The sequence below is a fragment of the Ammospiza nelsoni genome, chromosome 3, assembly GCF_027579445.1.
Source record: "Ammospiza nelsoni isolate bAmmNel1 chromosome 3, bAmmNel1.pri, whole genome shotgun sequence".
Taxonomy (NCBI): domain Eukaryota; kingdom Metazoa; phylum Chordata; class Aves; order Passeriformes; family Passerellidae; genus Ammospiza; species Ammospiza nelsoni.
In genome coordinates this window covers 24,527,606-24,599,694 of record NC_080635.1, presented here as the reverse complement: position 1 = coordinate 24,599,694, position 72,089 = coordinate 24,527,606, and the positions used below count along the sequence as shown (strand labels likewise).

The 72,089-nt window shown below is 44.0% G+C and overlaps 1 protein-coding gene across 1 annotated transcript; it reads right to left on the bottom strand.

The window, feature by feature from the left end:
• Positions 1-20,132: 20,132 nt before the first annotated feature.
• PKDCC (protein kinase domain containing, cytoplasmic) lies at positions 20,133-56,431 on the bottom strand. Its single transcript, XM_059468147.1, has 7 exons — positions 55,468-56,431; positions 41,457-41,579; positions 38,148-38,419; positions 34,302-34,381; positions 33,353-33,460; positions 22,964-23,137; positions 20,133-21,380 (listed from the first exon to the last, which is right to left on the bottom strand). Exons 1-7 carry the CDS (start codon positions 56,119-56,121, stop codon positions 21,295-21,297), a joined length of 1,497 nt encoding a protein of 498 aa, XP_059324130.1. The 5' UTR covers positions 56,122-56,431; the 3' UTR covers positions 20,133-21,294.
• Positions 56,432-72,089: the final 15,658 nt, after the last annotated feature.

Genomic DNA, 72,089 nt, shown 5'->3' with positions numbered 1-72,089 from the left:
CAGCAGAAGAAAACTGTCACTCCTGGAAAGTTAAAGGTGACTACATTTAACTTGGTTTTCTGTCTGTGATTTTGATTAATTGTGTTTCTTAAAATACATGTTGTCTCTCTCAAATCATTGCTTCTGATGGCATAGTCCTGGAGGTTCTCAGATTGCTGCAATTTATGGCACTGTTTCTTAAAGTGTAGTGCGTCCTCTTAATGTCATGAGGAACGGGAGTACACACAAACAAGAGCAGAGAAAGAAAAGAGTGATTTGTTTAGCAAGCCACTACCACTCTGCATAGGATTATGAGGGTATGTTAACCATTTAAACAACAACTTTGACATTATTAATTTTTACTCAGTTCCCTCTACACTTGATGGAGTAAAATTTGTCTGATGCAACTCTATTTGTCGTGCAGTTTGATTAGACCTTCCCTGAACCCAAAGAAAAGGAGGAACTCCTTTCAAAATTATGAATCCCTTTTCTGATCAGTGCTTTGCCGTTTTATTATTCTCCAAGCTGCACACAAGGTATGTCCTTGTTTTATAGATCCTTCTAGCTTTTCAATATTTTTCTTTTTCTTTCACTGAAATACAAAGTTTTGTAAAACTACCATCAGGAAAACCATACACCAGAGTTTGTCTTGAATGAGGAGAGACATGTGCTTGTACTCAGTGAGGATACTGATCCAGTCTCAGGAATCTGATTCCAGGCAGGAGATTAATAGTTCTGGAAGGTGTCATAGATGAAGGGCCATATTTCTGCACAGTCCATAAAAGTACCTTTTGTTGTTGTTTCAGCCCCACATATTGTTTATGCTGATCCATCCCTTCATGAAGAAAACCAAATGTCTATATTTCATCTTTGCTGAAGTCACCCCATAGCATTTTAAAGCTGAGGAAGAAATTCTGACATTCCTATTCATTCATCACTGACACTGGAAAATTATGAGACATTATGAGAATGTCTCAAGAAAGAAAAATGTTTATATTTGACTTCTCATATCTTGACCCTCTGAGGTTATTTGCTTCATATTTTCAACTTAGATCCACAGCCTGGAAGGCTAGAAGTCTAAGTTGCCATTAAGAGTCCCTAGTTTTAATGGAAACTTAGATTCTCACAAACTTCCACTATCCCAGCAGCTAGGGCACAAAAAAACCCCAAATATCTCAAGACTTTGTGATAAAATTGAAAAACTTGGCAGCAGTTTTGCCTCCTGCTGATTAGCTCTTTAATCTATGAGCAATCTGATACAAAACCAATGGAGTAAGTCACCAATAGATAGTATTCACTGTGAGTAAAGCAGGCACAAATATGTGCTGAAGAAAGTTCCCAACCTGGGAGTCTTGGTTAAAGGATATACACCATATAAAATGTATGCACATATACACACACATATATCAATGGGCACACAGATACCCACACTGTTAAAAACCCTGCAGCAGCTTCCAAACTAAACAGAACTACTTGGGTGATGGTTCCAGCATGACCTCACCTTGTTAAATAAAACACCAAGTTATTATTTCACTGTTAATTTTAAATCAAGTGAACTGCAACTGTATGAAAAGAGAGAAATTTGTTTATGGCTTGCCTCTTTAGTGCCAAGCTGCCACAGAAATAGCACAACTCTGTGATCACAAGATGATACATGACAGGAGTTGACACACATATGCCAGGCTGGCTACAGAAAGCATTTCTTGCATCTGACAATTACAAAATCCTGGTGGTTCTGAGCATTTAGATTTCTTGGTTGTATACATCCCTTGATGTATAACAAATATATGTGACAGCCTCTCCTTTAGACAGGACACTTGAAAAACCTCTTTCTCTCTCTTCTATTTGATCACTGATTTTGACACTATTTGTAAGAACTAAATTGCCTTTTAAATATCAGCTGCCTCTGTCAAATTTACTTAAAATCAGCTAGTGTTTTATAAAAGATTATTGTGGGGACACAGAGTGGCGACTGCAAAATAAGAAAAAAAGGCATGTATTCAGCTAATAGAAGCAATTCTGGCTTATTTCTGTACTTAGTCACAAATCCCCACGAGGAGCACTGGCTGGCATTTGCAAATGGCAGCTGCTGCCTCTGCACCAGGGCAATCAATCTTCGTGCTGCTGCAGTTATCCATGTCAGAACAGTCAGTGGCTGTGAGTCAACAGGCTGAAGCATGTACCATTTACTCCCATCCACTTGGAAGTATCAAAATAACAGCTCACCAAGGCAGAAAAGAAAGCAGTGGCTTCTTATTTTCATACCACATTTAATACAAATACAGTAGTTTTAAACAGGGGATTCAAAAATCTTTACCTTAAATATTCATCTCATTTTATTGGTTTGATATATGCAGAAAAAAATTAAACCACCCCAATAGACAATATTGCATTAATGTCTTAGTCATTCTGGACTTTGATGTCAGTGGCATTCTCGAAAAACGGTGATTTATAAACAGATCTTTTATTCCAAACACCTTGTCTTATATACCAGTAAAGACAGGGGTATAAAATCCTCAGAGCACTTACATTGCTGACCAAAGTTCTGCTAAATAATACTATGGAATTTCTATCCCTGGCAAAATATTTAAGGACATGATTTTTACATGTATATAGATTTAGAGATTTTATAGGTTTTTTCCATAGATTTGGAGATTTTTATTTGGCACATTAAAAAAAAAAGGTTGAATCCTTACCAAACTGAGAAATTGTACTAAAACTGAAAAGTTCCCATGTAGATTTGAAAACCTGAATAAAAACCTACTACTATACCAGAGCCAGAGAGGACATGTGTCAATGAATTACAAATTGGCTATTACTAAAACTAAATAAAGCAATATTTCCTTTAACTGAGATGTCCTGAATGTATTGAATCCAAGTTTAATCAGAGGCCTTGAAATGTTTTACAGTGGAGCAAAGAAGAAAGAAATGGATGGCTATTCTTCTCATTGACATTCATTATTTTGTGTTTGAAATCATGTTTTAGTCTCATTAAGCCAGTAATTTTCAACTCATGGGCTGTGGATAAAGGGATACGTGGACTACTTTGTAAAAATCTGCAGAAGACAGCTGCAAAAGGCAACACCAATGGCTCTCAAGATAATGGGTTCCTGTCTCTCATGCTGCAGAAGACTGACCCTGCATCTGGTAACACACAATTCTGAATGTGGGCACTCCAAAGCTTAATTTATGAAAGTGTATTTTGCCTGCTATTTTGCTAACCTTGTCTTTATATGTCAAATGCCCATAGCTGGAGTGATGATTCAAGCAAACCTTCATATAACTTTGACTGGGTTTGTCATTCTTCTTCAGAGGCTTTCTCTGCATAGCATCTTCATTTAAATTGAGCCATCCAAAACTGAACTGTGAACAGGGAATCTATCATTTCTGGTTTTCTATTAAATCATTATTACAGCAAGGTATTCCTTTTGTAAAGTATTTCTCTAACCTGTCTCTTTGTTAGTTTATTTTGCAAAGGCACTCTCGGTGATTCATATCTGCTTCCTCAGGGAACCATGTTAGATCAAAGTCTATTGCGATAAGGAGAATTTTATTGTATTTTCTAACACATAGTCATTTTCATCTGCCAGAATGTTGATAGATAGATGGAAGAATGAATGTTTTGGGCAAATACAAGTACTTTTAGGAGTGTCTAATAGTCCTTTTTAGTTGTTACTGATCCAGAATAATTTGTTAACAAATTGCATTAAAACTCCTTTTTCAAAGTGATTCAAATAATAAACAGAAATCCTATATGTTCTCTCATTACTCTTTCAGTTTAAGATTGGCTATCTGCTATGAATTTCAAGCATCCTACAGGCTGGGCACGTGGTTTTCTATTTATTTTATTTTATTTCAAAACCTCTCACAAAGGGTCCTGTCAGAAGTCTCTTGAAATTCCACGTAAATTATGTTCGAAAGATGCATTTCATCTCTTACTTCATGCACTTTCAGCACGAAATTCTTGAAAGATAGAGCAGCACAACTTGCCCTTACAGAAGCTGTGTCAGTTGGTCCTTATCGCATTATGCTTATCTTAATGTGTAATCTAGTCTTGAAGTAGATTCCATTTGAGGTCTTATCTTTCCCAACTAGAGCAGATTAAAGAGGAAAGTCTTTGTTCATTGAAGTGCTGTGACTTACTTGCTCTCAAATCCTTGGAATTCAGAGACAGACCTTGCTGTCTAGCAAAAGGTTTTCTGCACTTGCCTAACCCCAGTACAAACAATGTCCCTGCAGCCAGGAGCTCTCTCTCTCTTGCTTAAAACCACACATGTGACCAAATACCTTCCAAGCTGTGCTGAGCAAGTAAAATACCTTGCATAAGGAAAAACAGCAGAGTGTAACTATCTCAGGCTATTAGAACTTTTTTGCTCATTTCAATGCAGTTTTCATAAATCATATGCAACGCTTGGATCATTCAGGAGCTTTCTCTGCTAAATACCCAGTTTCATTAGTTCTAACTTCCTCAGAGACATTTTCTGTCATACCTAAGGAACTGCCAAATGTTTCCAAAAGAAGCACACAACAAGAACACTTCTTGATGAGAAAAATGAAAAGAAAATATGTGCCTGACTTTCCCAAAGCCTGTTAGGAGTTCTGTCTAAATTTCTGTTTTCCTGTCATGTATGGCTTTCAAATGAACCTTACACCTAACACCAAACGGACAGAATTAGCCTTTTCCACATTTTTCCAGTGGCTAGGGGAAATATGCCCCCTCCACCCCACCTTCTGCTCTATCTCTTACTGTGAGGTTGTTTAGTTTCGCTGGGTTAGCATCCAAAGCAAGTCGGTTTTGCTGCGTGTAACTGGGTCTTTTAACTCTTGTAAAGCCTTTGAAGTTTCCTCTTTCTGCAAAGAGGTCAACGCGGTCTTTCTTTTGCCCTTTCAAAAGGACCTTTCATTCATTGCTGTGTTTGGTCAAGTTGTTGTGGGTTCTGCTCTGGCCTGGCACCATGAGTCCCCCCTACACAAGCAATTGCTGCTTTCGTGGCTACTGCTGTTTGTACTCCTTATTGCTTCTTTCATTTATCTTCGCTGACACACCAAAGGAAAGAGGGGGCCGAAAGGGGAGAATTTGGCTGTAAGCTAAATTGATTGCATGTTATATTTCATGGAAGTCTGGCAGGAAGAGTTGAGTGATCTCAAGAGTTTCAGGAATATTTTCGTTCCTATTGTGCAAATCAATCAAAGCGCACTCGGCCCCGGCTGCCCGCCCCCCTGGCAGCCCGGAGCAGAGCTCGCTGCATTGTCAACAAAGGTTTGAATAGAACAAAAGTCTCCCAAGTGGACACTGCATTCACTTGATGGGGTCACATATTACCCAACATTTAATAAAACTCACATGAATTTGAAAAGGATTCCCAGATAGATCAATGACTGGAAAAGCAGTAAATTCAGCAGGTTGGAGGGATGTCCTAGGTGATGGTATTACATGTGACAGTTACTCTTCTGCTTGGATTTAAAGTATCATGGGTGTCTTGGGACTATTAGAATGAATTCTTGCCAAATAAACATATCCACCACTTTCCTGGGAAGCTTCCACCCACCCTGCATCTGTCATGGAGGAATCCATTTAAAGTGGGTTGCTTTTTCCCAAGCCTTCATCTGCAATCCCAGCTGACCGGACTGGTTTGGATCCAGCTTTAGACACTTCCCTGTGGCACCAGCATAAACACAGCAGAGCCACCAGAAATGGAGAGGCTCAGGCAACACCTAAGGAATAGCCCCCTAAGTGCTTGGGCAGAGATGTCTCTAGGAGATCATGCTCCCTCCCTCTGTGCCAGAGCAATGTCCTAACCTTCTCTAAAAAAGAGAATCATAATCCTGATGCTCTCATCCTGCCTCTTCCTTTAAAACCCAGAAGATGCCCAGGCTATGACCAGTCTGCTCACTTAGTGTTCCACCAGATCCTGAAAAAAGTTGATCTTGATAAATGTGATTCCTGCTGCAGTAACAAACTTTTAAATGCTGGCATAACGTGGGAGTTTTTAATTTCATGGTTGAAAGCAGAGTGAGAAATAATGACTCTGCATTCTCCCTCAGCAGAGGCACAGCCTTAGGCTATCTAAGGAACACTAGGCCATATGATGTGTCACTGTTCAAATATTCAAAAGGAATCCAAAGGAGTACTTGGTGCTTGTTCCTCCGCCCTTATCTGGTTCCCCACTAGCTTTGGCAATCCCTGTCACAAGTGAGAGCTGAGGGAATGCTGAGTTTGGAGTCATCACTCAGCCAACAAGTTAGTGCTTCTGCAAGATACGCAGAACTTGCTGACTGCTGGCACCTTATTTTGGACACAAGTCAGACTAGAAGGAGAGAATGGGTGCGAGAGCTTGCAAAAAACGTGTGGTTCTGGGCAGGCCTTCATTCTGTAAAAAAATTTCAACAGACACAGTTGGGATTTTGTAATCCTATTTGCCAGAACCTCTTGCATTTGGGGGCCATATTGATGCCCTCTCTACAGCAAGACACAAAACAGACCATTCATTTGGAGTGTTTGTTCTTAAGCAACACAATACAAATTTATGTCCAATTAACATATTTATGAGAGGAGGAATACGCAAGTACAATTTTAAATCATATAAATATGGAATATGAAGAATGTAAAAATCAGAAGAAAATCCCTGAAAAGGGGCATAAAGGGACATACTTTCAACAGAAGTATTATTTTCATACTGTTTCATTCTATGTCTCTAAAGTACAAGCATTAATTTTTAGAAAAATATACAGGATTAAATTTTCCAGCTGGCTGTCCAAATTCTTTGCACCAATGCCATGCTTCTGCAGCCAGAAGACCAATACTGCACAAAATGTACACAGATTTGCCCTCTATACATTGCCGTGCACAGTTACTCAGTAAAATAATTTCAGTTGGATGTTTCAGGAACCCACATTTCAACTTCGTTGGAAAGGCTGAGATTTTCAAAAGAGTTTAGGGATTGACTTCTGCTAAACATAGGTGACAGCTATTGTCTGGCTGCAATAAACTCTTCAAAAAATTACAGCCTGAAAATCCCATGTGATAACTATCAGTTCAAGAATCTAGCAGAAAAATTGTATTCTTGCTGGGACTTTGCAGAGGCAGCCAGAAAACCACAGTTAAGGAACATTTAAAAACAGAACAGAACATTGCTGTTGATGAAAGTGAGTACTCTGATGTCCAGCCAGTGTATTTCATAAACTTTTCAAACATAAAGCTCACACACCACCACAGAGCAATGGAGTTTGAAGCCACCTGATCCACCCCAGCCACAAGCATGAACACTGTACAAGAAAAGATTATTATCTGGCACAATTCTGCATTCCAGCAAGGATGCTATCTGTTGAATCCATGGATGTTAAGCAAAATGTTGTTTCTAATCAAAAGTAAATAATCTGCTTAAAGCCCACAGCTGTTTTCAAGCTCTCAGATTTATAGATAGAATAGGTATGTGGGATACACTTGTATTATTAACCTCAGAGTTAATTGTTCTGTTTTCTACCTGCACCATCAGTTATCAAACCAACTTTGTTGACTAGTACCGGATGAGCTGTTATGTCTCAGAGCACAAAAGAGAGGTATGCTGATAAGAGAAAATGTGAGTTTAAGACTCATCTGCTGTTGGAAACCCTCAGAGCACGAGGCGAATCCCCTCCCTCCCGCTGCTGCCCACGCTGCAGTTGGTGCAGCTGGGAACACAGCTGACTTTATGAGCTGCAGCTGCACATTGCTGGGTCCTGTTGAGCATCTTATCAACCAACACAATCTACAACCTTCTCCTCAGGGCTTGTTCTTAATCCACTCTCTGCCCAGCCTCTGTCTGTGCTGGGGATTGCTGCCCACCCAGGGCCAGGACCTTGCACTGGGCCTTGCTGAACTTCATGGAGTTCTCATGGGCTCACCTCTCAAGCCTGTCCAGGTCCTTCTCAATGGCATCCCTTTCCTCCAGCATGCTGACCACACCACACAGCTTGCTGGTGCTGGGAAACTTGCTGAGGGTACACTCAAACCCACTCTCCATGTTCCCAACAAAGGTGTTAAGCAATATAAGCTAAAATTAAAGAATTCCTATTTCCACCAAATGCTATTTTGATTTGCACTGGTTTGTTCCTTGGTTGGCTTGGTAAAGAAGGTTGGTGGACAGTTTTAAATCTGTTCTCTGGCACATCCCACCAGGGGCAGTAGCAACCTGAGGGAGCACAGGAAGTGGGGGACAGAGACAAAAGAAGGCATGGGAAGCACATCATATCTTGGAGTGCAAAACCCCACAGGAAAAATTACCTGCAGCCTCAGTCAGGACTGCAGCAAGCCCATAAGACTTGGATGAAATTTGCCTCTTTTCTCAATGTATGCATTTCAGTCATAACTCACTCCACTCTCTCAGATACACTTTTAAGTTTTGACTGGAGTCACTGACAAGTGCATTTGGGTTGTGCTGTGTAGAGATTGGTGAAAAGGCCTAAGGTTGATTTGGCTCTGCTTCAGCACTGAATCTGTGAACTAATACATCCAGAAGATATAAAGTGTAAGTCAAAATGTGTTTCCTCAAGTTTTCCAGTAATCCACTTTCTGCAGATATTTCAGATGGTCAAGTCTGATCATACAAACATGGAAAGTGAACACCAAACAGCTGTGAGCCAAATAAATCAATTTCAAATCCAGGGAGGACACTTGCAGAATTCAATAGGAACCATTATCCTTAGTTCCCAAGGAAAAGGGATCTCAGTTTCTCTTGCTGAATGTGTATTATTTGGTGCAATTAACTAAGAAGTTGATGTATCAGGGATTTGAGGCCCAAATCCAGGATATACTGCAAGGGTGAATAGTGAGGAATGTTTCTGTCTACTTAAGCTTGGCCTTAGCCTGCAGTGCAGCGCAGTCACATGGAACACTTTCTGTATGGCTGCTGTGCTGGATCTAGAACTGTTATACAATTATAAAATATCACACAATCATTTAAATGTGGGGGATTTAAACCAGACCTCCTGCATTGGGTCCTACTTCCAATATTTTTCCATTTCTTTTTTTCTTCATTTCAACTTTATCAACTTATTTATTTTCTCTTTGGCTTCTGGAATGTAATCAGCTGGAAAACCAGGCACAGAGAAAACAGTGTTGTGGGGCTTGCAGCCAGGCCCAGCAGCGCCCCAGGAAACGCCAGGGCACCGTGACTTTGCCTGGTATCAGGAGGCACTCAGCACCTGCACAGCTGGCCAGTGTAAATGAATGCTGGCAGCAGACCTGGACTCTGGGACTAAAGGTGACATATAATTAGTCCATATGACTTCTGCTGATAATAAGTGCAGGTAACTGGCTGCAGTCTGCTAGCCCAAATGACTGTCACCATGCTCCGAGGGCACCCGTTATCTGCACAGGTTTCCCATTTCATTTCAAGCAAGGAGTTATCCATTAGTAAAACCAGAAGGCCATTACACACACGTGCTCTCTGCCAGGCTGCCTAGCAGAGCACATGCAGAGCTTTTCCGGCAGTGCCTCCCCGCTGAGCAGCACTGCCCCTGCGCCTCCCTCTGCAGCACAGCCAGGCACGGGAGGGGCTCCCAGGGAGTGGCAGGAACGCCTGAGTAATTCACTGTGCGCAAATGCAACAAGTAAATACTTGAACTGTGTTGTCCAGTGAAAAGGAAACAAGACCATCTTGCGGTGGTGGGAGAAGGGGCATGAAAAGATGTTAATCGCATGAGCATTAATCTCTTTGGCTGCTCAGTGTGCCACACTTGGGCTTTGTTTGCCTTTACTTATCTGGCTTACTTACCCCAATCCGTGTGATCGTGGAGGTGCTGGAGGGCCTCTTTAAGTGTGCACGAGATCAGCTGCTGGGGCAGAGCAATGAAACATTAAAGAAGAAAGGTGCTACCGCTAAAAAAGCAACCTTCAAGGCCACCTATCTCGACAAAAGGGCTCAGAAAGGCAATAAATGCAGAAAATCATTGAGACAGCAATGAATTATGAAGGCTATTAAAACCCACAACTGAATTTACAGAATCAGCTTCCCCTGATGTATTATAAAAATGCTTTTCCCCAGGAACTGGAGATATCCAAATTTGTATTGCGCATTAATTACAGCTTTATTTAGCAGTACTGCAGAGGGGGAGTTCGGCTCAGTCAAAATAGCGTGGGTGTTAATAGTGTTAAACTTTCTGAATCTCATATACTGCCAGGAAATCATTAACATTACATTTAACAATTTCAGGTACTTCTGGTTTTGAACTCCAATTTTATTATTTATGGAATTTTGATTGCAGAAAAAACATATCCAGCACTTGTATTTAGATTCTGTTTACAAAGGAGCTCTGTCTTCTCTCTAAAACTTACATAAGAACAGAAAAGTAGATTATGTGGTTTCTTAATAGTTCTTCACAAAGAGTCTTGTGTTTCTGACAAATGGTTTATGCAAATGTATTCTCTGAACTGCTATAAGCTGTACTCATGGAAAAATGACATTTTGCAAGAGGGAACAATGAATATTCAATGCATCATTTCTTAGGTGAGCTAATGGACAGCTTGTATTCTGCAGCCACTGCCATTCTCTAATTTTGAAATTTTGACAGAGGGCAGAGAAGTATCAACAGGCAGTGAGAACTGAAAAGCATTGGCTCTCAGACCTTCCATCAGAATTCCAATAAAGGCAATTCAGGATTTTAAATTACAGGCTGGAAGCAAATTTTCAGTTTCCCCAAGCTCAGCTAAAGAGTTATTTTACAAAGGGCAGTACAGAGAAAAAAAATCTATCTGCATCCTTGAAATCATAGCTACTGCTGGACTGTGGAAGGGCAAGAGGGTGAAAGCTTCACAAAAGCCTCCCATAGATATTAATCCCTGGTGTGAATGGCACAAAAAAAGAGGCAATTTGGAATGTACAGGCTGTATCTTACAGGCCTTATTCACAAGAGCAGGCACGCTGAAGTCAAAAGCTTTGTTTGTATTGGGCTGGGACTCGCCTGAGAGCAAATGCTGCATGAGGAGCCCGCATTTTGCCGTCCTGCTCAGAAAGGGTGGGCTGCAGGAGGAATTTGACCTTTCTATGACAAAACCAATTTAAGTCATCAATTCGCATGCAACTCCGATTTAAGTCATCAATTCACATACAACTGCTGTATAAAAATGAGAGTGTTAATTTGATAGAGAGAAAGAAATCAAAAGGAGGAAGAAGGAAAGGCCAGTTAAAGGAGCTGGAATGTAAATGTCTTAAGCCTCCTTTGCCTCTCATGCACCTCACGTGACAGAGGTAAGATTTTTGAGTAGAGTTCCACTAGGGAACACAACAGTTCAGGGAAAGTAGGCAGGCTTTGCTCTCTCCTCCTCATCTCTTTTCCACACCCCTGCAATTTTTCACAAGTATTTTTCTGGTTTGGAGATAGGATGCAGGTTGTTCTCAAGGGTTGCTTTCAAGGGTAAGGGTATCTCATTCAATTCCTTTGTATTTAGTTCTTAGTAGTCTTCTACATTTACCAGAAAGCTGGATAACTATATCTGTGAAACTTAGACATTTAGAGATAAAGAATTGTTTAGAAAATCTTCATCCAGATTGAAAAGAGGATCAGATCTCTTATGCTCATTTACAGCAAAGGTATTCAGCATATGAAGCAGGGTAACTAATGCCTTTGATTGCTGAGCTTCTCAAGTTCATCTCATTAAGTGCAACTAGAGATTGGAAAACAATTTCATGTATATAAATGTGTTCTAGTAAGTCCCTTTAAATAGGAAGTGACCTCAAAAGAGAAATTTTTGGACATGCTTTTAAACTCAGCCTTCCAAACAAGGAATTTAACAACATTACTGTAAAAACATATACACAGTAGACATTGCATTTCCACACAGTCATCTGAAATTTACAGTCCAAATTCAGAGTTCAGTTACCTCACCATAATTCCTGAATTAGTTCAACCTATAAGCCTATGCATTCAACAAGGTAAATGTGGAAAAAAACCTCAAAAACTGAGATTGGAGATCCTGCACTACAGTGTTGGATCACACTGAATCTGTCTCAGCTGTTTTTACAAACTATGCCCAGAAAAATCAGAAACTCACTGCTTAGTCCAGGTCTTTATGATAGTAACATATGCCAAAAAATTTGTAGTATTGCACCCTTTTTTAGTTCCATTAGCAGAGGTGCTTTCAGAAACTTTCTGAAATAACTGTTGGGGGGAGAAATGAGCTATTCCAATCTGCCTTAGAAATATCAACTGCTAGACATTGAAATTAATCTTCCAGGATGGTGAAAAACCCTACCTTCTTTGTGGGGAGGATGAGGTTTTGCTAAACAAATGTTTTGAATGGCTTTCTGTGGACTGTACCTGCTAGTTTCAAGATTCCAAGCTGAGCATGGTTTCCAACTTCCTTTGGACAGCATTTCTGGCTGACAGACAAACAAATTCTGAAAGCAATTCACAGAGGAAAAAAAATTGCTGAAAACACCAAAGATGTGCTCCATTTGTAGATTTAATTAAGATATCATGCCAATAGAAAAGCACTAAGTCTTCGTGCATACACAGCGGCAGAAAATTGTTGTTCTGAGACTAAGCTGAAGAGCTTATTTTCAAAGTGGGAGATGCTGGTCCTGCCACAGCTGCCAAGAGAAGTGATATAACACTCTTACAGACAATGTCTGGAGATGGTTTAATAATTTAAGCTTGTGGAAATCCTGATCAGCTGCTTGACAGAGAGGAGGAGACTGTGAGAGGAAAGGTCAGCTCTGTACTTACTCTTCCCCTCGAGGTCAATTGCTGGACACTGTCAGACACTGCAGCCAGGGGCACTGGCTGATTAGTCAGCCCCAGCAAGGCCAGTTTGGAGCAGATGAAAGTTGCCTGCATGACAGACTGTCAGTGTCACCACAGCTTTGCAGCTCAAACTTCACGTGACCTTTCAAAATGCAGGTGCTGCTTAGAGCAGGGCAAGGAGCTGGAGTTTGTGTTATCTGCCCAGTTTGCTCCCCTGGCATCATTCAGGACAAATCCAATGCACAGCTACGCATAATCCACATAATCCATTGGGCAAAGCTGGGCTCTTCTCACAGGGTGAAGCCGTGGCCGAGAATCTGCACTGTTCACTGTGGGTCACAGCTGGGAAAGGGACAGAATTTAGAGAGAACAGAGTGGCTTGCATATTTTTAGCAAGTAAAAGGCCAGCTAGGATATTTTCAGCAAATAAAAATGAATCACAGGTACGAATGCATCTAAAATAGTAAATTAATGGCCTCAATTTGCCCAGGTAATTGCATATAAATTGCAGCTAAAATATCTCTCATCTCTCCATCAGGGTGCTTTGTTTGTTAAAAATAAAACCTTGATGCACACAAAGCCAGAAAACACCATGTCCCAGTAATTCTCCCCAGATAGGCACAGATAGATCTTACCATATATGTTTGCAAATCACATTTCTGACACAGAGACTATTGTGAAGAAAAAATGGCTTAAAACTTGACCTGAATCAATACTGAGACTGCAAAAGAAATTGGAGTGTAAACTCAGGCTCCTAATATTGTAACCTCAAAGTTTCTCTTGAATTCCTTCTTGGAAGTCATGCTTGCACTACTGAGAAAGATACTAAAATGCTTCTTACATAACTTCTCAGGAAAAGCTGTACATGGGGAATAAACTACTGAGCTGGCATTAATTTAATTTTACTCTAGTGTTCTGCAATATGGTATATTTCACATCAGCTCCACTGTGTAAGGTTCTTCTATCTATCAACTTGAAGAGACAAGTTTGACATTAAATTTATTTCTTGGATAAATTACTGGATGCTTCTGAAGTCTACACTGAAGCATGAAGTGATAGTGTCTGCTGAAGCCATCAGTTCTTATTGACAAGTCTGGTTAAATTATCAGGTTGTATGTAATTTTATTTGAGTGTAGGAAAATGAAGGTTATAGCCAAGAACTTGGTGGGGTTCTCTTTCCTGAGATGATGATTTATTCATTTTGGCTTCAATAGCTACGGTGTCAGGCGTATTTTATATTTTTCCAACTTTGACACTTCAAACATTTGATTTCCCTTTGCAACTTCCAGCCTAAAACATGTTTCCCATTATATATATTCAAGTGACTGCCTTGCACATACTGACTCATGAGGCTGGTTTTCATTTTCACAAAATATATAACCCTATTTGAATAAAATACAGATGGTGTCCAATACATTAAACACAGCAAATTTGCCATTCCCTTCTCCATCCCCTCTGTGTTCCCCTCCCCAGATTTTCTGTAGCTGCATGAAATCTTATCAGCCTCAGCTTGGAAAGGACATGGCAACAGAAATTTGATGCCATTCATGTATGGTTTGCTGCAATAAACAATGTGCATTTTTTTAATTATTAGCATTTTTCTGTAGGATTCTGCATTTGGAGCTCTGCTTTAAAGCAAGCTTTGTGCCTCTTGGAAGGTACTGAACAGACAGCTTCACATTGCCCTGTGGTAGAGTTTGAATAAAGGACAATCAACATGGCATATGGCACCAAGGTCCCAGGTGACAGCTGGAGCAGATTCAGCTGCCTCTTACATCACCAAGCAGCTTAGAGGGGGGAAAAAAAGGCCATATACAACTGTATAGGAAATTACCAAAGTAAATTAGTAAAAACTGCTGAAATTAATTGCAGAAAAACCTGTTCTAGGTTTGCTCTGAAAGCATAATTATACTTCATAGTATATAGACACATGTAACACTTACTTGGAATGCACAAGGTTTGTGGTTCTAAACAAGATTCCATCAGCATCACTAGATGGCATTGGAGGGTGCTTCATCTCATCATAAGAAAACAGTCTGTAGTAATTTTTATCAGGAACACAAAGTTTACACACTGAATTTATCCCAGGCAAGCTGAAGGCATGCTCTATGGTGAGGGAATTGCAACATGAGGCCAGAACCAAGGCCAGCTGAGCAGTGACAGCATTGCTGCAGTTTCCATCTGTCACACACAAGGAGCCCACCACCTCTGAGCAAGAATGGGATGACTGGAACCTGGAGAGAAATAAATTGCAAAGGATACTGAAGAAACTGTGAACTGGTATTACATGGGCTGGTGACTTTGGAGTGGTAAGAGTTAATCTCCCCCTGAGATGTAGGGTGGAATTTTTGGACTGCATATTTGTTTTTCCCCCACAGCAAATTATACAATTATTAAAAAAATAGTATTTCTGTTTTTCTTACACCTTTTTTACTATATAGTACTCATGTCACTTTCCTATTACTTTTAGAATTAGACATGTTTGCCATCCAGTGATTTTTTTTTTTTTTTTGTTAGCTTCAATATCCACTTTGGAATTACTGCTAACTTTAGCCACCAATTCTTTCCCATTGATTGTTACTGTGCAGAAGCCATGTGGAGTCCACTGCTACCCTAGTTTCTGAATTGCAAGAGTATTGTTATATTCATAGAGCTATCTTTTACTCCTACTCTTTAGTAGCTGGTAAAAAGAGTAAAAGAGGAGTTTGTTCACCTATGAATACACAATTCCAGGAGCTCAGTCTCTAAGAAATGGACTGTATATCACAATAATTAGAGGCTATGGAACATGTGTTGCAATGTAAGGCTCCAAAATGGTGATTTCTTTTCACATCTGCCACTTCGACCCTCAATCCAAGTCATTAAACTTTTCAGTTCTCCAGGTAGACAGTGCAGAGTCTCTTCACAAATTCACTGCATGAATGTGCATTATTTTTTGCATCTGTAATATTCTTTTTGCTTAAGAGCTGTCATTGGCCAAAGTTTTATAATGAATCACAGATCAGAGCCATGTACAAATCAAAACCTGACATTTAACTGAAGCATTTCCATTCTCTAAAGAGGCTTTAGGTTTGTATCTCATGGGGGTTTAAGGACAGGATGGTAAAACATGTAGAAATAGTAGCACAATGATGATCAACAGCTTGTGCCCAAGAATGAGGCAGTCCCTGCCAGTGAGTCATATGGGGATTTTCATAGGTCATGAACTTGCACAAACACAAGGTCTTGTATAAAACATTAAATGCACCCACTTCTAAAAGTGCCACTGTGCCCCTGGTCATCTATTTGTCTGCCTGGCTGCTCTGCATTCCTTCTGCTCTATTTATGGAAAGCTGTAATTCATAAATACCAATTTGTACCATTATCTTCATACATGCCAGGTACTTGTAGTATTGGAAACTGGAACTTGTTCTTAGGGCATACTTGAAGTTGGCAGAAGAATGATAAATAGGTATGGCATTATACCTATTAAACACTGAGTGCAAATGTGTAGAATTCATATTGCCTTCCTGGCATTATTTATTAAATAATATGTCTTTAATTTTCTGTATCTTGTTAAAGCTGCCATCTAAAAGAAAGATAAGTTTTCATGTTGTCTTTGTTTAAATTTCACAGGAACCTACATGTGCTCACATGGTCATGTACATATGGGAAAATCAGTGTATTTTTCCTCACTTATATGGCTCAAACATTTAGGTCCAAAAGGAAGGTTTTACTGAGTTCCTTCTTTGTTGAAAATGTAGCAGTCTGATACTGTTTTACGTGAACATAAATCAAAGATTAACTGATCTACACCGGTAAAATCAAGCTAAGTAAGATCAGATTCTCATTTTATCATTTCAAGTAGCCACTGGATAGTTTAGTCTTCCTTCAGCGCCTCCCAGTCATTTGCTGAAAAACTGTGGTTAGCAGGGATTTTTTGTTTAAAAGCCACTATTTCAAATAAACGCGTTGTGTGCCCTCTGGCTTGACATCAAAGACAGTTTCATAATGAGGGTGGCTCCTGCTGAATTATATTTCCCATCAGTTTGAAGAGAAGTGGGGCACCTTTTACACAAAGGCAATTGTTGACTGTACACAAGCGGAAAGGGACAACATCTTGTTTCCTTCACATTTTTTTAAATGCACCTCTTCAAAGCATCCATTCCAATTAGAAAAAACATCACTTGTACTTACTTGTAAGAAACCTACTTGTCAGAGTTCAAATGCCAAGGCCCATGTCTGGGCTGAAGGAAGGACAGGGACTCTGTGTGCCCTGGGAGCTCTAGAGGAGGGCAGCCCAACATGTTTTGCTCCTGCTTAAAACACAGAAAGAGGAAAAAAATATATTTTCATGACCAAAAAAACCGATTCAGTGATCACATCTCAAAAAACATTAAGCAGAGTATGACTGTGAAGTCTTTATATACTGCATTCTTTCCACCAATGTTCCTCTTCTTCTTTGAGTCCCATTTTCTGTTTCTGCAGCAGATTGATGAAAACTTTAGATGAGTCTTTTCAACCTAAATCTGTTTGACTTCTTTCAACGCCATTTCACATTTTGACCAAAAGGTTAGGGATAAGTTTTCCTCTAAAAAACTTGTGAATAGTCTTGCCACTCCATTTTTTTCTTCCCCCTCCACCAATAGTAGTTTGTAGCTCACAGAATTTCATGCTAAAGAATACAATATAAGCTCTCCCTACTAAATCTGAACATCAGTGTTCACATCATTGCTGTTCACATTATTATTTCCTGACAGGTAACATAATATGATCCCTGGATATTCACTGCCACCTTCAATATGCTTTGAATTACAAATCTTCTTGGTACAAGTTGATAAGGTGAATTTCAGAGGCAGGGACAAGGTCTTCACTGTGCACCTACCATGGTCAGGTTCTGCCCCAGGTGAGTGTCCCCTGTGGTTGCCATACCACAGACAGTAGCTGCAACAGGAAGAGCTGCCTTCATGCCAGGTTGCTGTCCTCCCTGCACCCCATTCCACCATTCCCACATTTCTCACAAACCTTTGGGAAACTTGATCATGGCTGGCAGAAGGACTAAGCAAAATGCCTCAGTGAAGCAGTGAGAGGCAGGACAAATCACAAATAATTGTACCACACTAAACTCCTTGATCTCATGTTGAAAGTACCTCTCTGACATTCTTCACCAGCATCTCACTGCCCATCCAACCCCCTTCACTCTTATACAAACTTACTTGAACCTCTCAGCTGGAAACAGGGCCCACTTGTTTTCAGGCTTTGTCTCATGGCAATGAATGCTCATGGCAATATTACTAATTCCACCATAGATTTCTCCCAGATGTGATGTGAGTTGTGACCACCTCTTTGAAGCTGATTACAGGAGACCTCAGCTTTCCACTTAAACACACACTGAAGTTGGGGAGAAAGCTCAGAAAAATGAGCTGAGATAAAGCAGTAGGCTCAGACACGACAGAGAAAAAATAGAAGAACACATTTTTATTTTGCTCTAAGCTAAGATGAAAGTTCTTGGCATATCTCCCCTGCAACCCTCAGGACATCAGGCTGAAGGTGATGCTGGCCAGTGCTTGTTTTATTGCCTGGAACCTGTTCCCAGTGGTGGGGCTAGAACCACCTCCTCACCAAACCATCAGGAGACAGTGGGCAGCTCTTGGAGGTGCTCTGAGCCTCAGACCAGCCAGAACCCCATGGTGCTGGACTGGGCCAAGCACTCAGCACAGCCCCTCACAGAGCTGCAGCACCCATAGCCTCACACAGCTCTCACTTCTCCAGATGAACTCAACATCCTGTTTAGCACTTCATTTTGTGCACAGGCAATTGGTTTTTCACGGAGGAAATAAACTCTCCCTGTTCAGCATGACACGTACATAAATACGTATACACATACACACACGTGCATGTGCACACACAGACAGCAGTCCTTTAAAGCCCTGTGGGTGTCTTCTTTCATATTTCTACCTTGTGGCTTGAGGAAGCCAGGAAATGTAAAAAGCAGTCCAAAAGTTAGGGGAAAAAACAGATAGAAATTCCTTTTCTGCAGAAAACATGAAGCAGGTCCCAGGCTGACTGACCCAGATCTGCCAACTCACTTTGTGCCTTGCTTCCTCCTCCTCCTCCTCCTCTGTGCCTTCTCAAGGGTTTCCATGCCACATGTGCCAATCAGGCACTGCTGAATCAGACCCACTGCTGCAAAAATCACTTTCTCCACATAAATTCAGAATTTTGCCAATGTTTACTACAGCTGTTAAATTCTCTTATTGTAGTATCACACCTCTCTTACTAAGATTTTAATCAGCACTTCCACTGGAAAGCCTTACTTTCAGAGTTATAAAACCTGCCTGTATAAAGTTGATTACCACTGAAATTTAAAATCCAGCTTCTTGGCTCACAGATATGTTTCTTTCTTGCTTACATGATCTCTGTTTGCAAAAGCTGATATAAATTGGTTTGGCAACTTTGTTTAATTCTGGGGATAAACAATTCCTGACTAAAGAGGCATTTTTTTCCAGGGTACAGAAAGTGATGGAATGAAATTATTGAAGTTACCTACTACAGCTTTAAAGTATTACCCTGAATGCCTTTTTTTTTCTTTTAAATGTTGGCATTTTTTACATAGGAATGCAACTAAAGGATTTAAATTTAAAGAACGTTTTTAAATGCTGAGTATTTTTGGAACTGTGCAGTGCTTAATGGGAAGGAAATCACAGGAGGTTAAAGACTTTCAAAATACATACCAGCACCTCAGTGCCAACAACCCATATCACTTCAATGAACTGTGCAGTGTGTGTTGGCATGATTTATGCAGCAATTTAAAAAGAATCCATAGTGTTTGTTTATTACCACAGTATGATTGATGGGTTCCTAAGTGCAGGGCGACACAATCAGCTGAGCTATTAGGACTGGGAGTTTGATAATTTGTGAGTTACAGCCATTACAGGACTCACTTCAGCCAATTGCCAGAGCCATTAGGGCATCGGTGACCTCAGAGAAACCCGAGACCCACTGCCCGTGGTGCCACTGTCAGACCTTCCCTCCCTGTCAGACCCCACACTGCTGCCTGACTTCCCCGGCTCTCCTGCCCTCTCTCCCTTGCCCTCCCTGGCAGGGGCTGCTGCCCAGCCTCTGTTTTGGCCCAAGGAGCAATTGCATCAAGTCCTGCTCTCACCTTTGCCCCTTCCAGGTGCTCAAAGGCTGATAACAGCATAAAGCAAAGCACAGAGGAGCAAAGGCTGCTTAACCACTGTCTGCTAACTGTGACTCACTTTGTGGCAGGCAACCACATAGGCAAAGCCACCAAGTACTCCAAGCACCAACAGACCCTTCCCTGGGAGACACTGGAACAACCTCAGTACTTTCTGGAAAAAATATCCCAAGTTTAACTTTACATACAATACACTGGATTGAGGCATTTATTTGAAACACAAACACACAAAAACCAAGAATAAAAGAAATTTTATTTATCTTTTATTTTTATTTTTTTTACAAAAATAAACAATTTGAGAAACAAAAGCACATTTTTTCCTGACTCTTCAAACTACAAAACAGTATGACATTGGTCACTTTAGCATTTACTTCATTGCTTTCACTGAAAGCAAATTCTCTAGACACACCCTGCCTTTAAGATGCATTTTATATAGAATTAAGGCTAGCATTCATTTGACATCATTAAGGTCATTTACTTCATTCACTCTAGAATCAGCAAGCGATGCCTTAGAAAACCAAGGACCTGATGATAAAAGGTACGAATAACTGCAAGATAGTAATTAAATTAGTACTGTTCAACCAGCTGGACTGCTTTGCCAGTCTGTCAAAGATGTGGCTTCCTGAACAATTCAAACTGATTCAACAAAAGTCTTAAGCACAGGCTTAATTGTAAGCATATGCTCAGGCCTATCCAGCAAAGCACTCGGCACTTGGGTAAGTCCCTGCCCTTTCAGTGGGACTATTCATATGCTTATGTGATTTGCTAGATCCACAAAATGGCTCTTTCAAATTAAAAATGAAACTTTATGATAACATTGGAAGCAAAAATGAAAATTAGTTGCAGTCTTGCAATTCTAAACATAAGCAATTCCTTCCGTTTGACAAATGTGCCGGCATTGCATATCCCATAGCTTGAACACAAATGCTGATTGTCCTCAGCAACGTTTGCTATTCAGCAGACAAACTGATACGCTTCAGTTCCTCTGTTGTGATTGTACGTGCCCAAATAAATACCAGTGTGGAGGATACAGGCTTCCCAGAGAAATGATCAGCTTTCATCCCTGGACACACATGTATAGGTCAGAAATGTTATGCTAACCTTGCTTAGAAAAGCCAGAGCTGCTAGCTGATTTATAACCAAAATTATACTCTAACAGTGTATCATCTCTTGTACTTTGCTTTGGGTTGTTTTGCTTTGTTTTTAAATCACATTTTCAAAATCTTGTTTTATTGCACATTCATCCTGGTCATGCAGGTTATTTCTTTAAAGTTTCCTTTAGCACTCTATAGATTAGAATGAGTAATAGTGCAATTATTCTCCGGCCACAGCCGCCTTCTACCTAACAGCTGCCTATATTTATACACAAACAGCCCTTATCACTCACGTGTCAGACTGAGCCACTTTAGGTGTCAGTCTGTCACCTTCACATATGTTATCTTGTCAGGATCAGGCACAATATGATTTGAGGCCATCTTGAAGAAGACAAGCTGCCGACCTGCATTGAATAGGAAAGAGGAGGAAGGGGAGAATATTTAGAAGTGATGAGCAAAAGGTAGCCTACCTTAAAATGCTGACATTTCAAATTCTACTTCAACCTACGCATTCTTCAGGCCATGCAAGACTGAACTCTCTCTTAACTCCAGCTGGTATAAACCTGAACTGTTTTTGTCTAAAATGACACCAAAATTCCCCTGGTTTCAGTATCTTTACCCTTGCCTCATTATGGTCAAGATATATCTGTGCACAGCTAGCACAGTAAATGAAAGAAAGGTTTGAAAACTTTAATACAAATTCCATGTGGTGTTTAAAAAAGTGTTTTGAGACTCCCACTAATAAAAAACAGGCTTGGGTTGGGGGCTTAAATGAAGGACATTTGTTTGATTGTACAGAAGCAGAATCATATTTGCATGCTTGATCTTTATAAAACTGATCAGTGCAATATGTACTAAACATGAGTTTCTCTGAAACAGCTCTTGCTGATCACTTTGTAGCTCTGGGCTTTAAACAAGATGGAACAAGGTTTCTAGTCCTCAGACAAAAAGCAGCAGCAAGCAACAACAGCCTGGGTAGCATAAGGCACCTGCTGCATTTATATCCAAGGCCAGTATATATTATATCCATTTATATCCTTGAATTTGGCAAGTTTCTTTGTTTGGTGTCTGTGGGAGCCACAGCACAGCTCTTCTATCTCCCCACACTCACTGACCTGGCACCTTGTTCACATTCCTGCCTCCCAACGAGCTCCTGCTGCCCCACAGACCTGCAAAATCACTGCCTTTCTTTGCAGCACAAAGATACACTCCATGCCTGCTGTACTTCTGCCTTCCCTCTCCAAACCTGAGAAAATCAAATGCTATTTGCTCCCAGCCTGCCTCTCTAGGGGGCTCCCATAACACTATTTTCTTTAAAAATATTGCATGGCAAATGGGATGCCTCAACTACTGAGCAAATTTCCAAACTGCAAGTTTCAGGTACTCAGGTGCTCATGCCTCAGGAATGGTATGACAAAGGGAATGACAAATAAGACTACAAATAGTGCTGTCCCATTTGCTTTTAATATTGTAACCTGAGATAGGAGCTGCTCTAAACTTGCTATGAATTTCCCTGTGCCAGAATAAATACTTTTTAAATATATCAATTAAGTGCAAAATTCCAGCTACAAACAGTCTGACATGATGACCTAGTAGTCACTGGTTAGCTATAGACAAGGTTAACAGGAATTAGATTTTTCTTGGTTCCATGGAAGCGCCTGCTCACACCCCCCAGAAGCACAAAAATGCAAAAAAATAACACTTCAGATCCTGTGGTTTGGTAACCTGAGGACCACGTGCTTAGCCCTCTAGTGCCAGCTCCTGTGAGCCTGTCTTTTATTTCTGTTCCCCTGACAGCTGGCAAAGAGAAGCCTCACCAAAGAGAAGCTGCCTCAGGTGAATCTTCAGAAACTGCTTCACTTCCAGATGCTGCTGGTGGCTCCCCCAGCCCAGCCCAACACTGTATTAAACTCCCCAAACTGTATTAAAACACTTAGGAAAGCCAGAAGAGGTGACTCAGTTCTGCTCCACAGCATCCAGGACCTACCTGTCCAAGTTGTCTGGTTAGTCAGGACGAAAGCTTTGCACTGGGAGTAGCTGTCACAGATCTCAATGGCTTCGTTGACATCAAACACGGAGAGGAGGCAGCCCTTGTGATGGTAGGATGGCCAGCATCTGTAGTTCTCATCAGGAATAAAGGCTTCAGGCACCCGTCTGTACTCTGCAAATCAGAGCAAAGCAGTGGTTGGAAAGCTCCAGTAAACTGGTTGTTTTTAACAGGCAAGGTTTATTAGAGCAGCTTAGGAGCAGGATATATGATGGAAAAGCTGACAGTTTAGGCTGTGGTTTATTCCCAAACGTGTTTATAGCTCTGCACTTTCCTTTCCTTTTCCTTCCCTCCTTTCTTCTCCTCACCTTTTTCTCCAGAAAGCGTCTGTAAATAAACAGTCTGTGCACAAAACCCCTTCCCCTTCCCCACTGCGGAGGCAAGGCTTTGGTTTTATTAGGAGTTTTACAGGAAGAATGTCCCATTGAATAAACAGCATCCACTTGAATGAACTGACTCACTGTCCTACTTCCCAACAGTGAGCAGGATTGTCGGGGTGAGACCTGACCAGGCGTTCCCAGCCCTCCCTCTCCCTCAGAAGAGCATGCTATTTTTCTCTGGCTCCTTTAGAGAAGGAAGAAAAGACAGGGTTTTAATTAAGCAAACTTTTTTTGCTTGCTCAGATTAGGACAAAAGAGGAGTCGCTTGATGGGCCTCTGAAGAGAAGGGAGGGGGGAGTAGCGGGAGCATGTCAGCGTGGTCCTGCCCAGCCGCGCCTCCACTGCCCCACCGCCTGCTCCTCTCCTTGGCTGCCGTTCAGTCTCACTTGCCTTTATGAGCTGCCTCTTGTTCTCTGTTCACTGCTCCTCTCACTTTCCCAGCCACTAACAGGGCTTTCTCTAATGAATGCATCAGCAAATTCAACTGATCATTTATAAACATTTCTGTTTAGCCTCCAGACGCACAAATTAATGGTTCCCTCCTGTCTCTCCTCCCCACGCCCTATTCAAAAAACTAAATAGATTCTATATTTCTTCTAATTGTGTCTATTATGGAAACCAGAGCGGCCTGCCCTGACTCACAGGCTATTCTTAAGTCACTTTGGTTCAGGCATTTTCTGCCTGCTCTGCTGATTCAGCCTGCTAATATTTCATACAGCACATTGTATGAACAGCACTGAGTCAAAGGCAACTGTGTCTGCTACTCCAAACTGTCAATATTTCAACTGGGAAAAGAAGTGCACATTCACAAGTGCTCATTCTCACCACACAGTCTGAAATAGTGGGAAACAAATGTAGTAAATACATTCTATTTTAAGCCCTAGCTCATTTAAAGTATCATAAGAAACATTCCCAAACAAGAAGCAAAATCAGAGCTGATCATGTCCCAGTTAAATCAAAAGCAAAAAAAGGTTTTTTAATTCAGGAAATGCAGATTCATGCACAAGAAAAAAAAATTTCAAAATGTAGTTCCACATTATGACTGGTCATTTCTCCATCAAAAACATTTATGCATTTCTTCTGAAGAGAAGTCAGAGCATAAATCAAACTGTCGGCTAGGTAAAAGTACCTTTTTTCCCAGTTTCTGTATCAACTGGAGTGTAACAATAATTGAACGTAACAGAAAATTCTCTTCACGTGGCAACTGCTGAGTATTGATTTGTACCTCACAGCCTAGGTCAGTAAAATTATGTGTACAAATTAAAAGCAAAAAAAAACCCATCAATTCCCTGTAGTTAGCACCGTATGTAACCATTTATATCAGCATACATGCTGTGCTGACTGGATATAAAATGTGATTATCTACAGCTCCTCTTTGCACAGCACAGAACAGCCACCTCACACTGAACTGTGCCAAGCCCCATGCCACAGGGGGCATTCACAGAGCAGGAGATGAAGCCTGATTCTCTGTGACAGCAGGGAGCCTGTTCCAGCCCTTCTCCAGGGCACTTTGGGAGTCTGACAGGCTCCATGCTGGGGCTGGGAGGAAGCTGCAGCATCCCTCAGCACACCATCATCACACTAAGAGAGCAGCCCTACATCATATCATGTGGTTTTCTTCATGCAAGGGAGAAGCCCACCTTGAGGACCCTTATTTAATATTTAAAATATTTAAACTTTTGAGCACAGATATGTCTCTTAATAGGCCTAAAGTGCTTCCCTTTTCCTCAGCATTGCTCCCAACACAGCTCTCAGGGGTAAGGCTCTCAGCTGACATACCCAGACTTCAAAGGAGCAGCAGTGATTCAGAGGTAGGAGATAAAGTTCTCCCTTTCCATTGCCTTGTTCAAGGTGACCAAGCCTGGTAAATCATCTGGGCAGCTCAGACACATTAATCAACGGAGCTGGACCAGCAGTAACTGCGATGGCAAGGTCCTGGTTTGAGTCTGCAAGCGAGGATGGGAACAGCTATGCAAGGGTAGTGTCACCACTCAGCAGAGCCCTGTGGCTGTCCCTTCTCACTGCTCCCTGCCAGTTCTGACATGAGGGAAAGCCAAAACCATCTCCAGTGACTCATGGGAACAAGTACCAGGAACATGGCAGTGTGACACAGATGCAAAGAGCATTTTCCTTTGGCTGGGAGATCACCAAGCACCACACGGGTGGAAACACCGCCGCAGGAATCTGAGGGAAGGCACACAGTCACACGGGCTGGGCTCCACAAGGGCAGCTTCTGACAGCACCTCCAGCTGGTAGGAGCCACTGGATACCTGCAATCTGGAGACTGTGCTGCCCACAGGGAGGGGAGGATGCAGTGAGGGGAACGCAGGAAGGCAGCCCCTGTCCCCCCTTGCATGGCAAACAGCAGCGATGGCTGCCTGGGAGTGCTTTCCCTTCGGAGCATCCCAATGGAAGGCAGCCACAAGGAGTGGAGAGCAGTGATGGCCCTGCACCTGGTTCCTGCTCCCACACCAGCCAGGCACTCCTGCTTGCCCTGGGAAGCCAACATGGAACCTCTCTTAAACTATTACAGTCAGAGCTGATCAGAAACTCATTGCAACACCAATCAAGTGGTGGTCTAAGCAAACTGCACTTCTCTTCAAAACTCACTCCATCTCCAGCAGAGCAAGGCAGCTGCCTTGTCCATTTGCATGGTAAAGGCAAGTATCCCTGGAATCTCTTCCTTGCATAGTGCTGATTTAGGGAGCTTACCCATTAGCCCTTATTTGTGTGACTTGAGAAGAAAGTCACAATGAAATGCACTCCTCTCACATGAACCTTCTCCTTCTCACAGGAAGGACCCTCCTGAAGGATGCTCCTCCACTGAGATGTGTCCCAGCAATGACATGAGTTCCAGCCCTCAGAAGAGCTGGGCTTCCCCTACACCTTTAAATTGGACACCACAGCGCAGCTACTCAATTAAGCAGTACTCTAATGGTTTAAAGACAGCTCTAGCCCAAGTTTTTGTCCTGCCAAGACCTGGAACTTGCTTAAATGGAGTCCTTGGAATTTGAAGGCTCACAGCAGTAAATCACATCATAAAAAGGTCAAAGTTCTGGTCAATTTCCAGACTAATGGTGTTTAAAACCAATAAATGCTTGCCTAATACTATAAATGCAGCCATAAATTTACACTTTTGTGTACATACACATAGCTTGACAGAGAGTACATAAAGTCTATCAGGGTAATGGCAAGGAATAGATCAGAGAAATGCAAGGCATCCCTACTGGTATCAGCAGAAAAAGAACCCTTTCCTCCCCTAACTAATTTTGTGAGGATTGAAGCAACTAAATGCAGTGCAGTAAGCCTGATCTTGATGTTACTTACAATGGGTTTACTCCAGAGTTTAACACAGGGGAGGTAATACAACGCTCACAGTTATACAGATAGATTCTACTACAAAGCATTTTTTCTTGCAAACATTTTGGAGCTTCAAGATACCTTGCTATGCTGAAGCCAGGCAATCCTCAGAAGTTCTGTTTTGTGATAGCGTCTATAGTTTTAAATGTTTTTACATGGTGTTCTGATCAACCAAAACATGCTGCTTTGATCAGGCCGAAATCTTAGAAGTTTCTTAGCATGTTAGCCACATCCCCATGATGGCCACACTGATCCCCAAACCAAGATCACCCACTTGTTGTGACAAGTAAGAGAGGCATCTTTAAAAGCTATCTGCAGCATCACTGTCCAGTGCAAGAGCTAAAAAAATTAAAAAGCCAATGCTTTAAATTCTTATTCTTTTTTTCCATCAAAAACCACCTGCATTGTCCCAAAGCTGACTACAATCTATAAACATACTCATTTTCACTGTACTAGACTGAATCATATAAAGAGCTCCACAAGTATATAATAAACTATGTGAAACCGCCTGCGGTTTCCCCCTTTTAGCCTGTCTGAATCACCCTAAATCTGACTTTAATCAGTCCTAATGACCGTTTATTTCGGCCACAGCAGCCAGACTGCATTTTTACTACCAACTACAGCTACTTGTTGGAGATTTGCCCAGTTCTCTTATCACCTGCCAATACACTGTGGGTTAATGACAGAGACACAACCACGTACATCCTTGAGAGAAAAATCATATTGCTCCTTTTTCTCCCTCCTTTATTCTTCCAGTCTCAGGAGGAACACTGGCAGTCAACTCTGGAATTGCTTTTAATTGCTTTGCTCACAAGTAAGCAGAAAGAGCCAGATCTTGCCAATAGCAGCAAAAAGTGGTATTGAACAGCATTTTGCTCTACAAACAGGCCCCTCCTGATTCCCAGGGAGCTCTTGGAGAACAGCACTGGATCCAAAATAGACAATAACACACTGATGTTTTTAGTATGCTTCATTTTACTCTGAACTTTTCCTCATGTTCCAATACCTCACATTTAAACACGCTTCTGACAGCAGGCCCCACAAAGCACTGTGCACGGTTTGCTAAAAGATCAACATTTTGATGTGCCTGAGGGAGTGACAGGCAGGCCTGTCCCGCGGGCTCTGCCTTCAGCCAGGCCTGACACATCCCAACTGCTGGGAAAGCCAGGCTGGCCTGGCAGGCATGGCTCTGCCTCAGAGCAGGAGAGAGCCCTGCTCCTGTGGGGAGCGCTCCCCTCAGAGCAGGAGAGAGCTATACTCCGGTGGGGAGTGTTCCTCTCAGAGCAGGAGAGAGTCCTGCTCGTGGGGGGAGCGTTCCCCTCAGAGCAGGAGAGAGCCTGCTCCTGGGGGGAGTGTTCCCTCAGAGCAGGAGAGAGCCCTGCTCCTGAGGGGAGCGTTGCCTCAGAGCAGGAGAGAGCCCTGATCCTGTGGGGAGTGTTCCTCTCAGAGCAGGGGAGAGCCCTGATTCTGTGGGGAGCATTCCCCTCAGAGCAGGAGAGAGCCCTGCTCCTGAGGGGAGTGTTCCCCTCAGAGCAGGAGAGAGCCCTGATCCTGTGGGGAGCATTCCCCTCAGAGCAGGAGAGAGCCTGCTCCTGCGGGGAGCGTTCCCCTCAGAGCAGGAGAGAGCCCTGATCCTGTGGGGAGCATTCCCCTCAGAGCAGGAGAGAGCCTGCTCCTGCGGGGAGCGTTCCCCTCAGAGCAGGAGAGAGCCCTGCTCCTGTGGGGAGTGTTCCCTCAGAGCAGGAGAGAGCCCTGCTCCTGTGGGGAGTGTTCCCTCAGAGCAGGAGAGAGCCTGCTCCTGTGGGGAGTGTTCCCTCAGAGCAGGAGAGAGCCTGCTCCTGTGGGGAGCATTCCCGTGTCCTGAGCGTGGGCCAGGCCAGGCCTCATGGCTCTTTGTGCACTCCCACTGTGCCGGCAGCAGAGCCGAATTTAAATCAGCATGCAGGCCGTCGCCGAAACACAAATAAATAACCAGAGGAACAACATGTTCCCTTAAATTTTATTCCTGTTAACATGACACAGCTGGAGCACTTTTCCTGCCTTGTGCCACACATCCCAGGGAGCTGTTCCATACCCACAGCCACCTCTGTGGCACACACCAATTTACCAAAGGCAACAAGCCCAAAATGTCCTACAGATGCTTAAACATTGAATGTGGTCCACCAAATCATAAAAACAAGGATGCTGATGATGGACAAGTCAGAAGTTGCCTAGGGTCACGTGTTGGGTCATTTAAGCTGGAAGACAGAGGCCCACAGGATTTATAAAAGACACTCAGCGACTTCTTTAGTGTTCTGGAAGGGAACCAAGGACCTCAGCAGAAAGCATTTTGCTGTGCAGTGCCAAGTTGGACAGGGAGAAGTTCAGCAACAGCAAAACATTACTCAGGGAACAGGGTAAATGGCTTGCATGGTGGTGGAGATACAAGAGAGCAACAAGCAACAGGCTGTGGTCCCTGCAGAGCTGCACAGACCCACATGGCTGCAAAGGAACCTGCTCCTGTGTTCCTGTGTGCTGCCATTGTCTGCCTCCTGATGTGAGAACCCCCCAGCCAGGCAGGATGCAAAGGAGACTTTCTGCCCTGTGCTCCTTTCCCCCTCAGCCCTGAAGGCACTGAGAAAGGGACACCAAAGGCACATGAATAAAAATAATTTAAAAAAATATAAAGCTGATAAGATTTATTATAATATATTTTGATAGAGCAGGAATCTGGGCTGCAGTTTGTTCCTGATTTCAATAATTCTTGGGTAGATTTACAGATTCCTAAGCAGGTTGCTATAGTGATCCTGCAGAATATTTTTTTCAAAACACTGTTGTACTGTAAATATTTACATACAGCATAATCCTGCCAAATTGTCTTGAGACAAAGGAAAACACAACGTGTCTTTGCTTTATGTCCAGCCTTCCAGCTTTTTTAGCTTTGAGAATGTGCTTTAAGCTAAGAACAGCAGCTAATTACAGCTTTCTGTGGGCTTGCACACCCCTAGACCTAATAATGGGTCATTTATTAGCTTTAATGAATAACAAAGCTATCCGATTTACGAGTGTTAGCTGATTTCATGCATTTCTGAGTAAATTCTGAGTTAGCTGAAGGGCTGGGGCTTAGCTCAAGGGCCAGATACTCGGTACAAATCACTGTCACTTGATTGAAGTAATAAAAACCTTGATACTGGGGCATGACTTTACTGATGAACATCAGTAGTTTTTTATAGTCTCCTTAATCTGGATAATTAATGGAATGATTTAATCATTTTTAGATAATATATGTCAGAAGAAATACATGGTTCCTGTTTTAATTCACATTCTTCTGGATTCCAGCAGGAGAGGCCAACAGCCAATGGAATATAAAAGCAGTTGTTCCTGGTGTTGTTTTAAACGCTGCAATGTTCCCATATCAATGTGAACAGCAGTGTGATTTATGACTGCAGATCACATACACAGCTATCAAATGTCTCCCACGCCTCTACTCTAGGATACTAAACCAAAGTCCAGAGCATAATATAATTTACAGCACTATAAAATCTTTACAACTGAAGCACAGTGAAAGCTTAATATCCAAGACCTTCTGTAATATGACTATGTCATCTTGTTAAACTTTATTTATGAGAACACTAGGCCCGACAAGAACTTTCTTCGTGCCACTTCCCTACTTCTTATCAATATCACCTTTCTCACTTTGTGGTGTTCATAGGAGGAGGTCTTCCTTTCAAAAACATAAGTTCACATAGATAACACACTGTTTCCTCAATGGTAATGTTTTAGTTATGGCCTTACATGACTTGCCCAAGATCATGATCTGGTCTTTCCTACTATGAATTTACAATGGTCTATCCAAGATAATGCCTAATTCCAAGCATTTAAGACCTAAGACAAATTCTGAAGCTCCATTACCTGAACCTTCTGTAGTTTCTTCTCAAAACCAAACAAAACAAAACCTTATAATTCTTGGATGTGAATTTTCCTCCTGTGTTTTTAGGATTTCAAAATAGGTCGTGCACCAGAAAGGCCTTATTTTGTCACTAAACCTTTAGATGCCAGGAGATTGGCATCACAAATTCCTGTCATTTCCACTATTTGTAAGAGCAAAAGTCCTGGGAGTGAGTCACCTTGTGAGAGTTCTATCATCTGGAGCAAAATGGATGCAAACTTGTGCCTCCCCCATCTTGGCACCCATTGGGGTATGAATGCAAAGATTATTAACTCCCATCTGCCCTGAAAACCAAATGATCACCTTTCATTTTATCTTAACTTGGCACTGGGCTGAAAAACACCCTTCTTGAACTTTGTCTGTGCTGCAAAGCAACACAGAAAACATTTTTAAAAATCATGCAATCTTAAAAATATTTTTTTTTGTCCGAACAGGGCCAAAGCAGAACCTCAACCTACAGCTTGGGAAAATATCCCAGTTGTTCTTTTTCATCCTTGTCTACCCCTCTTCCAAGATCTATGCACAATATTCCATCTGCTCGCAGTTCAGCCTTGGTTTCAGTGGTGAGGATGCAATCTCAGTTGGGAACGTCCTGTCAGTAGAAGAGGCTGATTCCCTGGACACCACGCCCTTCCAACTCCACTGGACCACAGGAGAGTTCCCCATTCCATTATCTCCGAATACATTCTAATTAATAATTTATAGTTCCATAACCTCTGGATTGAAAATTTTAAAAATTAATTCCAACACAGTATTAGTATCAGATATCAGTCAAATATCAGTTGAGGAAAGATTATGATTTGAATTAAAATTATAAAAGTGAGTATATAGGCACATTTTAGCCCTCGTTATATAACTTCTTCATATTTGCATGGCAAGGAAAGGGAGTCTTAAAATAGAAATAGATTACAACACCTTTTCTGTTTGGTTAAAGTGCCCTTAAAACAAACTAGAAACAGGCCTGCACATCTTAAAGGCGTGGCAGCTAAATCTGAGAACACATCTAATCTAAGTGTAATTTCTAGTAACATACCCAGTTCCTCAGGCTTGTCCCTGGTTGAGAACATTTTCCTATCAAGGAATTCAATATTACACTCAGGGTATTTAATGTACATTTTTCAATATGTTACATAAAGCATCTACAGATTTTCAACATCTTTGGTCACACTGTGAAGTGCCTAAGTCCATTAGCAGTGTCCTGCAAATAAAACAGGCTCCTTGCAGAGCAGGGCATTACTAGCCATGAACATGGGGGCAGTGGATTCTGTGTTACATTATCAAGGACTCTACAGAATTAAATTAACACAAAAATGTGTAATTTTTACAGTAGCTAAATATACACAGAGCTCTGCTTTGTGTCCCTGGAAACCTGCACTGATACTCTGACTACTGCGGTCCAAAGCTTTTCTCCTCGTGAGTCTTTATAAACATGACAGATATCAAAAATTCAAAACCTTCACCTCATCCTGATACAGCAGTGAAACCTGGAATCAACCAGCATCACAGAACAACTTCAGCTCTCCTGGCACTTCTTCAACAAAGGACATGTTTGTACTATTGATTGTACTGCTGAAAATAATTTTGCTGTGTTGACAGGTATCACTCAGCACAGATGTGATGAAAAGCTGAAAATTAGAAAGTTAAATGAACACCTGCAACAATTTTCCTGCCAATTTTACAACAAAATAAATATTGAATTATTCTGATAAGTGGGTCAAATTCATCCCTGGTATCATGGCTTTTTGAGGTTAACAGAGCCACAACCAGAATGAATTTGGCTCCTGCATCTCTTTCACTGAGCAAATGCTTCACTGAACTTTTCAAACCCCCTGTGCCAACATTCATCTTCATTTAGAACCCATCTTTCCCTCTTTACTGAGCTTTTGCAGCAAAGCCATAATTTTCCTATCAGCTTGCAGTCAATTATGTTGACAGTTTGACATGAACATTGTACATACACAAAAATAATTTGCAAAACAGCTTTTACAATTGTTGGGCTTAACAGTCATTTCCAGCACACATAGTATTCTTTGACATGTACAATTCCACAGCTGTCCTTCTAGGAAGAACATGCACCACTTTGTACCACAGCTTGAATAGCATACAGACATGATATGAAAAAGATACTGTTATTCAGCCTTGTTTTCATCCTGTTCTTTTTTTCTATTTTTTCATTCTATTGCTGGCAGAAGATGAGGGACACACTATTTTTCCTTTGCAAAGGAAGTAAAAATTTACTTCCTCTTAGTCTTCCAATCAATAAATACTTATGTAACAAGAAATTCATTTAAAGTCCCAGGAAGCCCATGGGGGGGATTACAGTCTCATGACTGAATTCTCCCCAGTATAGGTTCAGGCAGGTTTTGCTACTACAACAGCAGTGTGTGGATGTGGTGAAACATGTTTTTCATAAATCTGTCATGGAGAACTCCCTTTGGATTTCCTTAGTTCCAGTACAGCCTGCTCACACTTATGGATGTCCAGCTACATCACAGAGTGAGAAGAGTTACAGGAGGCTCCCAGGAAGCAAAAAGCAGATAAAATATTATCACATGCATGATTTCAAGGGCCACTGAGCTTTGCTTTCTGCACATTGGCCCTTGCAAACCCCACAACAATGACAAAATCTCAGATTTTTAGTTTCAAGGAAGATGACTTTACCAGCTTTCGGCACCCGGGTTGTGTTCTGCAGGTACTCCCCACTCTTATACAGATCCAAAACTCTCTCCAGCTGAGCAGCTGTCTCATCTATTCCCCAGTGCAGTTCTCCTTTAAAAAAGCAGAGGAAAAGAATGACTTAGATGAGGAGCATCCTGCCCAGGACAAAACAAGGTTTTATTTGAATGAAGCCCTAAGCTTGGGAGTCCCATGGTGCCCTGCCTCATGGCAAGGTGGTGCCCTAGGCAGGAAATCCCTGAGTTCCTACAGGTCCTACAAGTCTCACACCTGACATTGCCTAGGCATTCTAGAGGCTGGCTCATCCAGCTGGTAGCCCCAGGCCTACAGGCACAAAATGCTGAGGAGAACTCCCCACAAGGGATCAACATCAGCCAATACAGAGAACTCCAAAGCTTTGCTTGCTCATTAGCTATAGCCCAGCATCATTTATTTTCCCTTCAGATGCACACTGGAGCAATGCACTGAAAAACCCTCAAATCAGTGTCACAGGCAACTACTCTTGTCACAAAGCCACTACCTTGGTAATCAGTGAAGATCTATGGAAATGCCATTTGTGCCGCTGGCTTCTGAGGTATAAATCACCACTGATATCATTGACAATGAGAAAGTATCCTGGGTTTTATCACTAAAATTTCCCTTTCCAGGGACAGAAGTTTTTCAGACCCCACAAGGAATTGTATTCTGATAAAATTCACCCTGAGGTGTCAGGATGAAACAAATATCTCTGTGAAGCCTAGAAAAAATCTAAAAATGGGATTTTTCTGATGTTTGGGCCCATTCTTGCCTTCTTGGTATGGGAGCAATTTCATTCTGGATAGAAAAATAACCTAGTTCTATTGCAGTGAGCACAGAAGCAGCATTCTCCCCTCCCAACCATAACAGTTAAACTAAAAAAGCAACTACTTGGCATTACCATGTTTATTGTGATTACCTGTTGCATTGACTATCTTATCCAGCAATGGTCTCAGTGAGGATGGAGCACTGTGTGGAAGAAGATAGGTAAAAAAAAACCTGCAATAGAAAAGTAACCAATATTGACTTTTTTTTTTTTTTTTTTAAGAGTTTACAAACATCTGGTAAGTCCTGAACATCACAAGGAATAAAATTCCTATTGCTTATATGCCACTGACCTATACAGGAAATATAATGGTATTCTATACTCAAATAAATACATAGCTGAGACTATTCACACACAGCTGTCTGGCATACCTAGACCATGCTGCTACATACAAGGCTGCCTTGTACCTATGTGTAAATGTTCCATTAATACACCAATTTGCTGTGAAGCCCCATGGATTGTGACTATTTGCAAAGCTGTCTGTACTTCAACAAACTAAAAGGATGCCATCAACCCCATAAATCTTGGGCTTGTTTTTTTTCCAAACCTTGAAAGTACATAAATTCGATTTCTGTTCATTTCTAATAAATGAAATTATTATTTTCTTTACTACAGTTTTCTTAGACTTTTAAATTAAGTGCCAGGAGAAAGCCACCTTCTATTGTTTAATGCTGCTGGAATACAGAATGCCCTCTCTGTTCCTATCATTTATCTATAATCAAGGTACATTCATGTAGGTATTCACTGATGGAGGTAGCATCACGGAATGGGAGAGGCTGGAAAGCACCACTGGAGGTCAGCTAGTCCAGCCTCCCTGTTCAAGCAGGGCTCCCTAGAACACTTAGGATTGTGTCCTCGTGGCTTTTAAATATCTACAGAGAAGGAGATTCCAAAATCTATTTTAATGGTTTTTATTACAAAAGAAAAAACAATGTGCCATTACCTTCCCTGGAAGTACATTTAGTTTTCATATTCTTCCTTCAGAGTTCTACTGCTCTGCCAATACTACTACCTATTGCAACTAACTCAGGGTCACAGAAACCTAAGATGGAGATGGACAGGTCAGGATCTGGCAATATAAACAGAACTACCGGACATAAATATCAGCTAATGAAAATCACAGGAACACAATTGGGAAATTGCCCTGCTTCACCTCTAACTTGCAAAGCAAAGTAAACAGTTTTTCATATACAGAGACCACATTGTCAAATGGAAACCCCCAGGGACTCATGCTCAGGAGGGAGACCAACAGATGCTTTACATAAACACAAATTAGAAAATTCAGTTACTGATACCAAAAATTGATCACAGAGGCATGTATTATTGAGCTGACACTATTTATACAATGAATTGCTCTGAGAATGTTACTCCCTTTTCCATCCCAAACCAAAATAATGTTTATGGTTTTCCCAAGTGGGATAATCCACTGGCAGGTTTTCCTGATGATGAGTATGAAACAGCCAATGTAAATACATAGAGAAATCTGAGAGCAGCAAAACATTTGTAACAAATAATTTGTCTGGTAAACTTGAGCTCATTGTTTTTGCTTAGAGATTATCCCTAAAGCAGAGTCCAACTGATTGTGAATAGTTCTTTGCTAAAATTCAGTAGCTGTCACTAAGTTTGCTCAATGCTGGCTGGAAGCAAGTCACAGAGGTTATTGTTTTTCCGTAGCTACAGGGCCACAGAAACATGCGACTGTTCTGCTGCAAATACCCACATCTGAGATCCTGACATGTACAGACACTGCAGTCTGCACAACTTAATTGCAAGAACATTTGTTATTCATTGATTCCAGGGCCAGTGGTATCCCCTGTGATCTGCATAATACAGACTGTCGATCATTTTACATTCGTTCCTACAAATTGTTTCTTTTTGAGAACTATCTGATACTAATTTAAGAATTCTCAGTGATGGAGAATTCATCTCAGCCATTGGTTAATAATTCAAAATATTAATTTTGTTTACTTTCAAAACTGTCCAGTGCTTTGAAAACTGTTTCCCCAAACACTTGGAGGAAAACACAGTGAGACACATTTGTGACAGGAGGTAACCATCTGAAAGTCAAAACAGACCACTTCTTGTAGAGGTTTCTCCTAAATGTTTTCTCTTCTTTAATTATTTACCTCATAAAGAAACCAGTAAGATAGGCTTAAATATGCTTTCAAGGTTAGGGTGTGCTCTGTTTTAAAATTACAAGGGGTTTATACATTGTTTGACGTATTGCTGCTTTTGACTTCTATCTAACAGCTTCAGAGGGCAACCTCTAAGCCTACAGCAACAGAGTGCACCTTTGAAAATAACAAATTTAGCAGCCTATCCCTAATGAAGTGAGGATTTCACCTTTTGAGACAAGTGCATAGGGCTTGATGTAACTCCTTAGCATGGGTGGTCACAGCCTCCCACACCGTTCAACAAAACCCCACGTCTCTACGGAATTAAGGCAAAGCAGGGGCTGAGAACACTGGGGCACTGTGCATGAAATACACACTTGAGAGCAGTTCAAAGGCAATACTAAAACTAAAAACTGTATTAGAAAAAGACCGCTTCCTTCAGCGTGACCAGCAACCTGCCACAAGCCCACCACACCACAGACATGTCCCCACTTACAACCAAGATGGATGGGTGCCTATTAAAGACTTCTTACCCAGAAACAGTAAAACAGTCTTAACCAAAAGCTAGCAAGCTAAGCAAGATCTTTAAGCCACGCAAATGGAAATGGAAAATCTTGCAGGACACACTAAATACTGTGCTGCACAACTGCAGATGGCTGTCATGTGGTGCAGCCCATTTCAGTGTGGTCAGCTAATGCGACACACATGCTGGTGAGCGCTCTGCGACCAAAGCAGAAGGCTCTCTTTGGAGCAGCCTCTCCTCACTGTGGTCTGGAAGGCAGTGAATGGCATGTCACTTGAAAGGGAAGCCTAAGAAATGAGCACACTGCTCTGAGATCTCCATCCTCCCATCTGGATCAGCCAGGGCGGCCGCCCATCCCAGCAGTGCCCATCAGACAGAGCAGCAATGGCAGGATGAGCACAACACTGAGCATCCACTACTGGCTCCCTGGAAAGCAGTGACATGGCTCCCCCAGCATCCCACTCTACCCTCTGGGGGTGTGATTGTTGATGGGGGAGAGCCAAGACCACAAACACAAAGCCATGGCCCAGAAGGACCCAGCTGTAAATCTGGACACAGCTTTAGAATCAAATTTGGAAGATTTGCAATAGCTGAACACTTCCTTCAGCTGACCAACTGGTACAGCCTGGCCCACTGCCCACATGTCCCCCACTGCAGGCACAGCACTGGGAGTCAGTCCCACAGCACCTGCTCACACAGACCTGGGGCTGGGAGGGAAGGGTGAAAAGACCACCCTTGTTTTAAGAGGTTTGGGCTTAGACCCAGAATGTCAGCAGCTGAGGGTGGTCCCAGCAGCTCCAGGGACACACTGGGGCTGTTATCACCCTACCACAGCAAGCTCCAGCAAGGAAAGGAGCACTGAGCCAGAGGGCAGGATGTGAACTGAGCTCTAAGTCTCCCTCTGAAGCCAGCCCTTTGCTCAGCTGGTGGTGCAAAACTTGTGATGACCCCTCTTAACTCACCCCAAAGAGCTGCTGGAATTGTTGCACCGCAGAACTTGTGGGCCCCAAGCTCCAATAGTGCTTATGCTTCACTCCTATGAAAATCTCTGCTTGAGAAGAATTCAGTGGGCTTCAACCAACACAGAATTAGACTGAATGGTGAATCACACTCAGAGTATGCAAAATATTTCAAACATTATAAATGCCATGTATTTTCACAAATGAAACAATTATTCATGGCTTCATTTACTCCTGGGCACTGGTTCTGAGACAGTACGTGCTCATTGATGTGAATAACTGTAAAGGATGCTGGAGCTCTAGGCCCACCCTTAACTCTACATGACTTTATCTGATCACAGACCTGTAGGCATTGTAGAGATTCCTCTTTTCATTCATGCTCTGACACCGTCCCTCAACTGAGCAGGGCAGGGTGAAGTTTCTCGCAGGGAATTCCATGAAGCAGTCACTGTTACTGGTGCAAGAGCTCTCCTCAACACTGGCATCATCCAGATCTGTCACCTTCAGCTCCCCATCCACGATCACAAACTGCCGAGGGCGAAAATCCAGTAATGTCACCGAGCCAAGAGGAGAGTGAGCCAAGTAATGCAGAAGCCGAACTAAGCTGAGACAGATCTGAAACACAAAAACATGGGTTCCTCGCATTGTTTTCTCAGTGCAAAGTATACAACAAAACCACTTTAGCTGAAGATATGCTCATAAATTTATTACTTAATATAAGCATTATAACTTACCCTCAAAACCAAATGTTGCAACCAAGGTATTTTTCACAGGATTAGCATAGCTGATTGTAAAACCCTGAGAGACTTGAAACAAAAATAAGCTTCTTTACAAGTGCTTTCCCACACTATTCTTGAAGCAGAGTTCATTGTTGCTATTCTTACTTTTAACAGAAATAAAAGCATTAACTTTTAATAACACTTTATGCACAGGCGTTGACCACAGAGTCTGATCCTGCCCTTTTATAAACTCCAGGTCTGGAAATTTTGGCTGGATTGCCCTGCACCCATGCCTGGAGCTCCAACTGCAGACAGTGTCTGTATTGCCTCTATACTGATCCTGCCTCTTGACCGTTTTTATAATTTTTTTCCTCTGGTTTTTTCCTTTTTCCAGGGGAGAAGGAAGCAAATTCCCAGGAAGACAAGCTCCACAGGTCCAGTGTAACCCTGCACCATGCCTCAGGTTAAGTGCATATGTCTCTCTGCCTTGATGGGTCTGCTGTGGTGGACCCTCTTGCAGCACTTTGAGACTGAGGTGGGAGCTCTGTGCTGATGTTTCACTTTTCCACTACAGATTAGAAACTTGAGTAACTCCTACTAAGCAGCAGCCCTGATGAACATTGAATTCAGCCTCCTTACCAAAGTCCTGTTTTCAATTCATGCATTCCTTTAGAGTCCACTATGTAACCTATTAATCCAAAGGTAGCAGTAACATGAACACAGTTAAATACTGGAATTTTTATTTTATGTATTAAATAAATAACAGGCCATATTCAGTTTAGCGGGCTTTTTACTTTCTATATATAATCTTTGTTTTCTATTAAAAGACAATGTTAAGGGCATGTGCATTGAAGTAGCCAAACCCAAATTCAGTCTAGGGGCTTAAACATTACCCTCAAGGGTGCACCTCAACACATCCTTGGTAAGAAAGCTGAGCACGGGTGAAGCTATCCCTCACAGACCCTTCACCTGTGGGACATTAGAACCATCTCACTCTTCTACCTAATCCTTCTCCTGACCAGACAAGAATATTTTTCTCCTACTTGCAGGATACCATAGTTCATATGGAGGGCTTATAGGTGCATACAAGTGTGGTTTTGGGATGCTAAACTTGACCACCCTTACCTCCCCTTGGAAGGACACAGAACTCATGTCTGTGTTATCCTGCAATACACTGTAGAGAAAAAGCCCATCCAGCCCAAGCCAACCTATAATATAGGTATCTTCAAATGCCAACAAACCCAGAATTTAGCTTGAAAAAACCCACAGGTTGTCACCCAAAATTATTGCCTTTTCTCAAACGCCAAAAAGCCCCCTGTTCGCGCACCAGCAACCTCTCTGCCCAACTCCAAGAGACTCTGCTGTGCAGACCTGCTGCAGGCTGGGACTCCAAATGCCCCCTTACCACAAGCTTTAAGCACACAGGTGAAGGCTTTGCCCTGTGTCACACACCTATGGATTACTCAGCTTACTGCTCAGCCCATCCACAAAAGGAAATTGTCAATTGTAGGAATGACCTCATGGATTTATGCAGTCATTTTCAGGACTGGACCAGAAACAGATCTCACATATCAAGAAGACAATTTTATTTCCTTCCTTTCTGTATTAGTTGCATCCTAGACAAAGGAAGGAGCATGACATTATTTAGGACTTCATTACAGTGGCCACAGGAATGTTTCACCTGTAATTCTACCTCTGTGAAGGTTTTCATCTAATTCTCCTTTATCTTCCTTTGCAACTGCTCACTCAGAAATAGCCACACTGGAAAGAAACTTCTCTTTTTATTACCCATAATCTCTTGGTCATTTATTTTGTACACAATTGCTATCACAGTGCATTATTTGCATTCCCTGGATGAGATGAGCTAAAGGCAGGTGGTCCTGTGTTTTGGGAACCTTGCTGAGTACCTCTGCTGCTTATCATGACCATGATTCTCTCAGGAAAAGGGAGCTGCAGCTTAGTGCAGGCAACAAAACTTCCTCCAGCTGTATGAGCAAAATAAACTCTGCCAGGGAACATTCCTGGGCACAGAAACTTAATCCCCCATGCACACTGGCTAGCACGGTCTCTGGCCAGGTCTGACCAGCACCAAGGCTGTTCTCCTGCACTGATCCCAGGCAGGATCCAGACAGCAGCATGGCCCAGGGACCATTTCCAGCAGGTTCCAATCCTGCTCACAGCCTTCAGAGAGGGCAGGAATGCAACAGCACAGCCGTGGGCTGCACCTTGCTCTTTCCACCCGGAGCTCACTCAGGCGCACTTTTAATTTTCTGGCACAGACGTAACCAAGCAATCCAAAGTGTGTCAGATGGAGACTCTGCTGCCTTTCAACGTCCTAGGGAGTGAACCTCAGACAACGACACATCCCCACACACACCAAGCCAGACAGCTGTCTTGATCAAAGCATTGCTGCAGTCTGGCTTCATTTTGGACAAATTAAGTGTGACCTTCGTGCTCCTGGTAAATTGCCAGTGCGCTGGACAAACTGGGTTTGAGATTTGTGTACGTTTATTTCACTCTTCCCCCAGGAAAAAAATGAACAGAGCAGGAAGCAGTAGAAAACAATTATAAAACAAACCTATGATAAGGATCAGGAGAGAAATGTAACATCCTTCTATTGTTTAAATCCCGGTTGCAGAGCACAATGCCAAAACTCCTGGGCCCTAAGCTTTAGCAAGTAAGAAATGTTTTGAGATATCATGCAAAAACCATATAACTGGTTACAATTAGATAATACTGACAGACAAAATAACACAGTGTCTTAAAAACTACAGAAGGGAAGTGCTGAATACTGCTTCTAAACCAAGATGTAATCTTATGCAAAACAAATGTTTAATAAATGTGAATTGTGCTGAAGAGTACACAACCTCTGCTTAATAACATTATTTATTTTTTACTCTCCTAAAGATCCTTATAAAACAGCTGTTACTCACCCGAAATCTGTCTTCCCAGGAAGTCTGTAAAAGCTGAATCATCTCCAAAGGCGAGCCCAGTTCAGTGATGGTGGTCAGTGTGTCTGGGATGTCATTGCTGTCTTGGTAGCAATAGCCATAGAGCTGAAAACAACACAACCACTATCAGTGCAGTGCACCTCGGCAGGAGGATTCCCAGAGGAGGCTGTGGGCAGTGCTTCTGGCAGGACTGGTCACCCTGCAGGGAGCACAGGCTGAAGGACTGCATCCAGTGGGCTACATCCAACCCACTGTGGACCAGCTTATGAAGAACTGCAACCTGTGGGAAGGCCTCAACACCAGAGGTGCTCATGGAGGATTGCCCCCCTGGGAGGGACCCATGCTGGAGCAGGGGAAGACTCTCAGGAGTCCTCTCCTGAGGAGCAAAGTGCCACAGAAACAGCCTATGGTTAACAGACCACAGCCCTCATTCCCACTCCCCTGAACTGCTCAGGAAAGGAGGCAGGGAAATCAGGAGGGAAGCAGAGCCCAGGAAGAAGGGAGGAGTGGGTAGAACATGTTTTTAAGATTTGGTTTTATCTTTTATTACCCTACTACGATTTGATAAGCTAAATTATTTTTTCCCTAAGTCAAGTATTTCACCCATGACATTAATTACTGAATGATTTCTCCCTCTTCTTAACTCAATCCATGAGCCTTTTAAAATATATTCTCTCTCCTCTCCAGCTGAGGAGGGGAGTGAGAGAATGGCTTGCATCCGGATAGGGTCAACCCATGACAAATATATGTCAAAAAACAACAATAATAATAATTTAACATATCTAGGAATGCAGAAACACAAAACTATCTGAGGAGAGGTAATTTAACCTACACAATACCTGGCTAAATAATACTGACTTAATGCTTAAAAAATACTGTAAATAGTTGAAATTACATTTTACTGTTTGTGCCTTGAGTGGCAATGTGTATTTCAATGACACAGCACCTTGAAAAGCAACTGAAAAGCCAACATTTCTTTTTTCCCAGCCAGAAATTGCCTCTCACTATACCTGATAAAATTCTGTGTACATTATCATTAAAGCAGGGCAAATACTCCAAAATACAAACTGCCAGTAGCTTCTACAATTTAAAAGCATTTAAATGGCAATTTCAGCCATGCTCCAGCTTCTTCTTTTATTTGCTTTCCAAGGATTTTTGAATGATTTCCACTTGCACAAATAATTGCACTAGAAGATTATTTTAAGACTGTGGAGGAGAGACTGTCTTGCTTTATATGGAGTGGGACAATGTCTGACAGGCTGGGGGACAGGCTTTTATGAACTCCCTGCCAAGCCCTGGCAGAGAAGATATTAAATGAGCCAGATAAGGATCTGATCACAACTTTCCAGCCAGAACAGCATGCACATGAAATAAAATTAAATGTAATCTCTGCCCCCAGACAAATAAAACATACAGTAAAAGGTTTGATGTGAAAATGCAGCATTGAAAAAAATGCCCTGTTGCTACTCCTCTGCTGCCTTGCCTTGAGAAATTTGATTTTTCAAACCTCTTTCAGTTTTAAAAAGCTCAGAGAAGATGACAGGGGGCTCCTCAGTGCTGAGGGCACTGCAGAGGAAGCCAGGCTCAGGCAGCCAGGACAGGAACTAATCCCAAATCATAAAATTTGGGATCTCAAAGCAGAGCGCCATGGCTGGAGGGAGTGGCTGAGTCTGCACACAGCCCCTGTGAGCAGATTCCAACACCCAGCACATTCTTAGAGCTTGTGACCTCCCCAGGCAGAAAAGCAAAGACCAGGCTAAAGTCAGCAAATATGGGATTTGTTATGAGCCATGCTGCTAGTTTTGACTGTCGCTGTCTACATTTAAAGGAAAAAAGGGTTGCCAAAAATGTAAAAGAAGTAAACAATTTTTCTTTTTGGTGTAAAAATGGCACTGTATTTCAAAACAGCTGCTTAAACACGGACATTAACCTAAACAAACAAAAAAAAAAGAGCTAAAAGATTTTATTTTAAAACAAGCCAAAAAGAGGATTTGTGATAGACGCCAGCATGAACATTTGAAGTAGGAAAACAGACATTTGTCTTTACTGCCACAACCATGACAAAGATACTAACAGCAATAATTTCTCCATCTAGAGCCACTCAGACCACACTTGGGCATGTTCCTTATCATCCGTGGCACCACTTTTGTGCAGCTTATTGCCAGGAGTTAAATCTTAGAGGATCAACCAGCACAACTGTTTAAGCAAACCAAAACTTGATTTAAATGAAAATATTTACTACAATATATATTATTTTCTCAGGGAAGGTTGGATTCTGCAGTCCTTACCAGCTTCTTCCCACCCCTCCTGTGTGTGAGCACACTAAGGAGATGGGCTGAAGCTTGGCAAATTTGAAAACCCTCACTTCTGAGTGCCAAAATCTAGCATCTGTTTCTGTATCATCTGCAGAATTCCGTTCTTGTCTTTAGCACAGTAATACTATTCACTGGGGAAAAAAGCCATAAGGGAAATTAGCAAGCAATCTAGACTGGGAAATGACAGTATTGCAGTAACTGTTGGTTCACAGTAACACTGAATACAAAAAAGGTATCAGTCTCCATCAGACATTGCCAATATTTGTGAAAATAACTCTGGGAATAGAAACACAGAAAATAAACAACCATTATCCATTCCTTTTGATTATACAAACATAATACATATATATATTTGCACTAAAAATATTGAAAAATGAGTCTCACTATCTATTTATGTGCATATGATCACAGGAGTAGAAATTCATTACAGTGCCTATTTTTGTCAATTATATCCATGAATGTCAATAGTAATAACAAGTTAGGTTTGCTCTCAGCTGGAATTTTGCCCACAATTATTTCATTTTAGTGTCCAGTTTGTACCTTGGCAAAAGTCTTCACTGCCCAAGTATCTGACTATATCTATAAACTAACCTGAGCTCTTTATTGATTTTACTTAAATGAAACCTCTCCAGATACAGTTACTACATAATTATAAAGAGTTATAAAAGCACAGAAGTCTGAGATAGGAAAGATTTATTGGGCCACATTTATACTTTTCCAAATGAACTCCTGAAACTAAATGCAAAAATGCACATGTAATTACATGGCCATATTTGTATGGGCAATTACCATGATTACAAACTGGGCAAGTCCCAACAGCCAGTTAAGCATCTGAAATGGTTACATTCATCCCCTGCTGATGAACCACCACCCAGCACACAGATGGCACAAAGTACAGAATATATTTGGATGCAAAATATTCCCAGGCAGCAATACTGAGGCCTTCCATTTTAAAAGCTGACTTACACAACACAAGAAACAAGTACAAGGGCACTACCCAAAACATTTTTTTTAACTTCCTTTTGTTTTTGTCCAATCCATTTTAAGGTCAGAAATGAGACAGAATGGTTTGTATTCCCAGACAGTGAAGTAAGAAGCAGATAGCTGGTGCATATAATAACAAGAAAAATAACCACACAGGGAAACTGAATATAGCTGGAAGCAAAAGATGAGCCAAAATATCTCCTCTATCTGAAATTCTATTAGGTTGGACATCATTCTCAGCATCACAAAGCTACACTTCAGACATATTGAAGAGTGATGGTTTTCATACGCTTTTTCAGTATGGTTCCAATTAAATGAATGGAAAGAAATACAATCCCACATCTTTTTGCTATCTCGAGTCACTGCATTTAAATGCCACCCCAATATATTTTTGTGTAGAATCTAATAGCAAACAGTCACGATACTGGGATGCCTTTCTGTCTGTTTAGAAAAATGCATGCCAGATATGAAATGTTGACCTGTTCTCACATCATGTGCTGTAATTCATTTCTTTCGAGCAGCCCCGTTCACCAAATAATTCCCTTGCTGTTTGGATTTTCTTGTTCATAAAGGCTCAGTCCTGCATTAGTCTTTCTGCACCCAAAATCCCCACTGACTTCCAACAGTCTTTAGGTACACTGGGCATACAGGGTCAGCCCTGTGAAAGTTACATTGCATTGTAGGAGCCCATGTCCCTACAGCCGGCCAGTTCACCTCCCTTTACAATTCCCTTTTACTACAAATTATGGGGACAGAGATGCCCCTTTCAGAGGAGCTGGGGCAGCAGGGGAGGGCAAAAGCAGAGGTCAGCCTCTACACAAAAGCCAACAAGCTTACTGAATAAAAACACAAAAAGAAGAACCTTATTAAGCTGTCATCAGCAGGGTAAGTCTGTGCAAACTATGAGCCCTCCTGCATTGGTGCAGACACCCCAGCTGGACTTTCCAAAAAATAAATGTCAAAATAGAACTATTGCCAAAGTGCTACATTTCCTTTGTGAGGTTATTCAGTCACAAACAGTAGGATCCACCTTTTCCAAACAGGTCTCCAGCCACTTTCCCGAGCTGGGGCTCTGCTGGCTCAGCTCAGCTCTGCTGCCCGGGCTGGGACAGGACTGCTGGAGGGCAAAATGCCCGTGCACAGATCATAGCATTTCCTTAAAAATTACAAGGCACTGTGAATATTCTTTTCTCTCTACAACCACAAAAACTGGCCATTTCCCTCTTTTTTCTTTAATAAACGTGAGATTTCTGTGACTCCCGGAATGTGAACTTCAAGCACACTGCTACCAACTGTAATATAAGTGACAGGCTCAACTGCATTGCACCAGAAGTAAATTTCAGAAACCTAACTCTCTTCTTTTTCAATTTGGGCTGCTATTCTCTTTTAATTTTGACTACAGTAGGACCCAGCTTCTGCCCACAATAGAAAAGTGCCATGAAATACAATCTCACATGTACGAAGAGTGACAGTAGTCAACACTTGATACAACCTTTCTTTTCAGAAATACATGGGGACAGAGTTGCTTAATCAAAACTGGTTGTGTTGAGATTGTATTTTGTAGTGTTTTGGGGCCCAGGGGAAATAAAAAGCTCCTACTAGCCTTTTTCTATGAGCTATTTTCTTAAGCTGCTGTGGTTCAAAACCAGAACAGTACATTTTAGAAGCTCTTACTACTTTATTGCTAAGTTAATATAATATTTTTAGGCAAGCAATCCTTGGATTCACCTTTCATCCTTGAAGCACTCAGACAGTACATCCCTGCAAGAACTGAAATCCCCAGCACAGCCTGATACAGCTACAATTTACCAATACATGATTTGAGACGTTTCTGTCACTTTAAGGTTTATTAATCACTTGTATTTTAAAAATTTCCCCTCCTTGCTGATGGTACATACATCTATAAATATACATACATATACACACAACCACATAAATACACATTTTTTGTATATATGACATATATGTATATGCCTGTTCTGATATCTAACATATACACACAATATTTGCATGCATATTTTAAAATGTTTTATATATTTTAAAAATACATACTAAATATTTGTATATATTGCCAATCAGCCCAAAAGCACATGCAAACCTGTAACATGCAGGGAACCTGGAAAACGCAAGGAACTCAATGTCTAAATTCACTCAAGATAATTCAATGCCCATTTTCCTGCTATAGAATATATAAGATGGTGTTTGAGAAGTAAATTGATTTTTCCCATAGAGATCCAGCAATCAAGCCCTGCAAAGTGCTGAGTTTCACTGGAAAAAGACTCACACATGCAGAACCTTTTTAGAGTGAGACACAAACTGTGTGCTGACAGCTGTGAGATGGGATTTTGTCTGGATTTTGGAACCGAGAGAAAGCAGTGGATAATTCAAATATTAAACTCTAAATTCACAGTTCTGCCTAGGCTTTGTTTATAAATGTATTATTATGATTAGCACTAAACTCCAGGAGAACTAAAAGGAACAAGAATCTCATTCCTGGCACTATTACTAAACATCTTACCAAACATTTTCATTAATAGAAAAATTGGAACATAGTACTCAGAAACAGAGCACTATGTGTATTTACCCATATCTGTTGCTATATCCATAAAGGTCCACAGATATCTCCATATATTTTAGAGGTATATGTGTGTATACATATCCACACATACCTGCTGCTCAGACACATATTATGTTGGCTATAATCTTATGATTTAGTAACTTTATCTCCCTTTTACTCTCCCTGCTTTCCTTACACTCTGAAGTGGAAAATTCTTCTACTAAAAACATTTACAGCACTTTGAATTTGCATTGCACTGCACAAGCTCAAGGCCCAACCCTGCAAATATTTAGTCACTGAAGCAGCCTACTCTTGTAAAGCCTTACAGCAAGACAAATGGATCACTCATACAACCATGATTTCAATGGAAACAGGCTGATATCACTGTCGGCATAGTTCATTATCTTGTAAATAGCCAGATCAGAAGCTCCCCTCACTGCCACAGCACTCAGTTCCACTGCACCACAACTTTAACCCTTTGTCATGACATGATTTTGCATTACAAAACTGTCAAATAATCTCTGTGCATCACATGTTCAGAAATGCTTGTCTTGGATTCATTATAATAAATCCATCTGTATAATTTTTCATTCTTAGGTATGAGTCATATAATTTTGAACTTTATCATGGCAAGCTTTAAAATAAGCTTGGAGTCTATCTGCAGCTTCACAGTCCAAGAAAAAGGCAAGTCTGTCCAAACTAACTTGTTCCAAATTTGGCCTAAAACAATATAAAATACCCATGTCTGGTGTCTGTTACCTAAACTGAGCAGTTCAGCTGAGTGTGATGAAAAATAACAAATCCTTTAAAATTATTCAAAAGTCAATATTAATATTAGCAGAGTGCCTGTGAGAACTAGTTCTTGTCAAGTTTTTCACAGTCATCACTCAAATGAAAAATGGCAACAGAAGATACATGTCATGGGGCATCTACCTGAGCCATCAGATGACTGTGTTGGCACAAAAATCCGTAAAAAACAGCTTTTTAAAAGCCCAGCTTGCATATTTGACACAGACACTTCATAAACCAGGCCTGCGACACTTCCAAGCACAGCCTGAGCTGATGCCTGAATCCACCAACACTGTGTCCATGCCCAGAGCAGGACAGAGGAGCAGAGCTATGCCAGCCCTGGTGCTCCCTTCCAGGGGTCCTCTCCTCCTCCCTGACCAACCACCACATCCCTGCCTGCCCTTCCCAAACACAGCTGCAACTAGAGGACAGAGCATGTGCAAGGGGGCCACAATGATCCATTTCAGAGATAGGATTGGACAGGATATTTCAGCTGGTCAGTTGGAAGGGACAGGAAATCATGTAGTCCAACTTCCTGAGCATTTCAGGGCCAACTAAAAGTTAAAGGATGTTATTGAGGGCATTGTTCAAATGCTTCCTTAATACTCATAGGCTTGGGGCATTGCCCACCTCTCAAGGAAGCCTGTCCTAGTGTTTGACCACCCTCCTTAGTGTTAGGTCTCAACCTTCCCCAGGGCAGCTCTGAATAATTCCCATGTGCCTTACCACTGGATACCAGGGAGAAGAGATTTACCTAGCTATCCTGCTCTGGGGGGCAGGGGGAATGAAAGGATAAGTTACAAAAACCATCTGCTTCCCTCTGCAATTCTGTCCTGGTCATAACTAATTCCAGGCCAGGATATTGACGGCCCAGAATGACCTCGTTCATTCATTGTTGCTCCCATGAAAAATGGCAAGCAGCAAGGGAGAACTTGATCATACCCACATCATCCTGTGGTGACCACTGATCTCTCCAAGCCACTGAGCAGAAGAAGCAGTGCTGGGCTCTCGTCAAAGAAACTGGATGAGGTTGCAAGTCATCAACTCCCATAAAGGAGACAGAAATTCAAACCAGTCTTCTGGAGTGATTTACGTGGCACATAAAACTGAGAAACAACCATAGAAATCATTCAACAAATGATTGGGATTAGTTTTATGAATGCTACTTTTAAAAGGAGGGACAATGTAGCCCTTCTAACTTATGTGATGACATGTGCCTTATGCAAAGTCATTCCTGCCAGCAATTTTGCAAGTTCAACACCCTCTGCCATCTCAAGGAATTCAATGGGAAAAAAAAATACTATTTGGCGACTTCAGCATCAAGATGTGCAGCTTGCCTTCCAGGGACAGGAACAGTTAAGAGTGGGTTTGCAATTGTATCAGCCCTATGCTTCCAGCAGCTCTGGAGTTCTTGTTAACAGATCCTTTCTTCACTCTTAAAAGTGCAGGATAACATCTGGGCCTTTTGGGAAGCAGTCTCACAATAAAGAAGCACTTTCTGTAATTCTTCTTTCCTCGCCAAACCGCATCTGTCTGCTCTCCCTGCCCTTCTCCACTCCAGCCCGAGCTCCTTGGGGCTGTGGGGACATCTGTTAGCAGCAGCAGATGTCTCTGCCGAGCCAGCAGTAGGTGGCACTGCCTGCTTTTTTCTCTCACCACATGAATGCCCATCCCAACACCTTCTGCGACCACCACTAACCATCTCCAAAGGTGCCCAAGAGAGCTAAATACCTCATCTCCTTCAAGGTGCACCTACAATAACGTCAAGCAACGGATTGACTGGGGCAAAGGAGCCACTCCATCACAGCTCCCTAGGCAGTGGTGGTGGCAGCAGTTTCCAGAGGAAGGAGGTGGCCAGCAAGATGTGCCAACCTCCCCTGCTGCTGACAAGATATGACAGGCTCATCTGTCTGGGAGCTGAGGTTCCTCTGATCCCAACACCAGTTAAACAGCCCCTATCAGCCTGGTCTTGCACCCCGTGGTGGCTTCACGAATCTTTAACAAACCTGTCCCAGCTCAACTGAGGGCATTTAGAAAAACATCCCAGTCTAACATGAGCTTCCTGCATGCATTAGTCTGGGGTGCATAGTCAGAGCCCATCCAGCTCCAAAGGTTAAATCTCATTAGGTATTTGGTTTTTGAAGATTTGATCCCCAAAACCTGGGAACCTCTGCTGCCCCATCCAAAAATTAAGAATGACAAATTCTCCACATAGACTCCCATCAGCTGCTACCAGCAAGTGCAGCACTTTCCTCAGATCAGGAGCTCCCAGAGTCCTGATGGCCAAACTCCAGCCAGACAGGGATAAGACTGGTTGTTGGGAATCCTGCACCACTGCCACCACAAAAGGCATTCAATGCTCACCTGCTGGCAACAGGGAAGAGGTCCCTGAGTAGCTGTTTCCACAATAGCACAATCTCCCCTTCCCCCCTGCCTTCTGTGAAAACAACACTTGATTCCTGCAAGAGGGATGGTGAAGGACCAGACCTTCAAGACTCCATACAATCGCCATGCAAATAAGTTTGCACTGGAAATTAATTGTATATTGACTCTCTTCACACTTGGAAAGATTGTCTACTTCCACCTGGAATAAGCAAACCGTATACAAAGCTTTATTATTTTAATTCTCGCATTGAAATTAAAACTGCCCTATCCCGTTGGCAATGCATATGTATAGGGAAACCATCAGGGTAAAAAAAATCTCTTAATTATCACATGTAAAGAAAAGAAAATCCTGTTTAAAAATGGGTATTTAAAAATATTGTGATCGGCTAGCACATCTTAAGTCTACTTGTCAGCAGTAAGTGATGTATTATTTGCAGTCTATTTTAATCAACTAATTTTGCAAGAGACAAATATTCTCCCTGTAAATCATGACCATCTTTAAAAAATCAGCTACAAATACAATAGAGCTAACTGACCCAATTCATATAGAAACCACTTCGATATTTGGATGGTGACTTTTCTAGTGGAGATGCCACCTCAGTATTTCAACCACACACTTTAGCTTCACACTAAAGCTAAAAAAGCCAAATGAACTGGCCTCGTATGAGCAGCCATCAAGCCACTGGTGCTGTTAGTAGCTAAGTGTCTTCCACCAGCATCAGACAAAGCTAAGGCTTATCCCTGAGCTTTTGTGTGTGTTCTTAGAAAGAGCGGTAGCTTCTTCTTAACTGAATCATTGTGAACTCACACTGAAAGTGCTGATAAATAGCTGCCACAGAAATAAACTTGCACTTTTCAAAACGTCTGCAGTTTCAGACCTTCCCTCCCTTCTCTTCAGCAATGCAAAGACGAAGAAAGAATGGCACCACCCTTAATTCTGATACTCCAAGGCTATAATTACATTATTACAGTAAATCAAACATTGCCTTTGTGTCACTACAATTGTGCTCGTTGTTTGAAATTAACTGCAAATGGTTTGATTTTCTTTTTTTCTTTTCTTCCTCAAATATGGGCAGGGAGGAATTAAAGCACTCTAAATCATCTCCCCCACTAAAATGCTCAGAAAGCCAGGATTCAGACAGCAGCATTTGAACTCTGCAAGAAAAGAAATCGCAGCACGGAGTGAAAGGAAGAGATCGGGCACTGCATTCGACAGAGCAATTAGCGGGCAAAGCAATTAGCGGGCCGCTAAATCCTCTGTTACAACAAATCAGTGACCCAGTTCCCCCTCTTCCCCAGTGCCCTTCATTATAAAATCAACTTTAATGAACTACCCCTCTCTCCGCCGCTCCAAAGCAAATACATTTCCACTGCAGCCTGCACCTGCCCTTCCCAGCGGCTGCCGCCCCACGGAGCCCCGGGCAGCCCCAGACGGTGGGGACAGGGGGAGCGACGGCCCAGCGCTGCCCCTCCGTGCAAGTGACGGAGCAGAGCGTGGAAATGCAAACAGGAAGGCAAGCTGCCGTCGCTTCAGCATTGCCTAATGCGAAACCACTCTTGCTAGTTTTCCGTGTTTCTTTTGCTAGTCTTGATTCACCACATCTGCCAGAGCTGACACATCTGGCTCCTTCCCCGGGCGGAGGGCACGGTGGATATGTCAGCATATTGTCTAAAGGCACTGGTACTTTCTGGAAAGAGCTTTTTTCCCCTCTATCATATATTCGTACAACAATCAAGTCTTTTTAAAAGGATGGCTGAAAAAAAAAAAAAAAAAAAAAAAAAAAAAAAAAAAAAAAGCTGATTTTGACAAGAGACAGGCCAGAATGAGAACTGCTGAGACAGTAAAGAACAAGCCTGTTATCTTACAAACTACACTTCAGGCTGTCAGCTGCCAGAGATTTACAGGAAAACCCCCTTTCCTAGGACTGAACCGACACGAAACTTTATTTTCAGCAAAAGAAACCCATGAAGGCACCAGGCCCTGACCGGGGCCGGGGACACCCGGGAGGGCTCCAGCTGAGGCACGCCTGCGTGGCCGCCTCCCCGGGGTCGCTCCCGCCCACGCCCGCGGCGTGGGGAGGCGGAGGAAGAAGAGCTCCCGCTCGCCTCCAGCGCCGGGCGGCCGCCGAGGAGCGCCCCGGTGAGCGCCGCCGCCTGCTCCACCCCTGCCGGCCCCGCTGCCCCAGCCGGGGCTGCCGCCAGCCCTGCCCGGCCCGGTGACAGGAGGGTGGCACGTCCTTCCCGCTATTTATAGCAGCCGGATCGTGTTTGGATATGCCGGGGACCTCCGGGGAGGGGGGGAAAAGGAGCGAAAGGTAAGAAGCAAAGGCAGGGAAGCCCCCGGGCCTCGCTGGCCCAGAAGATGTGGCACAGCGCCTTTGGCATCTGTAGCCAGCGCGGTCCTCCCGCTCCAATGGGAGCTGAAGCGCCTGTCAAAAGCCAGAGGAAGGAGGAGACGCTGGCTTTTGAACGGATTCCTCTGCCTCGGCAGCAAACCCTGGACAGTGAATTCTAAGCCCGGGGCCGGCTTTTGCTGAAAACAGGTTAAAAATCATGAAGTCAGCCGACCCTGTCCTGTGTGAAATTTTAACAGAGGCATAACCAATATATTTCATGTTATTCCCTGGTGCCCCATTTTCCACATCGGTTCCACGGCTCCTGCATGACACCGGACACTTGCTCCTGGCCCACAGCGCTGTCCCGACAGTGCCCAGATAGTGCCTGTCAGGTCGATATCCACCGTCTCCTTCCAAGGTAATGCCTTATCACCCTGGCTCAGGCCGCAGCACCCCGGCCCCGTGCGCCCCACAACGCGGGGCGTTAAACAACAAAGGGGACACGTTCGGGGCTGCGGGGTTCCCCTCCCGGCCTGGCAGCACCGCGGAAGATGCTGCAGCAGGAGGGCAGGCGAAAGGAAACACAATGACAAAATCGGAACGAATCTGAAAACATGTTTCTGCTTTAAGCGTAATCTATTTTTAAATGGGGTGGCATGTAAATATGAAGCCCTAGCTAACAGACGGGATTTTTGCCCATGAGAGCATTTTCCCAGCACGGAGGCTGGGCGTGTTTCTCCTGGCGCTGGTGGAAGTGCCTGCTCATCCTGCAGCTCCTCCTGCCCCGGCCTCGCCTGCGCTTCCCCCCTTTGGAGTCCACCTGACATCCCGGACCGGAAAAGTAAATTACTGTGGCTCCCCCACAACATCTCGAACCGGAGAAGGTAATTCCTGCGGCTCCCGAGAAGGTCTGCTGTGGGGGGAAGCAGGGCGCCGGGCAACCTCGGCAGTGCTTCCAGAGACCCCCTGCCCACACCTGCGAGGACAGACAGCACACCCCACTTCCTTTTCATGAGAAGGATGGCTCCAAATTAATGCCAAATTAATCCTTCCAGAGAAGAAAACTACAGATGAGTAAAACGGGAAAGAAATGCTAGTGCCTACCAAAATGACTCAACTTTAAAAAACCCATGCTGGCCAACTCTCACTAAGAAAAAAAACATTCAAAACATAACCAGTCTTGGGGGGGAAACAAAATCCTCTCAGAGCAACCAGTAACGATGGCTGCACTGAAGCATGGCTTTTCCAAACAGAATTCATCATAGTTTAAGAGGAAAAATTAATATCCTTCCAAGAAGTGCAGGGTTTTGTGGTTTGCAAGACGTTGTTGTCTCTATGCATTATAGTTAAGACTTGGCCCCTCAGAGGAAGGAAGGAAGGAAGGAAGGAAGGAAGGAAGGAAGGAAGGAAGGAAGGAAGGAAGGAAGGAAGGAAGGAAGGAAGGAAGGAAGGAAGGAAGGAAGGAAGGAAGGAAGGAAGGAAGGAAGGAAGGAAGGAAGGAAGGAAGGAAGGAAGGAAGGAAGGTTGGTTAATATCTATTTTCTTGTAGTGGATAAATCATGACTAGCCTTTCTTTGAACAGTTTATGAAACTCGAGAGCTTTGATCGCTGGGATCTGAAGTTCTCGTGGGGGAGCTGGTACTCCTGCTGCAGCTGCTGAAGAAGAAACACAAAACTCCTTTACCCGATTCAGTTCAAAAAGCACCTACTGTGAGACCGTCTGGTCTAACGTTCATTTTTTATTCTACTGCAACGCTCATGCTATGCGAAACGCAATAGGAATTTCCATACCAGCATTTACATCCAAATGGACCCGCTGAGATTCATGCTGATGTGTAACAGCCCTACAATGCAGCCCCTTCTGGCAAGTGCCGCGGTGCCGGCGCACCGGCCAGCAGGGCTCCCACCCGGCCTGTCCTGGTGAGCCCCTGGGCTGGCCCGTGTGCCGGGGCTGCGCGGATCCAGCTGAGCCCGCCGGGAGTCCCGGCAGAGGCTGCCAGGGGTGATCCCACCGCTGCCTTCCCTCCGGGATACCGGAGCCAGCGGCGCTTGCATTCCAGCCGGCCTTTACTGCCCGCATTCGGGGGGTGTTTGTGGATTTCCGAGTCCTTCCTCAGCCTCCCCCTGGCCCCTTTCCTCACCTCAATATTAGTTTTGTTTACGAGGAAGCGGGATCAGAGCGCACGCCGCAGGGCCGGCCGCGGCGGGGGGATGCCGGGCAGGAGGGGGAACGCGCCGCATCCCGCACCGCTCCCGGCCCTGCCCAGGGCCCGGGGCGATTCACTTGTCGCCGGGGGGTGAGCACCGCCGCTGCCAGCGGAAAGCGCCCACGGACGCGCCTTCCCGCGGACACGCGATGGGGACGGGAGGTACGGGACCGCCGTGTCGGGGACAGGGACATCTGCCCCGGCGACCGCGACCCCCGCCACTGCTGCCCACGGAACGGGGGAAGGGGGAGTGTGTGCGAACTCTCGGGAGCTCCCCGGCACGGTCCCGGCCGGCTCCCCGCGCATGGCGGGAGTGCCGGCGACAGCTCCGACAGGTTGCCCGCGGCGGGACTGAGAGCGCCGGGGAAAAGCAGCGCGACCCACCCGCCCCGGCGAAGCTCTGCGGCCGGAGCCGCGTACCTGCAGGACATTGGTGTGGCGCAGCCGCTGCAGCAGGATCATCTCCTTGACGATCTTGTAGGCGGCGAGGCGGTAGCAGTCGCCCAGGGCGGAGAACTGCCGCACGCAGTGGGCGATGTCGTGCCCGCCGAAGTCCACCGCCTTCAGGGCCACGGCCAGCGTGCGGTTGAGCACCGCCTTGTAGACCGCCTTGGTGTAGCCCGAGCCCAGGTACTGCACGCCGCTGACATCGCGGATGTCGCGGCAGCCCAGCAGCGGCGGCTCCAGCGAGAGCTCGGCCCACGGCCCCGCCGCCGCTCGGCCCCGCGGCCCCGGCGGCCGCGGCTGCTCCGCCGAGGTGCGCGGCGGCGCCAGGTCCATCAGGCGCCGCTCCCGCGGCCGCAGCGGCCGCCGCCCCGCCGCCGCCCGGTGCTGCCGGTAGCGCAGCACCTCCTCGTAGCGCTCGCGGATCTGCCGCGCCAGGGCGGCCTGGCCGCCGCCGATCTCCTCCTCCGGCGGGTAGAGGGGGGCGCCGGGCGGGGAGGGGGGCGGCAGCTCCTCGCGGGGCGGCGGCGGGTGCTCGGGGCCGCCGGGGATGAAGAGGAGGTTGAGCAGGGTGCCCAGGAGGAAGGCGAGGCAGCAGCCGGCCGCCACCGCCGTCTTCCTGCGCCTCATCGCCACTTCGCTGACGGCTTGTCCAGCCTTTCGGGCTTCTCTCCTCTCGCCCCTTCCCCGGGAACCAGCTCCGAGGCTTTTTTTTTTTTTCCTCCTTTTTTTCTCCCCCTTTTTTTTCCCCCCTCTCCAGGCTATGCCGGCGGCAAAACGGCCCCGGGCGCTCAGCCGGAGCTCAGCCCCTTACGACGCGCCCGCATGACACTTGCCTCCCTGCTTTTAAGGCTCTGAAGCACTTATTATTAGCGGGACGCGGGGCGGGCGGGCGGGGGGATCCCGGTCCCGCTGCCCCCGCCGACGCGCGCTGATTGACAGCCCGGCCCTTCCCGCGGCCCGGCCGAGCAGCAGGGGGGCCTGGGAAACGTAGTCCCCCGCAGCAGCCCCGCCGGCCGCCGGGGAACCCGGGAGCCGGGACTACATCTCCCAGGCTCGGCCGAGCCCCCCGGCGGGGAAGGCGCGGAGAGGGGCGGGACGGGCGGGCGGACCCCCCCGGCGGGCGCTACCGGGCAGGGCGGGCCCCGGGCGCTGCCGCCGGGCGGAGACGGAGGGAGGGAAGCAGGCAGCTCTGTGCCTGTGGCTCTTCCCACGCGTGGCAGCGGGGAAAGTCGCGCCGGCAGCGGTTTGGGCGGGATGCCCTTATCCCCTTCCCCGGCAGCCGAGGGGTTTGGGGGGTGTGTTGTACGAGCATCCACGTATCACCACACAAAGGGTTCGATGTATTTTCCACACCAAAATAAAGCGAAAGGAGGCGGCTGCAGCCCGGAGCTGCGGGTTCGTCATTCGCAGTGAAAATTGCAGCGGTCGCGCCTCCTCCAGCCGCGGCACAGCGCGGAGGAGAGCGGAGAGGGGATGGGGCTGCGTGTCACCCACGGGAAAGAACAGCCACAAATCACAGGCTCGGCAGGGGGTAGCCCCTGCCCCGTTGGAGATGTGAATTGCAGGGGTAAGCGCTAATGACATGGTTATCCATCAAGCCCACATTACGATGCTGTTAGCAACTAATTAACAAATACAATCAGCCCGCGAAACTTCCACAAAGGAGAGACCATCAACAAGAGAAAAGCCGTAAAGAGTCAGGCGAGGCAAAGTTCACCACAATAGAAGTGGGAAATCATTTCCAATAAGGGAAAGGGACGAGACATTTCGGTAATACACATCGGAGAGACCGTACGGGGGAAAAAAAAAAAACACAAAAAAAAACCAAACAAACAAACAAACAAACAAAAAAAAACAAAACAAAAAAAAAAGAAAAAAAGAAAACCAAAACAGCAGCCGCGGTTCCCGGGAACTAGCGATCAGTGATCGTCAACCTTTCCTCCAGCTCTGACAAAAAGCGGAGCTCGGGGTAACTCAGCCCTCAGACTCCGCCCGTCCGCTGCCGGCGCCCAGAGCCGCGGGGAAGCGCCCGGGGACCGGAGGCAGCGGCGAGACCGGGAGGAGGCAGCCTCGGCAGGGGATACGGAGACCGACCGTCTCTCCAGCAGCCTCGGAGCCTTTCTGTCGCCGCTCTCCGAGAGCCCTCCGCAGGCAGCGGGAGCACGGCCCACCCGCGGCCCCGCACACGGCGCGGGCAGAGGCTCGGGCTGCTGCCGGACCGGGCGCCCATCCCCGCGGGACTCCCGAGCCTGGCACCAACCACCGCCGAACAGTGACGGGAGGGAGCGTAATCACCAATTAAAATAAAAATAACAACTGTAGGAAGGGGGGGCTGTCTGCCCCCGGAGGGACAGCGGGCTCCCTCCCCGGCGCCCAGCCCAGCCCAGCCTCCGCGGGCGCGCCGCTGCCGCATCCCGCTGCGCGCTGCCCCGCGGTGCTCGCTGCGCCCGCCGGGGCGGTGCCACCTGCCCTGCCCGCGGGTGAGGACCGCGGCTCGGGGGAAGCTTTCATGGATGGGGTGGGATTTTTGGTTGGTTGGGGGTTCGGGTCTTCTTTTGTTTCTTTTGGGGGGTTGGAGGTTTTTTCCTTTCCTTCATCGTTTCTGCTCTTACCTATCGGGAGCAGCGTCTTACTCTCCAGAGGCAGCCCATTCCCGCTGCTATAAGTGGGATTTTCACGGGTGGCAGGCCGTTTTTATGGGTTTCTTTCCAAAGCAAAGGCGTTCCTAACGGCAGGAAATGCACTTCCAAAGACATTGTGACACCTGCAGCCCTCCCTGTTTTCAGCGGGATGCCCCCAGCCCCCGCCGGCGGCAGGAAGCTCGGGATGCCTTCCCGCGATAGGTGCGGGAGATCTGAACGCACCGGCCCTCCCCCGCTGCCGAGCCCTTCCTCCGCCGGCCCTGGCAGGGCAGAGGGCTCCTGGAGGGACTCGAGGCATTCTTACCCAGCCGGCCAGCCCGTACCCAGCGCTGCAGCCAAGCCAGCGCCGAGGGGCCAGCGCTGCGCTCCTCCCGCTGCCCGCCGTCCTGCGGGGAAATCACGGCGATTTGTCCGTGCCTTTGAAACGTGCACGCTCGGCTGGATTTACGGCTTGGTTGATACGAGCCAACACTTTTTATTATTGCACAGATAAGAGTCAGAATATAGCCGCGCTCAGGCGGAGCGCTTGTGCAAGCCCATAGAGGGGGCGGCCCTGGGATCATTTGGAATATTGTTTACAGGCCAGACCGGGGGTGACCCGAGGCCAGCGGGCTCACGGAGCGAGGAGCGGCTTCTCCGAGGGGCCGTGCCCGCAATGAGAGAGGAGTGTGGCCCTGGGGATGCTGCAGCCCCGTGGGGGCTGCTGCAGGGCCAGCGCGGAGAGAAGAGAGATCTTGCTTTGCCTTGCACCCCGCACGGCACCCGCAGCAGTGTTTGGAGGAGATGCGCATCCCCCGAGGCGGGGCAGTGCCCCCGTCCCTTGCAGGCCGGGAGGAGGAGGGTCCGCAGCGACACGGGGGCTCCCCGTAAGCATCCCCGGGCTTGTGCACCCTCCGTGTTTGCGCAGTTTACAGGAACACAACCGGACTACAAAACAGATGCTCCGCAACAGCGGGTCACCTGTTTTTCACATCATGCTCGGTCTCAAAGCCGGTTTTCTTCATTATATCCTTCCCGACAGATACCACGAAATACATCACTCATTTAGATATGGGAGCCGACCTCTGGAGGACGACTTGCGCGCAGCACTTTGATGTTGAGAGACAGATTTCCAAAGATAGAAAGCCCCTTCGATGTTTCTAATTACCCCGCGCCCGGGGCCTGCCACGGATTAGGGCGGCGGTGCCGGGGCGGGGGCACGGCCCGGATCGGCCCGGCCCGGCCCGGCTGCGAGGGAAGGGGCGATCCGCCTCCTCCGTGCGCCGGCCAGAGAGAACGACACGGCTGCACCAGCCGAGCTCCGCTGGAGCCATCAGCGAGCGAGAAGGGGCAGCAGGCTGCGCTGAGCGCCCAGCGCCGCCCCGCCGCGGGAGGAGGTTTGGGAGCAGGCGGGATCTGCTCCCGCAGCCAAGGCCCTTCTGCAAGAGGCTGCGCTGAAAGCATTACAGCCCTTGCTAACACTTCTGCTCACATGCGAGCCTTTTATCTCGGCAGCGCTGTTGGAAAAGCTGAATCACCGCGGAGAAAGTGAGGACTGAGGGGTATTTTTTTCATATGCAACAAGCTGCTCTTTATTTAATCCTCACAGCCCCTATTTCTATCAATATTCCTGGAGCTGAGAGATCAAACACGGAAAAATTAAAACCATGCTACCACACTAAATAAGATTAAGATCGCGGCAATACATTGGCTTCTCCCTGGGGAAATAATTTTGTTGCTGCAGGAGCCATGGCCATCCTACAGGCAAAGCTTGTGTTCAAGGAATGGGTGATGGGAAAGACAGTTGGGAATTGCCTCCAAACCCAGCCAGGATCCACCTCAAACCCCAAGCTCCTGTGCCCTTCTGCTCCCAGCCTAACTGCTTGGGCACTACTTCTCTATGGAGTCAAGGAAATTCGCTATGCTGAGCTCCATTACCCCTGTTTTACTCTCACCTGCAGGCATCTTCAAGTGAGTCCCACTGTTGGTCTCACGAGATTTTGACTCCAGGCCCCAAAAAAGAAGTTCCACATTTTCTAGCATAGGTAGCTTCAAGATCTCAAAAAACCACAAATGGAAGCTTGCAGCTGGAATAATTCAGTTTCTGCTGAGGAAGCTTGTTCTTTCAGAACTGTCCTGTGCTCACATGATTCCTCTTTGACACTTAAGGAATTAATTTTATTTTAAATTTTAGATTACATCATAACCTTCTGAATTCCTGGCTGTCTATTCTGGCTGCTTACGTGGAAGAAGAGTTTCTTGTAAAGTCCACCCTCAGACATGAGGCCAGAAGTCTGTTGAAAACAGAATCTACAGACTGCATGCCTTTTCACTGAGGGGTCTTCCATGGCCAGCCTCTCCTTCATTCCCTGCTTTGCCAAGGACTTGTCAGCTTCCAGGGCAGGGTGGAAAGCCTCTATTTCCTCAGGGATGTGGGGCCAGCAGTGGACCCTTGCACACATACATTTTGTAGCCTTCTTTAAGTTTTCTTACAATCTCTATCATGTTTTTTACTTTAAACAGGATCTCTTTTTCTGATGTTCTTTCTTTTCTCTGAGGAAACCCATTCCCTTGTATATTTGAAGCAAGCTGAGATGCAGCCAATTGTATTAGTGCTGGCTGGAGCAAAAATGCATAATGAAACACTGGATGTGTGGTGTGAGTCCAAAATAAATGGTCACTAGCAGAGCCAGCAAAAACCTACGAGCTCAGATAGCCTGCAAAAAAAGAAAAGCTTGGATTTTACCTGCAGTGCTTTGCAGGTACATTTTCCAAAGGGAAAAATGTACTTTGGAGTTTAGAGAGCTTGGGAAGAGACACTGGGGTACTGAGCCTTTTTCATTACGTTTGTGAATTGTGATGATTCTGGCATTTTTCGTGAATGCAGCATCTGTAAGTGGGAGAAAGTGTTTTATCTCCTAACCTGTTATTCTCAAAGCACAGCAGTTCGGGTTTTATGTGCCAGATGTCAGTATGCCCTGATTCTTCAGGCACTTGGGATTAAAGCTTCCTTGTATCAGAGAGGTGTTATAAGGATAACTCTGTTAATGTATGTGGAAATCTGGTACTGCAGCGATAAAGACCCTGTAAATATTTACACAGACAGACGAGCTCATGGAAATTTTACATTATTAGCTTAACTTCATTACAAGGAAGTAGTTGAGAAAGTCAGCAGTATATTACATTAGCTTCTTTTTTTTTTAATTAAACATTGACAACACATATGGTGCTGCTTCAAGCCACTAGATTTAGAGGGTCACTCTTTTAAATATTTTACAATCTGCAGGGAAATATCAAGTCTCAGGCAAAGGAGAAAAAGAAACATAGATGCTATAGGAATAAATCTTGCCAGTCAGACCTTTTACACTTTTAAGAGTTAATAAAATAGTGAGTAAAGAACAACCAGAGAAAATAATTTATTTGGACATTCAAAAGCCTTTTGATAAACACCCATACAAGAAACTGTTAAGGAAATTTGGTAAGCACAAAGTGAGAGGTAAAGTCCTGTCATGGGTTAAAATCTGGTTATAAATGGGTGTGGAATAAATGGCCAATTCTAGTAGGGAAAGAGATTAATAATGAGGTGCCCTAGAGAGTGAGACTCAGACCAATATTGTTTAATGCTTTATTAATAACCTGGGGGTGAATAGTGAAGTGGCAAAAGTTGATGTCAATAGAAAAGTACTTAGCTTAGGTCAGGAGCAACTCCAGAAGAATTTAATAAAATGGCAGGACCATATGCAGAAGTATGAGGGCAGCTTGGGAAGTGCCTTCAGAACCTACAGCAGCTCTTTTGCTCCATCTGGCACATGAGTGTGCTCTAAAAAAAGCTAGGGGTAGGTAGTCAGAGAACAGGCAGACATTTCCTAGCATCTCAAGTACTTTTTGACTCTTTTCAATTGCTCTTTTCAGCTCCCCTAGTTAGTCATGCCAGGAGGAAAAAGTGAGCTCCCACATGGCCCCTCTACCAGTCTCTGAGTAATATCTCCACAAGCTCCTCCAGTAATTCTTAAAAAAAAACAACAATTGTGAGTTTCCATGGCTGATCATTTCCTGAGGACATGCCAAAAACTCTGGAGGTCGCCTCTCACAGACATTTTAAAAATTATATGTTCAGTCTGACTAGCATGGCATGGTAACAAACCTCAGGTCCACTTAGTCTGAGGGTGTAAGCTCAAAGTGGTGCCTGGCACCTGGAAAAACAAAACCTGCCAGCCCAGCTGGGGTGCAAATATCTGTGTGAACATAGTGGTCTCTTTATCTGGTGCATAAAATAAGTGATAAAGGCACAAGCAGCTACCTGGATAATTGGGAGAGTTGTTTAGAGTTGTTTACTCTGCAACTTCTTCTTCCCGCTGATTTCTGTGTGGCTGCCTCTTAACTGAGCTGTGCTGATGTGAAATGCAGCACCCTGAGCTGGCACAGGCCTGGTCTCACCCTGCAAGGTCTGTTTGAGCCTGCTGTGCAGACAAATGTACCCTCAGCACTCTGCATCGACCATGGCACCTTCTGTCACCTCAGTGCTGCCAGTGCTCAGTCCCAGCTGCTCTGTCCCTGCAGTGCCACCCAAACACAGCCCAGGTTTTTAGAGGTAATGACGTTCATGGGAGTTCAAACGGCTGGTTTTCACAGGGATTTAGTATTGTTTTGTTTTTACCCAGTGGGTCATTTCCAAGGATACTATTCTGGAAAAGAAAGCAACTCATAAAGAAAGATTTTTTTAAATCCTCTTGATATGGCTTGTAAAGTATTTTGAAGTACCAGCAACAAAAGAAATTATTTTTAAATCCCCTCTTTCATTTCACGATTTACATTACATTAGAACTGCCCTGTGTCCCCAGCATTGGAACTCCAGAGGAGTAGGTGGGGCTCAATACCCAAGGGGAACTGGAAGGTGTCACACCCCAGGTGAGAAGTCCACATGCACATGGGAAGTGACTTACCTCTGGTCCTGCAGCACCCAGGAGACACTTCAAGGCTCTCCCCTCTCAGTGAACCACACTGCCTTGCCTTATCCCCACGTTTGTAGCTCAATCCAAGCTCTCCATGGCTTGGAGGCACTCTTGGGATTCTTACCTTTACTTCTTTTTTTTCATAGTCTGAAATGGAAAACCACACACATGCACATAGCATCTGGTCAGCCTAATAAACAATAACCTAATACTTTAATGCAGGGGGTGGGCTCCCAGTGTGAATGGGCTTCCTTTGTGGAGCTCCATGAATTGACATCAAATGAAATGAGCATTCTCTTCTTCGCTTCTGAAGAAACACCTTCTTCCTTCTCTTCTGAAGAAGCACCTTCAGAAGCGCTGGTCTAACCACTCAGTATGTGGAACCAGGGTTCTGCTGAGGATCACTCTGGACAGGAGCAATTTTACAGGCCAGGGATGGGTGCTGTGTGTGCTCCTAAGCCTCTGACTCCTAAGCCACAATTCTCTTGTGGCCATGGCTCACACAGTGTTGTGGGAGGCAAAATGTTCAGGCAACATCATTTGCAGTAATTATGATACTACACAAGCATAGTGTGCAAACATGAAGGTCACTAAATCTCTTGGGATTTATGGCTTAAAATTTGTACGTTTCATGATTAGCACCATCACTTTTCTCCATACCAAGATAAGCTTTGGGAGCTTGTTCTGGGAATCAGGATAGGCCGGAGTCTAGGGCAACCTGTGGCCCTGGGCAGCTGCAGAATTGAAGCAAGAAGGACTGCAACTCAAGTGTGTGACTTCAAACCACTGAGGCAGAGCCCTGGCATTTCTTGGAAGTGTCTGCCCTCTGCCTGCCTTGCTGCCCTGATGTGGTATGGCTGCCTCCACATTGTCTTTACCCCTCAAGTCTTCAGGCTCTGCTTACGGTCTTCTTGTCTTTTCCATCTTCACCTCTCAGCCTGCTTCTCCCAGCACACCCCCTTTTTCCTTCCTCCAGTCATTTCTTCTGATCATTCCTCCTGTCAGAGAGAAAATGGCAGCTTCTCAGCCTCCTCTTCCTCCTCTGCTCTTTTGCAGACTGCAGTGACTGCTTGCAGTGACTGAGCCACTTCTAGCAGGGCAGTGCTGGTTCCTCTCCTCCTTACTCCCAGAACAATAAGCAAAGGCTGGCATTTTGTTAATCCGGGCATAATTAATCAGCAGCAGTGTTTTTATTTTAATTCATCTGTTTACATAGCATTGAAAAGTTTTAGGAGCTGTGAGCTTTTAAGCATGATTGTAGAAGATAGAGATACAGATATTTTGCCAGGCCATGAAATCCTTTGCAGCAGTAGTAGTTTTTCTAGGGGGCTTAAACAATCTTGGATAGAAATCAGCACAGAAATAGAAGGGTCAGATTGGAGAGGAGAAGGAGGTTGGCTGAGTCTTAGTTGTTCCAGCAGCACAGAACAATGGAAAGGAGCAGAAGCAGGCTATTCTGTACTCAGAAGAGGATTTCTTGCTGTCTACCAGTTCCCAAAGACATGGCAAGGAGGAAAGCCTAAATCTGTAGTTTATTCCTGTGCCTTTGGTATCTGCCTCCAAGGATGCTGGCAGGCAGGATAATTGCAGTAGTGGTTTCTAGAGATGGGAATACAGTGCTTTCTGTGAGAGAAAAGGAAAGATGTCAGGTCCCTTTACAGACTTTCCTTTGAATAAACAAGATGTTTGAATTGTTTCTCAGAGTCACTTAAAAAAAAAGGCATGTGAAAATGTCAGAGAATTTCCTCTTTCCCTTTCCCACCCAAATACAAAATCAAATAAAAGCAAACACATGGGACACAAAGACAAGAGCAGCCCCCTCTGCACGTATTCGCTGTGATACACAGGCTGTTTCCAGATGTATGGATTAGATTTCATCCAACTACTGCTGAAAGCTCAGCCTAACAGTACATATTGACCAAGTTGGGAACTTCTGCAGAAACTAAAGCCCTCAGTGGTCAGGCTCCAGCCTTTGGAAGTGATATTGGTCACTACATTGACTTCATGACCCTTTTGCCATCTCTTCATTCCAATTAGACCATTTTCAAGCCTGCTAAAGTCCCTGGTGTGCAATTAAAAATGATAAATAAATTATGTGGCGTTTTTCTGTCTTTTGCTTGAATATTTTTAAATCAACTGTTGGCATAGTTTAGGGAACATATAGCCCTGTTAGCATGAGCAGTGAAGTACATTCACATGAACACTTCATCAGTGATAAAAACCAATTGCATCATGTTAAACAACCTCACAAACAGTTTGGGATTTTCATGCATCATGTGGATGAATATCCCACAAAACTGCTTTTACTAATTGAATATTTGTGTGTGTGGTTGGACCCTGGATGGGAATTTCTCAGACATAAGTCTGCCTTCAGTAATAGTGAGTATATGGGTAAAAGGGATCACATGTACAGACCTGATTCCTGAGGCCGTAATTATTACTGCCTAACTTGGTGCTTAGTATTTTTGGTCCTGATTGCAATCCTGGTGGTTAGGATTGTCCTGCAATCCAGGAGACCTAAATATCTGAATCCCAGAGGGACCAGAGTTATCCTTTGTCCCTCATTTCTTGCTGGAGTACTCTGGCAGGAAACTACATGATGCGTTTCCCTCCACCATGAATACTCATAATGGGCTGAATATTAAAAATTATTACACAAATTATTCTGTACTGCAGTACTTTTTATCAGTTGCTGCATAAAAGCATTTAGTCAGTCCCTGATTCAATATGTATGAAAGAAACAGACACTCAGCACTTCCATTTCCAGCAGTTGGGGCAGGTTTAACCACACAGAAGGTGGCTTTAAAGCCCATTTTGCTGGTATCCACCTTAGGACAGTTAATGCATGGACTCACAGATGGGGGGAGATGCCCAGTGGGTTCCTGCCTGGCCAGCCTTGCCCTGAATTGGCTGCAGAGTGAGGATGCTCACACCTGCATGGCTCAGCACATGGCCATGGGAACAGGAGCACCCTGCTGCCTTGGCTGGTGGGGACTGACCTGCCAGTAGGGATTGGGCAACCCTGGGTCAATGGTTACAGAGATTTCTGAGGATTCTTCACACTATAGGCTGTTATTCAGGGGAAAAATAAAACAACACACCCTCACACCAACCCCCCCAAAAAATTTTAAAATTGTCTTCATCATCAAATCTAGGTTAATTCTGGAGCCACCTCTGAATCTGGCAAAACCCACACTGATCTCAACTACTTTGACATAAATGCTGAGAATTTTATGTTCTTTGAGCACCCCAAAGGGTTGAAAATATTCCTGAGAGATTATTAGGCTCTCAGCTACTGCTCCAATTCACAGAAATTAAACCTTCCATCATCTGGTTTTTATATTTGGAAAATGTCAGCTATACTTCCTATCACATATATTGTTGCTTCAATGCACTGAGCCTTCTGTGAATTTCAAAACACATAACTCAGCTCTCAAGCATTTCTTTTGTAAATATTGATAATGGTTTCAAGTTCTTTATTAAATAACTTTTTAATGAGTTTGAGGACAAAGAACTATTTTTTCACAGTCTCACAAAGATAAGAATCATAACATATCTTTCTGTACCATGGAACACATGGTTCTCAATACCCCATTGTAAAGCATAGGCTTTCCTCACTTTAAAAAAGTTTACTTAAACAAAAAAAGCCCCACAATTATGAGAAATAAAACCTAAGCAGGTCATGCTAAAAGGTCCAAAATTGCATGCAAATGCTATGTGACAGCTTTGCAGGAAAAGTGTGTGCTGACATTGGAGCAGCCTTAGAAAGCTCCATTTAGTCCAACAGCAAGAAGAGCTACAAAATGCCACCATCACTGCTTTATAAGTTCAATGTATGGACCTCTCCTTGCTCAGCATTATTTATTGCCTGTGCTTTTGCCAGAAAGGATCCCTGTGCATATGCTTAAGATCGAAGACAATAAAACATTATGATGAGGTTCACCGGGGGAGTTTTCCAGGGGGAGGTTTTTTATCAGTTTACAGGCATGGTCAAAGTCCTGCAGGAGAGCTCCTCTTTGGAGCTGGCTGTAAACAACTTACATGGGAAGGTAATAGGAAGCCTTTAGGATGCCTTGGAAAATATTAAGTTATAGAAGTTCTGACCTCGGTCTTCTAGACCTGGCCCAGAGGACTGATGTTTACTAGCAACTATGCAGCTCTCTAGGAAACTGCACACTGTCAGTGAAAGAAGGGTTATTTTTTGTAATATATTTAAATTAAAAGTTGGACTGGGTAGCAGTATACTCAATCAAGTATGTTGTACAACTAATTTTCTCTATAAAAAGCCAAATGTTTACCTTTGAACTTAAAAATGTTGCCTTCAGGCAAATCGTGTTCCAGCCAGCTGTAGTTTAAATGCCTGGTGCAGATTCTGTAGCTTGCTTCTTCATTCAACACTGAAAATCATTCATGTTTGCTAAGTGGAATTAAAAGCCAGCTAGGAACAGATTACTGGTCCCCTGATATTAGCCTTTCTTCTCACACATTCCCTTAAAGACTTTTGGGTCTAATAATAACATTTTCCTGTGCTGCTCCTATTGACAGCTTGAAACCTTAATGACGATCCACTTCAAATGTAAATACCTGGTTTTACTTGCATGTTTATTCGAGGGAATTTGTATTGAATCACTTGGCTGTGACTGAAAACAGAGGTCAAGAGACAAACAAGAAAGTTTAGGTGATTTTAGGTGCTGTTTTAGGCCCAGCCCATGGCTGGACATGCTGTCAAAGTCCCGCTTTCCCAGCAGGCTAAGAGAAATATCTCAGGGTCTCCAGTCTCCCCCTGATCAATTGTTCTTCTTAAAAACAAAGACACACATTGGCACTGGTGACTGGGGGGGTTTTGGGTTTATTTCTTTTTTTTACTGCAGCCAGGATGACTACAAAGCCACAGGATATCTATATTGAACATGAAACCGAACAATAAGGCCTGGGAGAGGAGCTGTTGTTGATTACCAGCTAGCAGGTTCTTATTTGCATCTATTATTTTAATGATGTTGAGATGTGCCTTAAGTGTTTAGGATGTGTTAGGGCACCAAGAGCATTCCAAGGGTATCTTTCCAGCCGTTTCCAGTTAAGAAGTCTGTATTACTGAGTTGAGAATCAGAAGAACCATTCAATCTTCCATCTTTGTCATTGTGCCAACACACAGGAAATGACCTCTTCCTAAAAGCTGAGCACCTGCAACTCTCATTAAGATTGGTCCAATGTCACCCATTGCTTTTCAGACTCCAAAAAGGGCCTCTTACAATCTACCTGTTTCAAATTCCCTGAGGATTTATTGGCTCAGAACATAGATTACTTGTCTTGGTATCAGGGATTTCCTTTCTTTTGAACAGGAACATAAAAACACAAAGAAAGCCTAAACTCAAGTAACGTGAAAATATTGTGTTTGATTCCAACCCATATATTCAAAGTTACAGATGAATGCCTGACTTTAACTTGAAATGTGATGCCTTGAGTCTGAACATGACCTTGCTACATATAAAACGTTTGGAAGCCTTTGAAAAAACGGAAATATTCTTGGCTTTGGTTGCACTCTTATTATTGTGCTTTCTTTAATGTCTTTATAGTTGACTCAATAGATCTTTAGGTATATCAAGCTCGGGTAGCAAGTTTCAGGACTCTTGAAATCTGTGTTGTTCCTGGTTGTAATGGCAGCACACAGTCGTGCCTGTTGCGCACTTTACACACCTTGTGTCTTTGGGTGAGAGCGTCCCCACACATAAATGGTATAGTCCAAAAGCTTGATCCAAATCTTCCTGAAATGCACAGCATGGAAGTTTATTTCACTGATATGCAGGACTAAAACTTTGAAACATTGAGCTCTCCTTTCTTAAGAAGTGAGCAGTAAATTAAAGGCACCTGCAACTTTACACTGACCTGAAATTGCCCTACTTTTGCCCTTTTAAATTCAGACAAAGCAATAAAATTTAATGTGTACATGCACTTGCTGCATTAAAATTAATGGTTTCATTTCCAGACTGATTACTGACCATGAGCTTAAATGAAATTAGTTCTCCTAAAAGATGACTAAGTACCCTTAGCAGTGAATACTGGTTTTTAGACATTGTTAAAATGTACCATAGAGGGCAATGAAAATTTCATGTTTAACATGCTCTAATGCCTTAGTGATCTCAGGGTTTTTTGATAGGTTCTGACAAGAAATAATCTCTGAGCTCCATTCAACAGCTCACTCAAGTCAGAGTTAAAAGGGAAAATACATCAGTCATCTTGAAAGGTTTAAATGTAATCCCTTCTAATGAATAATTTTTTTTCCATTGCTGTATGCTCACTTATAATCCTATCAGAAGTCTTCTGTAAGAACACCTGAGCAACTTCATACGTGGCTTCTTTTAAAGAAGATATTGTACATTCATCAGGCATGCTTAGCAATGTTCTCCCAGGAGTGACCTTTGTATTATGAGAGGAAAACTTTAAGCACATAATTAATCAGCAGTCAGAGGTAGCTGAATGTGAATGGACACAAAGAGCTTGCAATCAGAACAAATTAACAGGCAGTGCAGTGTTTGCAGTGCCTGACACTCACAGTTCCATTCAGGCAGATGCTGTGTGACTCCAGGAAGGATACAGTCCCTATCCCACAAGTATTGGAAGGAAACCCTTCACAATCTGTGATCTTCCAGGACTTTAAGCAACCCAAAAGCTGACATTTTTACCTGTACAAAGACTGATCAATGGTTCACTCTTCAATTCAGTTGGCTTGAAAGGCATTGAATAACTCCAAGGCTGGAGTATGAATCAAGAGGAATTACTGTGTTCTCAGACAATAGATGGGAAATGGTGTCTGAACTAGGAGATGACTGGAAAACATGGTTGGACTGTGATTTCACTGGGACTTCAAAAGCTCTGAAGCCAAGGCTGGTTCCACTGAAGCTTGTGTGCTCTCACAAGTCCTATTCAAAATCTGGCAAAGTATTATCTCCACAGCTGGTCATGGTGGGCAGCTGAAGGCTGATGGCAATGTTTTTTTGTGGAGCCTGTTGCACTTGCAGCACTTTCTACTACAGTAATCTTTGCTCAGTGTTGCAGTCATTACATGTGCTTTTAACAGAGGAGCAAAGTTGCAAAGTGTGAGTTGTATATCCAGCTTTGGAGACAAATGAGAATACAGGGGCTCTCTGTGAGTATCTTCTGCCTACCTTGTTGACAGGCTTACATGCAGGCTACATACTTAGTAATCAACATCCAGCAGCTTTTGCAAGTTTAACTATCAACATCTGGAAAGTTGGCAGAACCACGCTTGGGATTTGGATTACAGTTTTTTTTCACAAGGTGTGCAATTGTCCTGGCAAATAAAGCCCTTAAGCCCCATAAGGAGCTTTAGAGTATGCAATTACTTTAAAGGAAGACCATTTAAAGGACACTGAAAGCCTCACAAAGTTTTATAGATTTTGTGGCAAGACCTTCTGACTCTTAACTGCCAAAGTCAATCCAATGATAACCATTTGTCTTCTGAGGGGAAAAATGCCCTGATTTCTAATCCTGCACACAGTTCAGCAGCTGGGGATCTATGGGTGGGATAGTACAGGTATTTCTTTAGTTCTTTCTATTAGGTACCTGTCAGGGAAAAAAAGAGTTGTGTAGGTAACCCAGCATTCCCCTTTTCTCCCTGAATATGAGCTCTGTAGGGCTGCCAGAAATATCTTTATGTTATATTGCAACAATGGACCAAAGGACATATACCTGAATCTAATCACCATATGTGAGAAAGGCAGCCTGGTGTCTAGGAACTAGAAGGAAGGAGCCCTTTTGTAAGATGTTTTCTCATGGAAAAGATTTTTAACAATGCTGTTGAGCAGCTAATGTCACATTTACTTTCCCGGTTTTGTTTTAACACAGACTATCTTATGTAAAAGGAGACTCCAACACACTCACCTGGCACTTCTTGCCTGAGGCAGTGAATGTAGAAATTTCATCTACCAGTTGCACCAAACCACAGCACGTTTTTCTAAGCTTAGCTTGCTATTGTCTCTCAGGCTGCAGAATAACTCAGGGCAATGGAACAGTTACTGGCACTGTAAATGTTTTCAGACACTGAAGCTAGTAATATGCAACCTTATTTGAATTAAATTACCTCTTTAAGAGAGTCTGAAACCGGATGACTTCATATAATTCATTACGTTTAAGAAGGCAGTTTAGTGTGGCAAGTTAAAACCCATTAAATTGCTCTGTAGTTTTCTTGGCTGTGGTTGTTTTGCTTAAGTGAAAGTAATTAAACATAAATATTTACTAATATCCCAGGCTGTGAAACTCTATAGCAAGAGGAACAAGGAGAACCAACCCAGTGCTGGCTTCCTGCACTAATACCCCACACCGGCTGAAACATTCTTGCTGGCTTTTGCACAAACAGGCCTGGCTGATGTGGAGCTCTGATGGGGAAATGGAAGCTGAGCAGTTGAATCCATTTAAACGAGAGGAGGAAAGCACTACTCAGATATAATCTCTTTTTATATGTAGGATTCATGAAATGAGCAGTAAGACAGCACAAGTAAATTGGCATTTTCCCTGCTGATCCTGGACAAAGACCTGCTCCAAAAATCTTCTGTTAATGGAAAAACTCCACCAAGTTGCACCAAGGCAGCATATTTGTAAGCTCTGTGAATGAGCACAGGTGAGCTCACAGAGGCAGAGATTCCTTCCCCTGCCTCAGCCACCCCACCTCACTGCTGCTCTCCCCACCAGCATGAGCATTGCTGGGGCCATACAGAGAACCAACACTGGCAAATACCAACCAGGGCTGCTGGGCCCAGCTTAGCCTAAAGTTTCTGCAAGTCAAAAGCTCCTTTTTGCTAGGTTACTGTAAAGCTGGTGAAATGACAGACTAGTAGAAGCAGAAAACTCTTGTTAGTCTGGATAATACAAACTCCCAATGTGTGTGCTCCCGGGGGATCTGTCAGGACACCAGCAAATGGGTCCAGACTGGCCCAGTGTGCCCTGTGAACATCTCAGGGTTAATACTCCATCTGAGAGCTCTTCAGATCTGATTTTTCAGAGACAG

Bases quoted from the DNA above. Each gene is read 5' to 3' on its own strand.
- PKDCC (XM_059468147.1), bottom strand. From the start codon at position 56,121: ATGAGGCGCAGGAAGACGGCGGTGGCGGCCGGCTGCTGCCTCGCCTTC. The intron at 34,382-38,147 runs GTCTGTGATCAG...TTTCTATTGCAG, and splicing joins AATCTCTACAATGCCTACAG to GTTTTTTTTTACCTATCTTC. The intron at 23,138-33,352 runs GTAAAGTCATCT...TCTGATTTGCAG, and splicing joins AACCCGGGTGCCGAAAGCTG to AGTACAGACGGGTGCCTGAA.